The sequence below is a fragment of the Abramis brama genome (genome assembly GCF_963993115.1).
Source record: "Abramis brama genome assembly, chromosome: 7".
Taxonomy (NCBI): domain Eukaryota; kingdom Metazoa; phylum Chordata; class Actinopteri; order Cypriniformes; family Leuciscidae; genus Abramis; species Abramis brama.
The window spans coordinates 18623239-18695327 of record NC_139969.1 but is presented as its reverse complement, the minus strand read 5'-3'; the positions used below and the strand labels follow the sequence as shown (position 1 = coordinate 18695327).

Below are 72089 nucleotides of genomic sequence, written 5' to 3'. Positions count from 1 at the left end.
ACAGTGTGTGGGACTGCAGCAGGACGCTGGTAAGCTCAAGCCGTATCGACCCTCGATGGAAATCCCACTAATAAGAATCCGGGACTTAGCACATCCACCCACACATCTGTACTCAGACATTTAGACTGATAATGCAGCGCTCTCATTGGTGTGGGCTTGCTCAGGTAATGGCCAAGCTAATTTCCCATGTTTCCCCCAGACGTCTAGCAATCCTATTTACCATCACTGTTATACAAAGCAGCTAACAAGCTTCCTGTTATCAACATAAAGAATCAGCATGCCTCTAAATGTTACATAACTGCTTCCTGAGTTAATGTTTTCTTCACACATTTCGACATTCATACTAATTTTAAAACAGCCTACACTGTAAAATAAGTTTTGTCAGGTAGCTGGAAAATGTGCATCATGTAGAAACATTTAAATGAACTCGTGTTATTCAAGTCACAAGCGTTATAATATGATGAAGTCAACTTCACTACATTGGTTACAACAACAAAAGTAATTTTAACCCTTAAATGCATGAATGTTTCGCCAATCATTATTACATATTTGGGTCTTTTAGTGACCCGTATCTTTATCTAACATGGGTGGATCTCTACCTGTCGCGATAATATAAAACTCTCCTGATATTAGACTAACAATTACAGAAGAATCAAATAAAGCATATTTTGTTACCTTTTGGAGCTTGGAAGGGTTTAGTTTGAGCAGAATCCTCGTCAGAGCTTATTTCCCAGAACATTCAGCATCTGGCTCATATTTGCGATCTCGAACATATTCTCAAAACTATAATTTTCAACCTCTTCAAAATCAATATTTTGATCACTGACACTAATATTTTCTTGCGTTCAGTACTTGCTCTGCAGTAATTGGCTGAGCCATTTCAAGTTTTGCTGATGATACTTCCTATTCTTTTGTTTTCTGCCTGCGGTAACTGATTGAATCGTCACTTCATCATTGTGTATCAGACATTGCCACATTCTGGAATAAATGGGAATTGCACTTATTCAGTCAGGAATAAGTGCATACTTATGATGATACTTCCTATTCTTTTGTTTTCTGCCTGCGGTAACTGATTGAATCATCACTTCATCATTGTGTATCAGACATTGCCACATTGTAGAATAAAGGGGAATTGCACTTATTCAGTCATCAAAGATTGTTGTGCAAAAAAAATATACTTACACTGTTACGCAATTTTTAAAAAAAATGACTGGAAAACCAGGCATTCTTTTATAAAAAAAATTCTTGTTATATTGTTTATAATGAATTTATTGAGGAATACTAAAAAGGTTGATGTTTAAGTTTAAAAAATGATTGATGAGGGTAGTGAATGTCCCGGGTCATTAAAGACCCGAGGTATGCGTTTAAGGGTTAATGGTCATTTTTAATAACATATGTGTGCATATGATCACTGGAACTTTATCTGGACATCACTGATGGGTCAAGATGATATTTAGTCAAGAATTGTTCATGTTTAATGCAACCAAAATATTTGCAGACATGTACTAAATATTTCACACAAGAAATTTAGATTTTTGTTGTCAAAATCATTACAAAATGTACATTATAGGTGTCATTTAAGTTATAATGTCTGATATTGAAATTAATATTAATAATTTTTGTGTGTGTGTGTTTTTTTGCTATTTTTACCTGATCTGACCCCTAAAGAATTGATTTGGTCAAATTAAGTGTTTTTGAATAAAAATCAAACCATTTAATTTATGTTACCATTGTAGGTTACCTGATCAAATATTTTTACAGTGTAACCTCACTGCAATGTATAGGCAAGCCTGCTGCCAGCCAATCTCTCTTTGCCTCTCACTGTGGTTTGATTAGATTACAGCGACAGACATAAAACAAAAGAAAAAAAATGTATACTGTCTTTCAGAAATGCAATGCGTTTCAAGTTTACTCGTCCCCCGTCTGAACATGTCCCCATGAGCACCTCAACATTCACATCTGAGAGGAAAATCTGAGACTTGAGCCCTCCTTTCATCTACTTATTTATTTATCTTCTGATGCCCCCGTAGATAAACGTATTATATATTTAAAGGGGTTAGGGATTATTTGTCACTGTCATTGTTGTTTATCTGGGAATTGAATGTGCCATAGGGTTACTAGCGTGTTACCTTGTTTGATGTCCCAAATGGGAGTCCCTGACATACGTGTGCTTGACGTTTCATGCAGTTAAGTGGTGTGTAAAGTCATTTCGCAAAAACAAAGCACTTTCTCCTTTGCTTGCCGGCACAAGAGCTCATATAGTCTGTTGACTTTAGATATACTTATAGTAATATGACTATTTTATTGAATATATAAAGATAAATCCTGCCATTACAGTAAAGACATATGCAGCTTATTAGCAAAAACGCACAGGTAACTGTTAACTCTATAGCATGGTATATAATATATTATTTAGTTAAATTCGTTGGTAACACTTTACAATAAGGTTCCTTTATTAAACATTAGTAAATGTATTAACTAACATGAACTAACAATGAGCAATACATTTACTACTGTTTTTGTTAATCTTTGTTAATGTTAGTTAATGAAAATAAAGCTGTTCATTGTTTGTTCATGTTAGTTCACAGTGCATTACCTAATGTTAACAAGATTTTAATAAAGTATTAGTAAATGTTGAAATTAACATTAACAAAGATGATCAAATGCTGTATAAGTGCAGTTCATTATTAGTTAATGTTAACTAATGTAGTTAACTAATGAACCTTATTGTAAAGTGTTACCAATTAATTTTATGCATGCACAGTATATCAAATCAGTTCTTTCCCGATATGAGATTTTTAATTTTTTTGGTATGGATATTATATTTTTAATTGTTCAAGCTCAAGCTACCTTTGTTGTCATCTAACGCTCACTTGAAGTTAATCTCTCTGTGCACTGCAAAGGTATTCAAGTAGTATCAGTTTGTTTATAAATGGATAAAATGGTCTGTCTTTGTGTTATGAGTGTTTGTTTGAATAAGATGATGGATGTGTCTGTCTGAATTTGTTCTGTTAACATCTATATACCTCCTCCTCTTTGGAGTGAATCATCTGTCCACCGCATTTCCAGAAAATGGGAAGTGAGGACAGCGATGAGGAGTGCTTATAAAACTTACTTTTAGATAAAAGAATCTCACACCCCTACATTAATACACTGAGCTGCACAGCATTGTCTTGACTGTTTCTTTTTCCTTTGCCCATTTATACACATGCTTGTGGGAGTGTTTCTCACAGTGTCTAATCAAATAAAGACATTGGATCGGTGTACGCTTCCTCTGCTCTAGTGTAGTACACTGCTTTGAGTTGTGTTTGTTTGGCTCCTGCGCTCAGATTTAGATCTGTTCTTACTTGAAATGCTTTATTCTGTGCACATGAAAGCTTTCTAAGAAGTTCAACAAATATTAAACCGAGATCAGCAGAATATGTGTGGATGTGCATTGTGAGTGTTTGTTTATTGAGGTGTGTAATCTTAATTGACCATGATGACAATATGAAAAGATTTACTTTCTCATGTGGCTTATAGAAGGAATGGAACGTAATGAGGAGCACAAATGTTTATTACATTGTGTTTTTTAATTATTTAGCAGATGCTCTATAGTTAATAAATATATATTCTTTATAGACCTTATGCTCCAGAGAAACGAGCGTGCAGCTGCCTTTAATATTTGAAGGAAGTAAGGAAAGGAAACAAGGATGCACAAATAAGAAATGAGAAGTGTGCCCCTGAAAATGTGCGGGGCTACATGCGATCTACAGTAGCCTACAGAGTGCAACAGTGCCCGCCCACTTTTTCAGTGGCGCTGGTTCCAGAAGTTTTTTTTATTAAGTTAAGATGTCCCAAACCAAGCAGCTTTGATGTGAATCACAACACTACAAACTTTCATTTAAAGCAAAAAAAGTTTTTGAAAATCAAACAAAAAGACAAAGGTTGGCTACAAGTGTCAAAAGACGAAGATTAAGACGAGGGTAGATAGGATCCAGTACAAAGTGATTTTAATATTACAACAAACACTGAAACAGACGGAAGGTTCAACATTGTGTGTGTGAAACATGGGGTAAACACACAAACATCAGCCGACAACCAAAGACACAGAAATAATGAAATGATTATGAACAGGTGGTGTGATGATTAGATGTTGTCCATGACAACAAGTGATGACTGGTGGGAAAATCAAACAAAGGAATACATGACCGATGAAAACAAACTGAAGGTCCATGAAAACAAACTAACCGAACATAACTGTGACAACAAGACTGTGTACTTATTTAAGTGAGGGAAAGAACTACAATCCCAACATGAAGCATTGCGAACAGCATAATCAAATAAAAAACGATGGAGAAATAGGTCTATAAAACTACTCATTCACAAATGTTGATTATTTATGTGTGTATATGTGTGTGTGTGTATGTATGTGTATATATATATATATATACACAACCGTTTAAGCTAATTTTGAAAGCGTAGATAGATCGACTGATTACTGTATGTAATTATCAGTGTTTCGTGGGAGTGGGCAGTCAGCTAATGAGATTTTTAGGCATGTGTTGCTTTTTTCGAGCTCTCTGATTGGTGTAATTTTCTGTACAGCATTATGGCTAATGTAGTTTTTTACCAGTAATTCCGCTGTTAAACACGATTATTTTAAAAATAAGCTGAAATAATGTGGGCTGACGTCTTCGACCATGGATAAAGTGCGACAAAGTCAACTAAAGTTTCTGCTTCTTGCGCGTCTTTACTCATCTAATTGGGCTAGACCTCCTAAATTAATGACTTAAAATGCCTCTGTGTATTAGTCTTCCAATGCACCAGTCACAGAGTGATTATTCAAATAAAAAGTGTTATTATTGTAAATAAGTTCATAATGCAGGAGAGATTTCTCCATAGCGAGCTGTGGGATCAGTGATGACCAGTCGCTTAGCAACGCTACCTCACGGCCATCTGTTGAGCGTGCAGTCAGAGCCCCTCTCGGATCACGCTGGGGGGAATTCCTCAATAGCGCTAGCGAGCTGCGGTAAATGAGGAGAGGTATGCTGCAGACATGAACCTCATGCAGTTTCAAAATGACCTTACGTGAAAGCTTCACACACAAGACCAGGAGCTTCAAAAGTTCCCTTGACAATGATGGTGATTGTTTCGGAGATCAAACATCTTTGTGTTGTTTGTTGGGGTTGAGGGGGCGTAGAGAGGGGTTGTAATTTCTCCTACTTCAGGAGAAGGAACCTTTGTGGATTTGAAGGACACATGTTGGTAAAGTGCCTCTGAGATGCTGCCTTCCTAAGTGCATCCTGATCAATTATTTACATAGGAACAGAAGGAAAAAATGTAATATTCATGCATACAAATGTCCTTTTTTGCCATTCCACCCCTCAGAGACTGGAGAAAATGTTGTGCATTTCCGCAAATATTCGGTGTTAATGAAAGTGATGCAGAGGGATCTGTGGCCGCTCTCAATATTGCTTTCATCATCTGCCAGTTGATGATCTTACTAATGAGAAGATTGTTTCCACACTTGTCCCATTGTGCTAATGCTTGTCCGATTCATTATAAGTAGGTAGCTGCCTTGCTACTGAAAATAAATAACGACAACGAAACAAAATTAAGTAAAGTCAAAATCTTTATGAGGAGGGCAATTCAAATGCACTATCCCTTTTGCATTTGACAATGTTAAATATTTTGCAGCCAAATTACTTTTTTAGTTGTAAAATTACAGAATTGCTCTATAAAACCAGTTGTACAGAGGCATGGTTTCTTACTTGAGCTTTTAGCAACAGTTGTTTCTATATTCTGTGGATAAGAGATGTTTTATAGAAAATAGACTACAATGATTTATGTAAACTATGTTGTTTTTTTCTAGTTGTATTGTAATTTGGGGAGCTTACATCTAGTGATTTTTGTTGTAAATGCACCATATAAATATCTCTCTGTTATAGTATATTTTTGCCTGTTTAAAAAAAAAACGTTTTTTAAGCGAAAAATTATGAAATGTTTCAAATTTTAAAAGATTTCTGAAGTATTTTTTCCCATAGAGATTTTTTAAAAAAAGTTTTCATTAAAGAGCTACAAGCCATGAACCAAACCAAAAGCTATTAGGTGAATTACAATAGTAAAAATTTGATTTGAAGCAAAAAAAAGTATTTAAAAATTTGACAGAAAGTACAAGACTGTAATGAGGGAAAGAACTAAATTCCAATTTAGCATTGCGAATGACATATAAATTAAAAACGATGGAGAAATATAAAACTGTTGATTAAACAGTATATTTTACATTTATTGCAAAATATACATATACAAATATTATAAGTAATTTGAGAGCATAGAGAGACTGACTCGATTACATAATTTACAGTGCATCATGGCCGTTAAATAGTTATTTTGCCATGTTTTGATTCTTTACCTGGTGGAGATTTTCTTTTCAGAATCATGACTGAAGTCTCACAAACCTAAATTATAGGCTACAACACAGTAACAGTTCCTAGTTCTTTTCAAAATGGACAAAACCGAAATGAGACTTATAGTTTACTAAGGGATTCAGTTGTGAACTTAGTAATGGCTCTAAAATAATGTTTAAGGAATCTTTTTGACTGACTCAAAAAAAAAAAAAAAAAAAAGAACAGCTCACAAAAACTGACAAAACTGCATATGGTTGTTCACAAATCTTTCCTGACAGGATTTTAAATGGTCACACTTTTTTAGTCACAAGCCATGCAAGGACAATGATATAACAACATACTTAGGACTGAGAGTAAGTCAGCCAATTAAAAAACTTGGTTTACTGACGCGAGCGCTCATATGAGTGGAGACGAAGTTTTAAATGAGTCATTCTTTGCTGCAAATAATTGTTCTGCCTACATCTAGAGCATTACTCTGGTCATTTAAGAATATATCTTCCGATTTATTTTAAGGCACCTAACCATTGCTATATAAAAGCATCATTTGCTTACAGTAACTGCAGACGCCAGCACATTTAACTCTGTATTTCTGAAGTAAAGTGAATTCCCTTTGATACCAGTTTCCTCTGTGTCAGTTTTTAGACTCAGGCCTGGGTATGTTTGTTATGTAGGCAGTGAGTGGGATATCTAAAGACTTCTCCCTATAATTAGAACTCACTTCATGCTCTTGAGCACTGAAGACACTTCATCCTTCTATATAAAGAGGAGTAAAAGTAAAGAAAAAACTTTTTTTTGCTTGCGTGCTCATATGATCATATGAAAAGTTTTACGTTCCCATGTGGCTTATGGGAGAAAAGGATCACATAGGAGCATAAATGTTCATCACATTGTTTTGATGTTCATTATTTGTTAATTTGGCAGATGTTCTATAGCCAATAAAAATAATACAGCCTTTGCCCTATTGTAGAATTACATTTATGGATATTACAGGAATTCACCTAACTATATATATATATATATATATATATATATATATTAATATACATAAAATACATACATAAAATATTTGCAAAATATTTGCTTTTTGTAAAATTTGCTTGTTGTCAGATGGCAGAACACGACTTTAATCTTCCATACTACAAATCCTTATGTTATTTGCAGGGTGTTTTTATTTTCAGTAGATAAAACTAATAAATGGTTTATTTACTGGTAAACAACCTCTCAATCCAGCCTCTTGTCTTTAGCTTACAATTCGATATGAAATTGGAGGTTGGAGTGGTCCAACATTCAGGTGATTTTCATCCTCTTGTCAAAAATGCTCACTAGTTATCCTTGACCATCCACAGCACTTTAAATTGTACATGGTAGTGCTCTCATGGTGATTTCATATAATTATGTGGACACTGTGACCATTCACATCCAGCACATAGGCAAAATCCAAAGCTGACTGACCAGATTTAGCCATTTTAAAAATATCCTCCCTGAAGGACAGCTCCTTCCATCTAGCTATTTTCTCTAAACCCACAAAATAACATAATAATATAGCTAATACTTTCCACATAGTGATTTATTGAATTATGGGCTGGGAATAATGTGTAAGCTGGGTATGACCACTTTTTACAAATTTACAACATGTATACAAATTAGTTAATACATATTTAATAAAAAGTTTGAATATAGTGCAAAGAAGCCAATTTTCTTACGTCGCACATCACTTTTGGCCACTACTGTGTACAGTATATATACATTATAGGTATATATACACAGTGTAAAACAGATTGATCTAATTTAAATGATTTACCTTTAAATTACTATTATAGCTATTATTGGAAGTCCCCGTCACAATGCTTTAATCAAAAGCATTAGTCTGTGAAAATGTGTGTGTCTGTGTGTGAGTGTGTATATATATATAATATTTATATAAATGCAATTTTGCATTATCACTCTTCTCCATCATCCTAGACAGCCAGAATTATGAAAAAATCACGCCTTTGGAATCCATCCGTCATTAGTATGCAGAAGAAGGTCCCATCTGTCGAAGTGGGGCGACTGGTTTTAGGAGGGTGGGATTCCCTGGGGGGAGTGGGATTAACCACTGACACCAGTGACACATGGAGCCCACTAATAAGGGAAGTAGAGAGCACACGCTCCTCTCAAGACAAGCGTGGTGACAGCCGGAACCGCCCCTATACACACATACACACCCAGCCCCCCAGCTCTGGACCACGTCTCTATTAGATTTACTGAGGGGCCGCATCTGCTCTCTGACACAACAAAGGATGGCGTCCTAACATACAAGGGGGGACTTCCTATGTATGCATGAGCAAGTGGGTGTGATCATGTGACCCCATGCCATATTCTGACTGCCACAGGCCCCAGGTGTGAACATGAAAGCCTGATTTAATTAACTTTTAGGGAGGGATTGACCCCTCATATATATGTGGATGTTCTGGGCCCCTAACATGTAAGTACCAAAAACACATTGTTTGAAATCATCGGCCATGGATTTCTATTTTTCATACTTCTGGAGGCATTATTTCCATTGTGTTTTCTGGGTAGTTCAAAACATTTACAGCATATCAAATTATGCATTGGTGTCTTAAGATGTTTGGTTTGCAAAATAAGTCTTTTAAAAAACAGTCTGACATCCACTCCCAATCTGCTGTCATTTTAAAAGGATAGTTCAGTTCAATGCTTCCACATTACATTTTGTTTCAAAGCAGCTTCACAGAAAATGCAGTGAGGAAGTATTCTGTATAGTTATTGGTTATGTGGTTAGTAAACATTATGTTTTCAATAAAGCAGACATAATGAACATGTTAGGCTTGTGATTACAGCTTTTGATCAAAATGATTACAATATAAGGCAACCTGAAAAAATGGAAAACTTAACTGCTATGAGGTGGCAATTTCATATGAATTTCTACAATGTGAATTGTACAAAAACATACAATTATTGGAAAAAAGGAAGCATGAAGGTCCAATCCCACCCCTAAACATGCTTAAGCACTAAGCAGATCGTATGAAAACGATCTACACATTCATACAAATAGCTCACCTAAAAATGGTTCGCCTAGAAATGAAAAATCTGTCATAATTTCCTCACCCTCATGTCGTTCCAAACCTGTATGACTTTCTTTCTTCAGTGGAACACAAAAGAATGTATTTTGAAGATTGTTTTTAGCGCATTCAAAAGATTGGACCTCATTGAAATTCATTGAATTGACAAAATAAAACTTGATTTATTTATTTTTCAGAAACTGTTCTACAGAAGAAAGTCATTCATACAGGAGTGAAACAACACGGACATGATAAAAAAATCTTGTTGTTTTCTATCCCTTTAAAGTAAATGTAAAGTATTATGAAGCCTCTAGGAACATCAGTAACACTTTTTGCCTAAAAGCAAATATGTATTCATTCTTAATGTGACTTTGAGTTTATCACCTCCTGTGCTGACTTGAGAGAAGAACGTTGGTCATTAAGAAACATCTCAGTGTCAGTGTATAGGTGATCCGTCACTCGTGAGAGGAGGTCTGCTGTGGAGGCTGTCCCTGAGGACTGGGCTATTACGACTCATATGAAACAACCTCCCATGCAACATGACAATCACCTCCGTATTTGGGACTGGACGCGTGCTGAGCACTTACTTAATTTGGATTTCATGCATTCATGTATAAATCAAACATAAATAGCTTCTGTGTAGGGTTGTGTATCCGAGCCAAAAAAGGAACAAACTCTTCTGATTCAATAATAGGACTGAAATTGAGGGTTCTACATGTCTTGTTTGAACTCTATGGCACAGCGTGTATTAAAATAGAACTTTGCTGACAAAGGGTGTTTATGAGCAAGGGATCGATATTTCTTCCCCTGCTTTAAACCAGGGGCATTTGTCTTTGTGGTTCAAATTGTTTAACCCTGTCTGCCAATGTATTAACTCCTTCAAAGTCATCCAAAGAGAACTTTTAGATCTTTATTTTGAAAACGGAGAGCGGCTTTGTGTAGATCCTCACAGATTATGGGATGTTGGGGTCATTTATAAGTGGCTAGTTGACATACACTGTGAAAAATAATTATACAATAAAGAAAACATAGCATAAAGCCATTTTCCCATTTAACATCTCGATTAAAACTGTATTTATCTAAATATGAATTCTATTTAATAATCATAATACCTGAGTAATAGTATAAATAATAACACATTATATTTATAATATACATAATTTATCAATTATATAATTAAATATATTACAGTATTATTATTTAATTTAAATTATTGTTCAGGCATTATGATTATTAAATATAATATAATATAAATATAATATAAGGGTTAGTATTTGGTTTGGGGTTAGTTACCTGTAATTATGAATAATTTACTGTTATTACTACAGTAAGTACATGTAGTAACGTGTAACTGTCACATTTAAAATAAAGTGTTACCAAAATTTAAATTATGTATGTTTAGACATCATTCACGACTGTCAGTGTTGATTAGCAAAGGCCTGTAAGTTATGATGGACACAGGATCTAACCATGTGTCACACCAGTGTGGTAGAACACACACCACGAGGAAGATGAAGATTCAAAACGGTCTTTATAACGTCCAAACATAAATCCAAACAGGGTAGACATGTAAACTCAGGGTAGCATTGACGTTTCATAGACAAGTCCGGACAACCAAACACAAGAACTTCAATACTAAGACTAACAAGGTGAATTAATGAGGACACCGCTGAACTTAATGACTAATCATAATCTGTAACCATAGTAACTAAAGAGTGGTGGGAAACTAGAACAAAGGAAACATGCGAAGATAAACAAACTATAAGTCCAAAAATAACAGAACCATGACCGTACATCCCCTCCCTGAAGGTGCGACCTTTGCGCCGTAGTAGATGAATCGAGGGAGGGTGGACGAGGAGCAGGCGAAGGGCTGGATGAAGGCACACATGCAGGAAGGAGAGACCAGGGTGGCGATGATAGAGTTAGCTGCCATGGAGGAGATGATGGGAGAAGCCAGGTGGTAACCCAGACTTCAGTTTGGACGATTGCCCACGGCGGAGTCGATGGAGGGAGGACCCATGATGGTGACTTGACAGGCGACATCCGGGGGACGACCAACAGAGATGATGTCGTTGGAAGTGGAGCCCTGGGCGAAGACGGGGAGCTGATGGGACATAGAGAGGCCGACGGCACTGGAGACCTAGGCAGAGCCTTAGCGACGAGTGCCCGAGGCGAAACCAGAGTGTCCGAGGATTGAGGCGGAGCCGGTGCGTCACAGACGTCACCTTAACTGAATATTTACACAGTTTAGTATAGTAATTATTTAGTATAATAATTATGTGGACACTGTGACCATTCACATCCAGCACATAGGCAAAATCCAAAGCTGACTGACCAGATTTAGCCATTTTAAAAATATCCTCCCTGAAGGACAGCTCCTTCCATCTAGCTATTTTCTCTAAAACCCACAAAATAACATATAATAATATAGCTAATACTTTCCACATAGTGATTTATTGAATTATGGGCTGGGAATAATGTGTAAGCTGGGTATGACCACTTTTTACAAATTTACAACATACATACAAATTAGTTAATACATATTTAATAAAAAGTTTGAATATAGTGCAAAGAAGTCCAAACCAGAAACCAGAGTGTCCGAGGATTGAGGCGGAGCCGGTGCGTCACAGACGTCACCTGAACTGAATATTTACACAGTTTAGTAGTATGAATCTATGAATTGCTTCACTGAGAAATTGAAAGCATCAGGAATACAATTGTAGATGTACAACCTTTAACAGTATTTTATGATTCAGCCTCAATCGTTGCCCCTCAAAAATAATTGCAGTGCCTTACAACTATATGACAGGAAGAACTAAATAAACGTATCATTGCATCTATACCAACAACATCTTAATTAGGTCCAATACCCACTATATTACTGAAAGAGTTGTTACCTGTAGCAGAAGAGCCTCTTGTCAATATTATTAACTCGTCTCTATCTCTGGGTCATGCCTCTCATTAAGAAACCATAAATAGATCCATATATATATATATGCTATGATTCAGGCCCCATCATATCACAGAAACTGTGCTTGTTAAAATTACAAATGACTGACTGACCAAGGCTGCATCTCAATACTAACCCCAATTTTATCATCTCTACACTGGTTACCTACACTGTAAAAAATTATCGTGATTTTAACGGTAAAAGACTGTAAAAATGCTACAGTGAAAAACTGTTAATTGGTTAACAGAAAGTTTCCATACTATATACGGTAAATAACTGTGATAGATCTAATGGTACATTTAATGTAATTTTACTGTAAAATACCGTTAAATTTACAGTTTTTGAAAGTGAAAAAGAACAACTCATTATATAATTTACAGTGAAAAACCGTAAATTGACATTCCCACAATTCCCTGCGTGACACTTCACATTTGATCTATTTTTGTTAAAATAACTATGTTTCTTCATAGTTTTCTTAGTTTGTTCTAATCAGTTATGTACATTAGGGTTTTATGTTACATTTAATGTTGTTAAATTAATGTTTATTGCAATTTTAAAATTTCATGTGTGTTACCATGATGGTGTTTAATGTTTGTGTGAATGACACTGTGCAGCTTCTATTAGTATTACTTTTCTTGTGGAAGAGCTGCTTGTGATTAGCTTTGATTGATCATGTGACTCTCATCACTGCAGTGATTGTTGGTTATCAATGTATTACAATGGTACAAAACAGATATTAATACTTCAATAGGACGCTAAATACACATTATATCAGATAATGAATTACGGTTTATTACTGTAAATTTTAAGTTAAGTCTGTAAAACCAATAACGTTGCTACCGTATTTTTGACGGTAAAGTACTGGCAACCACAGCTGCCGGTTTTTTACCGTAAAAATCACGGTTTAATTTTTTACAGTGAGTTCCGTGTCGATTGTAAAGTGTTGCTACCGACCTATATGGCCCAAAATAGTTTAGCTCCTGTGTATTTAACCAATCTTCTATCACCCTACAATCCATCGCGCTCTTTAAGGTCACAAAACTCAGGACTTTTGGTAGTACCTATCGAAGTCCACTAAAGCAGGTAGAGCATTTTTCACATTTGGCTCCTAAACAGAAAAGCTTTCTTGATAAAGTTCGGGGCTCAGACACTCTCACATTTTAAACCTAGATTAAAGACACATCTCTTAGCCAGGCATTCAAAAACAGCCTGAAAACGGATGCAGAGGTCGCGTTGTTTCTGCTCCATACATGAGTAACAGGGGTTTTGAGTGTGTGCTACTGGCACAACTACAAACTTATACAAAGCTTGTATACTACTGTGTACTGTATGTACATTTTTTGTTTGTCATCTTCACTTTATTATCCCGAAGCCTTATTTTGCTTCGCTTCAGCTATAATGAAGACACATCCACACTTGCATTGCGTATTTGTACATTTTGGCGGCGGAGCAATGAAGAGAGGGGTGTGTTTGTTTGAGTTGATTTCAAATATCAATAGTGTTTCTCATAAATCGCTTACTGCACCTTTAATCCTTAATTTTAAGATTCACGTTTGGCTTTTTTCTTTCTCTCTGTCTCAACTACTGTTTTTGTTTGTTTTGGGGATTTTTATACATCAATTCCATTCAATAAACATTTCAAAAATATTATTTGACATTACTGGAACAATCTGGATATATTTTCTCTTTTTACACTGTGCAGTTTTTCTTAAAAAAAAAAAAATGAATCATCACACTGCAGTGCATCTATGGATATTTATTGTTTTGACAGCAATGAGGCCCATTTCTGTGATTTTGCCTATGGCTCCGCAAACCCACAAGCTGACCCAACGTGGATCAAGTTTCCTTTGAGCACCATTCTTGTTTTCCTCACACACATGAGTGGAGTAATGGTATGGAATTCAGCACTGGAGATTCAGGTAAATGGCTACAGAAGGAAAGAGAGACAACTGAGAACAGAGGGGGAGTAGAAGAGAGATGACAGAAGCCAGATCATAGCGCAGAAACATGTCCTGCTGTTGGGCTGCTTGGATCTGGACTCCTTGGGGAATATGGTCTATTCACAGGTGTGAATGAGGAACCTTATGGTGCATTGCTTCTTCTACGTCTAATTCTCACTCTGTCTAGCATCCTTTTTTAGCTCATTTGTTAAAGAAAAGACTTAGTTGCTTAGCTTCCTGTAGTTAAATAGCATCTGTTCGTCTGACAGGGTATGGCTGATGGGCGTATGTCCTCATATTGTTTAAATCGTATTTATCATTTTACAAGTAGCCTGTTCAGGACAGTAATATTTTGAATTAGCCATTACTTTTATATTTTAGTTCATATGTTAATATTTTCTTTCTAATATTTTTATATTTCTTAATGTGCTTTTGTCATTTTATTAGTTATTTTTAAATATTGCTATTTAAGTTTAATTTATTAAAATTTCAGCTTTAGTTTTTATTTATTTCCACTTAATCATTTTAGTGCTTCAGCTTACACTTAATTCAGTTTATTGCCAAGGCAACATTTATAATTTTAGTTTAGTTTAAGTTTTTCAACTAATATTTCTATTTCTCAGCTTTATTTTAATCAACAAAAATGTTTTTAATAGTTTGAGTTAACTATAATAAACCTGGTTCAGGATAATATCACAATTATTTTTTATCATCAAAAGTTTTTAATTTATTCTTTTGTATGCTAGACATTTCATTCATCAACAATGAAAAGTATTATACTTATATATATAAGACTAGTAGTGTGACCCCAAATAATTGCTATGAATATGTGATCTGTAAAATGCATGAAACTTGATTGTGTGTGCAATAAACATTTCATCACGACAAGACTGAATCTTACTCTCTCACTTAATTCTAGTAGTAATTGGTTAACCTTGACCTTAGCACTGAACATACTACTGACAGTTATGCTTGACAAGCAGATATTATTTTTAGGGCTCTTACTAATGTGCCTACTCTTCCTATTCTCCTGCAAATGAGAAAATAATGATAGGTCGAGTTTATTTGCATTGTGTCGATTTAGACTTTCATTCATTATCACAATTTCCTACACACAAAATCCACATTGTGCTGCACAAAATAAGATGTGATGAGATGAGTGGGTGGGTGGCCAAGAAATGTGAGTTTGGTTTGTTTCACTCATAAGAGAAATTGAGGACAGATGCTCCACATGGAAAGAAATCTCTGCTTCCCTGAAGGAATGCGGAGTCACTTCCCAATCCCTTTTTGTGGGGGATGTGCCAAGTACCTGCGTATTTTACCTCTCTTTAAAATCCAGACGCAGACAGTAACGTTGCCGACACATCTCCAAGCCTTCTGAAACTCCATAAGCCCACTGTCTTTGGATGTCTCTGTTTTTGGCAACCCACCCACGGAGCAGCCTACCTTTATCACTGTTAAAAAGAAGCTTTTCTGCAGGAAGATGGCAGTAACGCTCAGCTTATATTGGTTGGGGTGGTATCTGAAAAAAAAAAAATGAAAAAAAAAAAGACGAACTACACCATTTCATCTCCTAGAGCAATAAGTTGCAGACACAGACGGTTTGTCATTTATGGTAGTTTCTTTAGCACCAGAGGATTTAATGTCCTGGGAGCTGCATGATGGGAAAGTTGGCATATACTCCGAGAAGGCTTTATTTTACAGATGTAAAATGTGTCACCTATTTGTAGGTGAGGATGCATATACACATGGTGTTTGATGGTATAGCTTGAAGAAAACTTTTTGCTATGGCTATGTGACACGTCACGTTTTCTGTGGAATATAGCAGTTTTTAAAAGGGGTGAAAAGAGGGCTGCGAATATGAGGGATTTTTTTTTTTTTTCAATAAAAAGTTACAACTTATTGTTATTCAGCAAGGACACATTCAATTGATCAAAAGTGACAGTCAATTCTGTTTCAAAATATAGTATTTGTATTTCAAATAAATGCTGTTCTTTTGAACTTTCTATTCATCAAAGACTCCTGAAAAAATTGTATTATGGTTTCTGCAAAATATTAAGCAGCACAACTGTTTTCAACATTGATGATAACGAGAAATGTTTCTTGAGCACCAAATCAGCATATTAGAATGATTTCTGAATGATCATGTGACACTGAACTGAAGTAATGGCTGCTGAAAATTCAGCTTTACCATCACAGGAATAAATGATATTTAAAAATATATTAAAATGGAAAACCATTATTTTAAATTGTAATAATATTTCACAATATTGTCATTTTTACTGTATTTTTCATCAAACAAATGCAGCCTTGGTGAGCAGAAGAGACTTCTTTCAAAAAATCTTACCGCCCCTGAACTTTTAAATGGTAGTATATAATAAAGTATAAAATATGTTTATGGTTTAAATGTTGCTTGCTGTAAAAAAAAAAAAAAAAAGTTTTATGAAAACATCAACACCACGGACAGCTCTTCAGACACCATCCTTTATTTTCACTGCTTCTGGAAATCTGCAGTTAAGAAGTTAATACTTTTTTAATATAAAAAGTATGATTCATCTTTGGTCTCCAAACATTGGACCCACACACTGTTAAACTCAGTCTGTTGTTTCAGGTAAACTGGGAGCTCCTGCCACTCATTGTTTTGACGTCTTTGGTTCTTCCCCACAGGCTTTAGTTTTCCCCTGTTCCTCTCTGTTTGATTCTTGCTCGGTATCCGTCAAACTCCCGTGGCTTAGCAACACTGAATTTCTTGGTATCATCAAATGCACATAAGCGGTGCTCTGGCCCTATACATCACAGACACCAGTAGCACAGCACACCATTTACACGTAATGAACATAATGTACTGATTGATAAAAAGGAGTGAAATCCAGGCTAAGTGCTTCCATTTCAAGATAAACATTGCATTTAGGGATGATCACCAGTCAGTGTGAGTTACGTCTCAGTGCTCTCTCCTCTGTGTAAGTGCCCCCAATCCCCTTGAGGAAGACAGTGTGTCATAGCCTGCTTTGTGCTTTTTGGCAGTTTTGACAGCAGCATTGGCTCACTGAGAGGGGCTTTTGGAACACTGATCTGGTTCGCTCCAGGCAGGGTGGAGGAAGACCGGCCTCTTGGCCTTTTAGTGGACACTACTGAATGATTCATAGTAGTGGGGTGATGGCTGTATTGTCTTGAGGTAATGTTTCACTGAGTGACTTGCAAGGGTGTCTCTGTCGTAGTGTCCACTGTCTGACCCTCAAAAAGTGGGGTGAAGCTGGGTAAAATATCGATTTTGCGATGAATTGTGAATCCGATATTCATTCCCAAAATCACAAGTGCAAGCTTTTACCCCGTGCTTTCCTGTAATTCTTTTTAACTACAGCTCCTTCCTACTGCCAAACCAACATTATCGCACCAAAAGAAGTCATATTTTGTCAAAGTTGACTGTCTGTAATGAAGAAGATGAGATAAATGTTTGCGTACCATGAATTAATGGCAAGAATGCCCATCTTTCTATTGAGTTGACCTTGCAGGATGTACGCAATAACTTAGAGTAATATCAGTTGGAGTCGGATTCACAGACAAGTTAATCTTTTAAAACACTTCTTATTATTAAATCAAAAGCAAATAGTGCAACCAGTGTAGATTCATGAAAATTACTCAAAAATTACTCTTATGAATCATACAGTGCATTCAGTCCTTTAATTCAGGACAGGAACAATTACTCTTAAAAATTGGTTCTTTTTTATGAATCATTGACTCACAAACTCAGGAGTTACAGTTTGAATCAGTTTGATTAATTTGCACGGATAGGTTACTGAATTAACATCAAGTTATCATTACTGTCAACGATAAATTTAATAAAATGCACTAAAAAAAGCATCTAAACAAATAACTAATAAATATACAATGCGCATTCAATATTTTGATTTATACATGTATTCATGGCTTTTCTATACTCTTTAATTGGACTTTATTATTTTATAATAACTTGATTTTGTTATAATGATCATTTGTATCACAAGTTAACAATAAATTCAATTTAAAGTATACTTTTTATTTATAGAAGTTTATAGTTTAGGCCCTGTTGTTAACTATTTTTGAATTCACACATAATAATATTATGTTCCAAGTTAGGAGGTTCCCTGATATGTTACAGCATGAGCTGAGAAAGAAAGTTGTTGTGAATCAGAATCAAAATTGAATCAAGAGCTTGTGAATCAGAATTGAATCAGGAAATCTCTATCAGTACTCAGCGGCTACTCATGACAACACTTGTGCTTGAAATAAAGCAAGAGTCCTATAAAAATAAAGTCATCTCAAGCAACAGCCCACCACCTCCCCAATCACCAAAGCCACAGATTTACCTTTGCTTTACATATTGTTGTGTGACTGCAAATTACTCCCTAAGGGAGCGTGTTCAGGTACACACACACACACTTGTATGCATATAAGTCACATTTCATGGGGGGGCACACAATAGAAAGATCTACTGTGAGCTGGGGGAGTGTGCTGATCTCAATGTAAAACCCCCTCTTCACACCCATCTACCCAGCGGCCTCTGCACCTCAGGAGTGTGGCAAGGGGGTATGGTGTTAAGGGGGTGCGGCGGGAAACAAGTACATGGCTAAGATGGAGGCTCCCAGCATGATTCCTGCCTGGCTGCTGTTTTCACAGCTTTAATTGAAGGAAGGAGGGTTCTGTTGCTTCCTTCAAAGCCCTTATACAAACAGCTTGGTGAACATAAGCTATCCTTGGAGAAGTGAAAGCTGAACCATGAAACAATAAATGTGATGTTTACATATGGTTTTGAGCGACAAACAGATTTTGAATAGCTCTTTGGTTTTAGCTCAAGCATTATGGATTTTATTGATTGTTTTTAGATTGTTGTCTATGGCAGGGGTTTTCAGACTTTTTGATGGCCAACTGATGATCCACTTGCAAGGGACTACCTTCCCAGAATATAAAGATAGCTATATATAGCTATATATGTATAAAACTCATTTATACTGTTTAAATATAGTTATACTGTTAAAAATATTGTATTTTATTGTATTGTATTTAAAATATTGTCAGGGTAATATACTATTTATGAAACTGAAATATTTGTGAGATTAACACAATATACACTACTATTTAAAGGTTTGGGATTTGTACGATTGTTTTATGTTTTCAAAGTCTCTTATGCTAACCAAGGATGCTTATTTGATTAAAAAACACAGTAAAAACAGTAAAAAAACTATTTTAATTTTAATATTATTTCAAACATGAAGTGTATTCCTGTGATGGCAAAGCTGAATTTTCAGCAGCCATTACTCCAGTTTTCAGTGTGACATGATCCGTAAAGCGTTAGTTGAAATAGGGTTAGGGTTTAATAAATTCTGTCATTAATTACTCACCCTCATGTCGTTTCAAACCCGTAAGACTTTCGTCATCTTCGGATCACAAATAAATATATTTTTAAGGAAATCTGAGAGATTTCTATCCCTCCATTGACAGACCACACAACTGCCACTTTGACTCTTCAAAAAGTTCATAAAGAGATCAAAAAACTTATCCATATGAATTGAGCGGTTTAGCCCAAATTTTCTGAAGAGACTCAATCTCTTCATATGATGAACAGATTTAATTTAGGCTTTTATTCACATTTAAATATAAACAGAAGCTCACCCGTAATTGCTTGACGAGCGAGAACAAACTTCATTGGTTCTTGCACGTCAAGCGAACATGCTTGAGCTTCCGTTTACCATATCTGATGTGTATGTTGATAAATGTTTATGTGAATAAAAACTAACAGAAGTGTATTTTTTGGGTGAACTAACCTTTTAAGAAATCATTAAAATATGCTGATTTGTTGTCAAGTAACATTTCTTTTCTTAACATTTAACATTTTCAATGTTAAAAACAGTTGTGCTGCTTAATATTTTGCAGAAACCATAACACAATTTTTTCAGGAGTCTTTGATGAATATAAACTTCAAAAGAACAGCATTTATTTGAAATACAAATACTATATATTGAAATAGAATTTACTGTCACTTTTGATCAATTTAATGTGTCCTTGCTGAATAACAATAAGTTTTAACTTTTTATTTAAAAAAAAATATTCCCTCATATTCGCAGCCCTCTTTTCACCCCTTTTAAGAACTGCTATATTCCACAGAAAACGTGACGTGTCACATAGCCATAGCAAAAAGTTTCATTCAGGCTATACCATCAAACACCATGTGTATGAATCCTCACCTACAAATATACTGTCCTTTGTGGCCTGTTGCTCAGCAACACTTTCTCTGATTAAGTTAGCTGACTATAGGAGCAAGGATCCTCCTCCTGCATGGACCACGGGATCAGATCACACTAATGGATCTGGAGCCACACCCTCAGCCCCGGTCCCGTGGGTCGAGTTCCCTTCCCAGCCTTTGTCTCTCAGTCAGAGAGAATGTGTACCAGGACAACACTATTGTGCAACAGGGACATCTATTTTTATACGCGGTAGCTTGAGAGGGATCATGGAAAACTCACTGTTGAATGCAGAAACGTCCCCGGGAAGACTGAAGACTTGTGTTTTCTTGAGTGTTGTTTGTTCCACCCACTGGAATGTGTTCAGATTTATTGTGAAGCTCCTTTAGGCTTGTATTTTTAAAACATGATGCATCGTTAAAATAGTTCTTGGGACTTCCTTTAATGTTGTTTAGTGGGGTAAGTAGCGCTTCCATCATCATCTAGCTGGGTTAGAAGCGATTCCATTAGCACCATTAGTCTCCAGGCTCCCTTTAAGGAGGAGTTTCAATGGCCATATAACCAGTGCCATACAGTGCATTGGACATTATAAAATAAACAAGTAACACTTTGCCCACTCTGACCACACTTCAACACACTAAAAACATAATATTTTCTAGGGCAGACTGGAGCAAGAGTATTAGCTTATGTTGAAGGTGCAGTACACCAAACTTGCATTTTCATTTACGCATTTAGCAAACACTTTCATGCAAAATGCCTTGCAAGTGTACATTTTATCAGTTCAAGCTATCTTTGGGAATCGAACCCATGGCCTTTGGCGTTGTTACTGTTTCGAAGTCAAATTTGTCATCTAATGATGTTCCCGTCCTCTTTAAATAGTGCTTGTGAAGTTTAGTTTCATTTTTTGTTTTGCTTAACTGAAGTCAGATTTAGAAGTGAGATTGAAAACTTGACTGAATTGAAATTCATTTGAGATTTTATAGTCCCAGGCAATGGGACTTTTGACTTACCTGTGTAGTTGACTGGGACATCCAGAAACACATCATGAGCAAACTGATTGAATCTTAGGCGTCTTGATTCACCTTTATTGATGGACAACACAGAATTTGTGTAATCTTCCGCCACCACTGTAGTGTTGTTCATAGTTATGTAGGTGTTCATTTATTTGGAAGATTTTTGTGATTTTTTGCTTACAGTGTGAGTACTAATCTTCGCATACATTTGTGTGTGTACGTGTCTCGCTGTCAGTGTTGAAGTGGGTGGTTTGGTCACTCTTGACCTAGCCACCCAGGATCACTAACGTGATGTTAATGTTCTGATTGTTGTGGGTATAAATTAAAGCTGTCTCAACCACTCAACTCACCCACAGTGGTATATGAGATCTGAATTATATACCAATTACACATCTTGAACAGCAGTGGGTTTTAGTCTATCATTAGTGTCACAGCGTGAGCCTTCCTCGTGTTGTGTGGATAAAAGTACCCTTATGGAGAAACACACAAACTGTGTGTTTACACAGGCTACAGTGGAACGTTCCAAAGATTAGACATGGATTAGAAATTGTGTTGTTTACAAAAATTTATTCATACAAATCTTACAACACTTTTTAACATTTAAAAATACCACCCCTTAAGGAGCTATATGTGTTAATATAGGATGACGTCACTTGCTAATATTCACTTGTCACATATATAATGTTTCAGGTATAGATAAAACGTTCACATTAAGGCTTTCGGCACTTTCAGAAATGTACACAACAGGCTGCGCTGTGGCCTGTGTTCTGTCAGGTTTTCCAATCGTTGTCAAAAAACCCTCAAGCTATGCAACAAGACACAACACAAAACCTAGCTATAGGCTTCATGGACCTTGAGCTACAACTAGTAGAGCTAAACAGAAACACGTGCTTGCCACATTTACACACAATCATCAGCTTAAACAATCCAGACAATTAATACTTTTACCATGTACACCACTTCAGTAATAGATTTGATCACAATATATGCTGGCCATGCTTTTCAGCTCTAATTAAAGAGTTAGGTTTGAAACCAAGTTTAGAAAAGAAAAGGGGAGGAACAGTAAAGATGGACTTTGTGAAATGGAACCTAATAGTTTGCAGCATTTTAGGGCCACTAAAAATTGCCATCCGTGATAAGTGGCGATTTTTTATCGTAAGTTGTCACAAGGCACCTAAGCCAAAACCCATATCATCTTTCATAACATCATTATGTTCACGCACGCATTCACTCTCCCACCCACCTCCCGCCCTTCCTACACGCAAACACACACGCTCCTCGCATAACACTATCAGAGCCGCATCCATACTCACATAAAGCCTGGGGGACAATGCCAAATTGAAGAAAGATTGATTTCATGCCTGGGACAACGGTTTACATATTGAATTAGTGGATGAATAAGACCTGATTTCCATATCAGGAGAAATATACTGAATTCAATACAGGCTTAACCAAAATATATGATTAAAAAAAAAAAGAAAACACAACAAATAGATGATTTTGCAGTGTGTCCCTCCCTAAGGGCGATGGGTGTAGTGTGCCTCATCTATACATACAAGAGAAAGGCTATCTTCAACATGCAAAAGCATTATCTGGCAATAAGGATAATGAATTTGACAGTGGTCATGTTGAAGTTCACAAGGACCTCCTCCTTCGCTTTCGTTGGCCTCCCTATTCTCTCAGCCTCACATTCCCTCAGTCATCAGCACCAATTAAAGATAAACATTAACACAATAGATTTTTTTCTAGATCTACAATGAGGTGAATGAAACCATTAAGCATACTTCATCCTATCTCAGCAGAATAAAAGAGCAATCGTGCCACTGAAGAAAGTTTCACTATCAAGACATGGATGTGAGGGGACCATCCACCACATTAATTTCTTCATGGTACATTTAGTTTCAAAATTGTGGTGGCATCAAAAGATAATTATGTCATCCAATGACTTGCTACTCTATATTGGTTTAGCCTAACTGCAGAGAGCATACTAAAACGTTCACAGCTTCTGCGTTACAATAAGGCATACGAACAAATTTTGGTCAGAGATGACGCAAAAGCCATCCACAAAGGCATTGAAGACATGCAAAGAACAGAGAGAGAGCCAATTCCACAAAACGTTTTTGGAGCTTGATGGAGCAAGCATTAGAATGTTAGGGCTTGTTCAATTCTCTCGATAAAAAAAGACTCCTGCTTCCACAGAGGCGGATCTAAGTGTCATATCTGATGGAGGGACCAATACAATGAGCATGGAAACATTGAACTGGATGGGAAACAAAGGACATGCATGTATAGCCTACATTATAAGTATACCATGCATATAGGTGATGAAGAAAAAAAGAAACAATAGAAAGAAAACAATACAAAAAAAAAACATGTATATCAATACTACAGTTACTCCAGTGCCATTTTTTTTTCCCAGTCAGGCATACTGGTTACTGGCTCCAATCACAAACACAGGCAGGACAATCACATTCCATTTGGAGAAGACTGGGCTAAGAAAGAGGGAATCATGCCAGCTACTATATATCCCTCTCCCACTCCTCCTTTTTTGGGGGGTCACAACAGTTGAAACAGCCCTGTACTTTACAGAGTACGTCCGATACATCCCTGGGCAGACTTTGGATAAAATAAGACTCTATTCTTTTAGCAGATTACAAAAATAAGTATAACATTCAGAACTTTGATTGTCTTTTTAAAATCTATTTATTTTCTGCATATGATGATGAATTTGAAAAGATATCAGGCGCATAATGTTCAAGGTGCACATTTTTTTTCATCTTTTTTTTTTTTTTTCTCCTGATGGGTTTTGTTTTCAACATATATAGCTATATACATGAAACTGAACTGTTGGTCCACAAAGTATAACTGTGCGTTTCAAGTGCTTTTGTACAAAAAGAAAAACAATGTTATTAGTAAAATATTCATTTTAATGGCTTTACTTCATACATAAATACATGTTTAAAGAACACAGGCGCGATCCACTGATTAATCAGTTATATCAGAATGACTTTGATCTTAGGACTGAATGTACACATGGAGGGGCAGTTGGGGGCAGTTTTATCAGCGCTACAAATAAGCAAATCGACGTCCTTTGTTTTTGACTCTCTGTCTGTACCTTCTTCCCAGGACGGCTGCTAAATACTTCTTGACGGCCATCTGTTTTCGGTAGCGACTGTAAATGTCGGTGAAGATCCCATCCGAATGCCTTTTTGATAATGGTTCCGATTCGTCTTCCTCGCTGCTTCCTCCGCTGCAAATATATGAACTATTATTAGGCTACCGGCTGGCACAGGAAATGTGTGAACAGGTTTCAGTAGGCAGCTTAAACGCTCTTGATGATCCAAACATATATATATATAAATATATATATATATTAATTCTATTGTTCAAGAAAAAAATTATCGTGAGCATTTTTTCGTTAACATTACAACGAATTTTATTAGAAATTGAAATAAGAGCAGACAATCCTCATAAATTATGCATGTTGGAAATTATGTATTCTGACGCATTGGCTCTCGAAATTTTTTTCTCTGACAATATACAACATGTTCGTGTTAGCACAAACAATTAAAAATAACTTTCAGGCTAATTTATCGTGGTTCATCTACGAATAGTTCCCCATGAAATTCCACGCCCATGCGAGCCCACAGACAAAGACACAAGAAGTCGGGGAAAATAAAGACAAAAAGTCAAGACAGGACGACGAGAAATCATCTCCACTGAAATGAAGAGTGGGAAAACAAAAATGACGGCAGATAAACGCTTAAAAATGCCCTTACCCTACGCGAACTGCCATCAGAGAATGCAGATATTTTCGTGCTGATAACTGAACCAGGATGTCCCTCAAGGCTCTATCTAATAATCCATCTGCATGCCTTTCCGTTCTGAGATAAAACGCCAAACACATAATATCAGTGATTAAAAACCACAGAACACGTTTGTTGCAAAGTAATCAGCCTGATTTAGTTGTATTCTTCTCTCGGCTAAACGCGTGATGGTGTTACTTTCGATTCCCTAGTAAATCTGTCAATCGATCCGTCTCTCTGTCGCTCTATCTATCTATCTATCTATCTATCTATCTATCTATCTATCTATCTATCTATCTATCTATCTATATTAAATAGTCACTTAATGCAAATATCAACAGTAACAATAACAGAAAAAAGCAAAGGAAAAAAAGCTGGGAAACAAAAGGAACAGACATAGCGGAACAACATAAACTAAACATAATGACATCGATTATCATATGATATGACATACAGGGAAGTGATGTGAAATTATGTACCTTTTCTCTGGAGGATAGTATAGCGTGTATAGGTCATCCGTGAGAGATGGAGGACTTCGTATAGAAATTTGATCATTGCCAAAAGCCATGTCGCTTAACGAGTTTCCGTCTTCGTCAAATACATCGTTGTCTAGTCTGGAATTAAAAAAAAAGATTGATGCATTTAATAAATCACAGTTTAATACACTAGAGTAATAGGGTATGATGTCCATAAAAAACTGTGTTTTAAATAAAGCCCAAATAAACTGCTAAATTAATTCAACCGTAAATTATAGCCAGTTGTTTTACGAAAAAAATAATAATAATAATAATTGTGAGATGATACAATGCGACATACTCAAGGTTTATGGATCGAATTGATTTTAAATAATTAGTTTAATGACGCGGTCATACAAACCATCTTATTATTGTGTTATCTTCATAGGGTAAATGAGAGAATAATAATCTATTTGGAGGTGTCCCTTCGCAGTTTTAAAAAAAGCATAAAAATATGATAACGTTTGGTATAATTAGCCAAAAATGAGATTTGATGGTGACGTGTGAAGTTAGGCTACTATACCTACCAGGTGATAAACCTAATTGCCTACACCTGACATTGTAATAATCATGAGTAAATTCACACAACAAAAGGTCCCGCACTGAACATTCTCATTCGTGTTTTTTTTTTTTTTTTTTTTTTCGGTTTGTACAGTGACGCCACTGTACCGTCATCTTACGGGCCAGCCGTTACATTCATTGGTTTCTCATTTTCATACAAGCTACACTGCATCTGCCTGTCCCAATAGAGAATTTCCTTCTTAGCGATGCGAACGCCCTCCCACATTTGCAAGCAGATCTTAAGCGCTTGCACTGTAGCCCTGCATGCGTAAACTCTCGGGGGGAAATCTCGTTGGGCTGTTTGAAGTCTACAGAATAATACAACAAAGCCCATATTTTTCACTCCATAAAATTTAGTAGCAATTTTTTTTAATAATAATATAAAATCCTTGTCCATTTTTGCGCCTTGACACCGTGTCGTTAATTTCTGTTTTCATGTTTAGACTGTAAAACAAAGCTCGTCGCAGAATATTGTCCTTTTCAACGTGAAAGAAAATCTCAAACGTTGAGCAGAAAAGCATATACATACCTCATCTTAGGAAAAGTCATCCCAATAGGCGTGCAGAAGGCGCTGTAGTGCATCATGATTCCGTAGATGAGCAACGCTAAAGTCGCTTTACTAGATCTGGCCATGCTGTAAAGACACAAGAAAGTTAAATAAATAACTTAAAAATATCAAACACGTATAGAGTATAGCCAAGATACGGTCCAGGAGAATTGACAAAAATGTGACGCCTATGAGTTTTATTCTATTCGATAGAAGAAGCCTAATACGCAAATAACTTTTTTTTAAGAAAGCCTATAAAAATCCAGAAAGGCAAAACAGGTGCGACTTTTTACTTGTCTTACTCGTATTTTCCGCTCGTAAGATGATTTGAAAAGTTTAAAGAATGCCATGTACGCGCAACAGAATCCTTCTCCCGATGAGGCAAATAATAAAACCGGTAGATAATCTTTAGAAAAGGAAAATCCAGTTGCCTGAGCGTCTTCGTATCCTAATTCCTTGGTTTAAACCGAGTAAAAAACGCCTTTGTCGGGTTTTAACCTACCTATTGCAGAGTAGGTAGATAGAAATGCTGTTGGATGCGACTCGGGTGCGGCTATGGTTGTGTGAGAGAGATAGAGATCTTCCTCACAGCACCTCTTCCCTGAAGCGCCACCGTCCTTTGATTATGTGCTCGTCGGTTCAGCCCCTGCACTTTTATACAATAACCAATATACTACACAAAATCACTTTGGCAAACAAAACCTCGATGAAATCAGCAGCACTCGTTTGTCTACATATCCTTTTACAAAACTTTTTCTGCTGTGCTCCGATTATCTCGGATTTTTATCCATGAATAGGGAGTCTTGCTTTTTTTTCAATAAGTCACATTAAGTATGCCACAGACGTCATCAACCCTTCCTCCCGGGATATAATAGTACAGTTCCTTCCTCATCGATGAACGAGTCACACCACATACACCTCAAATGGAACTTTCCTCTAAGTCTAATTTCTGGAGAAAGGACAATTTGCAACTTTTTTTCAACTTGACATGACAATGTGACTGCCAATTAGGGTCCGTGGGTTGTCTCGAGGTCCCAAACCACATCAGTCACTACAAACAGACACTTACTTACGCACTGTCGGGATGAGACAATAGAGGGTGGACACGATAACAAAAAGAGCCATGTTCAAAAAGGCCACATTTGTCACAGGGTCACGGGCAGAGCGCTGTCCACCAATGTGGTTCTGAAATGTCTTCGTGAATGAAAATGGCGCACACTTTTTTTTAAAACTAGCGCTATATTTATCATTCTACCAAATGCAATTTGTCACTCTATGTTTTTTTTTTTAAGAAACACAATTATTAAAGACTATTATTATCTATATCTATATTATTATCTATTTTAATCTCGCATGCGTCATGGCCTTTCTTTGGAGTACGGATATTGCGTCTGTAATTTCTGAATAATAGGCTTTTAGGCCTATATGTTCCACTTATAGCCTATATAGTTTTCGTTATTTAAGGCACACAATAGCAAAAAAAAGTTATTTAGTCAAGCAGAATAGCTACGTGATTTTGTTACAATGCTATAAGAGCAAACTGGATCCCTTGTGTATTTACTGGCCTGTCCGCACACAGACGAAGTCCAGAGTCGTGCACCACCGATGGATTTGGTATGAATTAATTCATGCTTACGATTAGTGAACTCTGACGTCGTATGACGAAACTATAAGTCACCGCTTGGTATACTCACCAAGTCCGTACACAGAGCGTGATTTAGTTGAACAATGAATCCACGCCTTGGTCCGTATCATCTCTAGTCGGTTTTTACCTCAACACTGCCCCCATGTGTTTCGGATTTGAAACTACATTGTTGGTTTCAGAGATGCACGATGACCTGTGGTTGTCTTTACTTTAAATGTGAATAGACTAAGCTATAATAAAGTACAATGTAAACACGCTGAAATAAAGAGATAAATAATGACAGTAGCTACTTAGGCTATGTTTTCTCGAAGTATAGCCTACTCAGGAACGTAGGCTACTGCTGCTATTGTTACCACACAACTATGTGCGCGGCTTTAAATCTAGCTGGTTTGTGATTATAATGTTGAAAAGTTGTTGAAAGTTATGGTTACTGAAACCTTGATTAAATGTTTATAGGCTAGCCTACATATAGACATATTTGCAAAATAATACAGAAATAGTAGCCTAGCTAGCCTATGTAGGCCTTGCCTAAGCCTATAGGAACAAATGCTTTGTTTGGGTTAAAGGGACTTTGGTTGAAGCTCTAAACTTTTAGGCCTACCCCCATGATTCGTAACATTATGAATCGCGTTTTAACTTTTCTTTCACCTGCATTTAGCCTTCCAAAATTACAACATTTTAGCGCAATTGTTCCCCTGCTTGCAGCACTAAGTGAGGAAACACACTAACTGTAAATTAAGTAAATGAAAGATACTGGAACACGTGCTATTACTGACAGTGTGTGTGAGTCAAGAGAATACGTTATTTACAGTAAAGCTATTAAGTTGCTTCCTCTGGGTATCCTGATGTAACAAATGATATTATGGTCAAGTTGAGTGCAAGTATTGATGTCCTTAATTACAGAGGGAGGAAGTCGCTGTTTCGTCACATATTCGTCACCTGTGTCTCAGCACATTTTAGGACGATATAATATTACAGTTTTAGTAATGTTTTATTTCAATTGTTAAAAGAAAAAAATATTTTTTATATAAAATTATTATTATTTTTTTAAAGATTTAATTAATTATTAGCTTTTTATCAATTTACAACCCCCCTGCAGTTCCATCACAAACCTTTTATTTTATTTTAAGATTTACAAGAAGATCTAAAAGTAACCCAAAAGTAGTCAGATTATATTACCTAATCTAACTACAATTTTCATCATGTAATTTGTATTCAGTCAATGGACTACAAAATATAAATATATATAGTAAAACTAAATTATCTCCATGAGCTATACAAACACATTTCTATTCATTTTGTTAATACAGTTAAAATCTAAAATTAAATAAATAAACAAACAAACACACATAAGACTCGTTATTAGGGGTGTAACAATATATTGTGTCACAATATATCGCAATTCAAAAATGCAACAATATGTATTGTGGATAGTGACAATATGTATTGTGTATAGTTCACCCAAAATGAAAATTACTGTGTGTGAAAATAATTACAGTTAAAGATTACAGAGTTTTAGTGTCAGTACTACATTAAACTACTATATATAATGTTGAATATAATGTATAATAATGCAATTGGGGAATATTTGTGGGTCCTGATAATGCCAAATGTCTTAGTTACCAGTAAAAAGTGGCTGTTACATTATTTGAAATACATCCAGTCAGTGAAAGAGTGCAAGCATATTCGTCTAAAATAATTCTGTTCTCAGCTTCAGAATCATGAATATTTTTATTTTGGTGTCATCATTGTCCTGTGCATTGGGTTACCGGCACCAAGTCCAAGCCTATTCATTTCCACACCCAATGTAATACCAAATTTAATCAACAGTTAATTTTTTGTTAACCTTTTACCATATGTCTTGGAGTATCGCAATAATATCGTATCGTGAGTTTAGTATCGTGATATGTATCGAATCATGACATGAGGGTATCATTACACCCATATATATATATATATATATATATGCAACCGACATTATGACCAACATTACGACCATTCACAGGTGAAGTGAATATCATTTTTCATCTCTTAACAAGGCCACATATTAAAGTCTGAGTAGATTAAATGGTAAGCAAACAATCCGTTCTCATAATCAACATGTTGGATGCTGGAGAAATGAGCAGGAATTTCGACAAGGGCCAAATTGTTATGGCAAGGCAACTGGGTCAGAGTATCTCTGAAACAGCAAGGCTTGTGGGTTGCTCCGTTCAGCAGTGGTAAGAATTTACCAACAGTGGTCCGAAGAGGACCAAACCACAAAACAGCGACAGGGTGTTGGGCGCCCAAGGCTCATTGATGCATGAGGGCACTGAAGGCTATTCAGTCTGGTCCGAGCCAACAGAAGGTCTACTGTTGCACAAGTCACACAAAATTGTAATGATGTTATCGGAGGGAAATGTCACAACACACAGTGCACCGCACTCTTCTGCGTATGGTGCTGTGTAGCTGCAGACCAATCAGAGTGCCTATGATAAACCCTGTCCCCTGTCGAAACTAAAGACACTACAATGGTCAGGCGAGCGTCGGAACTGGACCTTAGAGCAGTGGAGGAAGGTCAATTGCTCCGATGATTCCCGTTTTCTTTTACATCACGTGTACTTGTGAACGTATGCGCCGTTTACCTGGGAAAGTGATGGCACCAAGATGCACTGTGGGATGACAACAAGCCGGTACAGGGAGTGTGATGCTTCTGCTGGGAAACCCTGTGCCCGGCCTTTAATATGGATGTGAATTTGATACATTCCACCTACCTAAACATTGTTGCAGACCAGGTACACCCCTTCATGACAGTGGTGTTCCCTGGTGGAAGTGGCCTCTTTCAGCAGGATAATACACCCTGTCACATTGTACACATTGTTTAGGAAAGCAAAAAACAAAAATGTGAAGAGTGCTGCTGGGGTATAAAATCTTCTTTTCCTGGTGCTCTTTGGATCATGGGGGATAGTTTTATTCGTTGAAAAACATGAAACCAAGGCACTCAAGGATAAAGAAAAAAAAAAAGATAAAAAAAGAAAGAAAGAAACAGGAGCTGCGGTTGGATACAGATATTTGATGTGTTGAAAAATTGCTACTTTTCATGCTTTTTGAGGTAAATTTCATGGCTTCACAACTAAAAGAAAAAAGAATTTGTGCTTCAAATGCTTCAAAAAAAAAAAAAAAAAAAAAAAAAAACTAATCGTGGAATGTGCCCAATAGTTATGGGATATAGGCTCACACTACTAAACGTAAACGAATGCTAGAAAGCTGCATTGATTTAAGTCCACATGCAGGGGGCGCCATAAGACTGATCTAAAACACGATACGCAAAGAGCCGGCTAGTGTTATTACTTCAGTTGGCATTATACAAAGGCGAACTACGGTAGTATAATGCTTCAAATATCACCGGCTCATGGTCTATCGTCGACTTGTCACCTGAGAAACTGATTTCTTTCCGTTCACCATTCCCTGTGGCGGCCATATTGTGGGATGCATTGCATTGCTGCAAGTTAAACCAATTCAGAGCGGAGGGAGGGGGAACATCTGCGGGAGTCCATCCACTATTCCTAGAGCTGTCTTTTGTCATGTAGCATAGCCACACAATCTCTACCGGTTCCGGTTTAAAGGTTTTTGTTTGCCAGGGCTGGTCACTGTAACTCTTTTCCTTTTACTGCAACACAAGAACAAAACCAAGTAACGTGACTGGATTAACAATATCTATCACGGATTTTCCCTCTATTGGGCACATCATTTATTTATCACGTCTCGTGAGGTGTTACATGGCAAAGGAATGGGACAGACTGTGATTTTCAAGTTGAACGCAACAATACCACTCTGAGTGCAACACCGAAACATTTACTGGGGACAAAGCGGTCGGAAGGCGTATGTAACCTCAAGAAAAGAGAACCAATTCGGCAAAGGTAAGAAATCAGATTCGGTTCCTTTGGTGAAAGTCTCGTCAAATGGCCTACTCTCCTGTCGCCTTTGATTTAGTGTGAAACCAGTGTGGTAGTGCTTGGAAACAACAGTGGGCGCTTAGTTCCGCGTTTTCTCCCAACCTGAACACAAATCTCTGCAGCTGACGCTTTCTTGTCCCGAAACTAGTTGTATTTCTCGAAAGAAGTTTCGAAACCGTCCGACTACCTCGTTCGCTTCGACACAGATCGAGAAACGTGAAACGTGGCTCCTTAAAGTTCCCACCTGAACTGTAGAAAACGCTGTACACGTCTCTTTCGCGATTAATCTCGCGTTCTTGGGAAAGCCAGTACTTTAAAACTGGTCTACACGCGCATTTCTATCTGTTTATGAGGACTTTGTGGACGAATGTCCACAATGCAGGCCTGTAGTTTACCGAGACGCCACAGGGAACATGGGGCGATACATACTTTGGACCAATGTGTGTGGTGTGAACGACTCGCTTTGATACATTGTAACTTTTCATTCTCCGCCAGTAAACTATGTAACCTTCCGCGATTGAGTTAATACAATTTCAGCGTTGAATGACGTTTGAGAGGAACTCGTGATCAGGTTTGAAATCTAAACAACAGACTTCTTTTCCAGTCTGTTCTTCTGTAGTTACCATCCACTCCAATTTATACTAACAACATCCGTGCATTTGATATAATTTTCGGTTGTTTATGTTGAATAATTAATGAAAGAATGTCATAACAAAGCCTAGTCCATGCGTGCGCAAGCGCCAGAATAATCCTCCTCCAGTAATCCTTCTGTGAGCACAACCTCTGCCCCACTGGCTGATGCTGACTTGATTCTGAGTGAAGGGAATGATGCCATCTTCACATCTTCAGCTCTCTGATGTGTTTCCTTTTGATCCTGTCTTCTGTATACATGTTACTACAACTGGCTCTTGCAGGTCATGGCCCCTTTGTGTGTTGAGTTGATATAATTCAGAGGTTAGGAACCATATATATATATATATATATATATATATATATATATATATATATATATATATATATAAAAAAATGTAGCCAACAACAATTATATTGGTTTTATATTATATTGTTATTATATTATATTGTTATACAATTATACACTTTAACATAAATGCAGTACAGATAAATATGCAGTACAGTTAGCCTAGTTTGAACCAGTTTAAGTTTTAAAATTAATGTTACACTTTATGGCTAACTTTCTTTGTTAAAAAACCCTATTGCCTTACAAATAAATAAAATAATGGCTAAATAAAGCAAACAAGTCACTGGACAACATTAACTGCGTATAAAGAATCTAATTGTTTGTGCCATGGATAAATACATTGGAATAGCCTTCACACGGACAATAATGAAATGATTATAATGAAACTGTATTGTTGATGAAAAATATGAGAAAAATAAAAGTGCTAGTTATTAATAATGCATCAATGTGTTTGAAAAAGAAACATCTTAAATAAACATTACTGTTTCAAATGACATATTTTCTGTTTGAGTTGTGTGCCCTAAAGCTGAAGAGCATTGAGGAACCATAAACCATTGAGGAGACCATGTATATCTAATCAGTTAAGGGATTTTAGCCTCATGACTGTGTGCATATAATAACAGTGATGTCTTTCTGAAGGCACTTCTGTACTACTGTTCACTAAAGTAGAGTGCAAATGTTATTATGAACAGGCAAAAACTACGAATACATTGACTAAATCTCTGTGCCTATACCAAAGATGTGCTTATGAATATTCATGATTGTGGGTGCTGAAGGTATAAAGGTGATGACTATGGTGATTTTGGGTCTATACACCCCTCATGTCCATCTTCTTCTGTCCTCCCTCACCCCTTGCTCCAGCCTTTGACAGGCACAGCAGGTGGCTTTTGTGGTATGAATGGGCTCGGAAGGAAGTTTGTCCCCCTCATGCTTGGCTCTGATTGGCAGCAGCAGCAGCAGAATGCCATGGTGATTAGGCCATTCCGCAGTGCTGTGAGTGTGCCAGAGCAACTACAGTGTTGCACTTAATGTTCAGCAGCCAGCTCAGCCAAGCTCTAGATTTACTAACACAGCGTTTTCGCTGAAATCCAGAACGTGCAAGTTTAGGATGAGGATTAGAGCTGAGATTCACAGATAGTTTGGGATTGGATCAAGAATGTCAACAAAGCAAATGGTCAGCAAAGAAGTATAGAAAAATATTTCAGGTCCTTCACAATGGCAGTATAAAAACTTTCATCCAGGACATCTGCAGAATTGTTATTTAATAGGTTAGAACTTGCAGACTGTGTGCCATCTTAATAAAGAAAGTATTGGTATAACCTTTAAATTCAAGACTGTGTTGTTTGTGCTTGTCATGGGCATGGAATACAACGGAACTGTACAAGATCAGACTTGTATAGTTGGTTATGTAACATCAGTGCTGAGATGGCCTGCACTGAAAAAAGCTGTGAGGTAAGAGATCGGATCCCATTCAGATGGGAAGATCAAGCCACCTGCCTGCTTGCCGCCAAAAATCAGAAAACTACTTCCCCATTTCCTTGTTGGCTTGATTGTAATGATAAAGACAATTATTTTTTTAACAATCTATTATGTTTGTTAAATGGATAGTTCATGCAAAAATTAAAATTGGCATAATTAACCTGACTTTCATTCTTTTTTTTTCTTTTTCTTTTTGTTGTCCATACAATGAAAGTCAATTGGGGTCCAATGTTGTTTTGGACCCCATAGACCTTATTCAGAGCAGCACCATGACAGGTAGGAAAGCGAGGCTGTGAGGGGTAGACTTACCGTGTTTTCAATGGCATCAGCTATAAAAAACTGTATAAACCTCCTAGATCACTTATAATTTTCCACAGCTCATGTTGTCTGGGTTTTTTTTTTGTCTAATGAAATTGCTTCGAAAGATAATTTATCAGTGTTTCGTCAGCAGAACAATCCAAAAACACATTAAATAACAATGCAACCCACTGAAGAGATGTGTATCCCTCACAGCCTTGCTTTCATTCCCTTAAAAATCAAAGATGGCGCTGCTTGAATAAGGTCTATTGAAATTGATTGTATGAACAGAAACTTTCTTTAAAATATCATCTGTTGTGTTCCGCTTTTGAGTGAACATCCCTTTAACCCAGTTCATTGTGTAGTTTAGATGGAGAAAGTATCACCCTCAGTAGTACCAGAGCCCGTCTACGGAGAGCCTTGGCACTTCCTATTAGCCCCATTGTATCGATCTTGGTTGCAGTTCCATTAGAATTCCACTGGAGGTGATCGCGGGCGAGTGCAGACTGAATGGGAGTCTATGGGGCTAGACGGCTAAATGTGTCTCTTTCACCCGATTGCCGTTGAGAAATCTCAGATTTTATTGTAGGTTTTGCAAGTTCAACATGGGTTATAGGTCGAAAGTTGAATGAACGAGTACTTATGTCCTTTCGATTTCTTACAGGTTGAGTTGTTGTTGCCCATAACACGTTAGCATTCTGCTAATGAACGCTGATTGGTCAGTGAAGGACTGATTACGACCAGAGATACCGCTTGATGGCATCGTGGCATCCGAAGTGGGACCACAGAAACAAACATAACAAAAACTCTTCTAGCACGTGTATTTACCTGTGTCAGCTGTGTTGTCGATGCCTGGAGAGAAAAGAAAGTGCAGAGCGCGAAAGCACCAAAACGACTTAAGGATTGCCGTAAAGCAGTATCTCTGGTCGTACGATGTGTATGACGTCATTGACATTTTAAAAGACTTTTTAAAGCAAATAAGTGACTCTAAAAAATCTAACACCCAGCAATGTGTAATTTCTTTGCATCTCCTTTCGAATACATATATATTTCGCCATAGACCTCGTGTTACTGCAGCCAGTCCAGAAACCGGAAGTAAGCAGAGAGTGCCAATTCTCTTCCTATTAGACATTCTCTGGTAGTACTCATGCTTCAGGTGAAGTGATGCAATACTAAATCCTAGTCAGTGTTAAAGGGATGGTTTGGAGTAAAATCAACCTAGGGTCCTTTGCACCATGACCTTGAGCCAAACACCCCCCAGAAGCCTTTTTTCCTTTTTTCCCACTACATCCTTTTGCATCGCTTACTGCCAGGACTTTTATATGCTTTTCCCAAATCACGGAAGTGACCTCGACATCTGGGTTAGCAGTAGCATGAGCCGTCAGACAAGTGTTATTTAAATAAACTCCTGATGTACTTACAAACTTTCCAATGCATTGTTTTATGAGTACAGAACCTATTTGTACTACTGTATAAGTTTGGTACCATTCTGGGCATTATTAGTGGGGTAATTTACGAGATACATCCTAGGATCCATTAGCGCCTCCACTAAGCTATCCGGCTGATATCTCTAAATAAGCTCTAACTTTAATAATGTTCAACCAAGGGAAAAAAGGCTTCTGCTGGGGTGTTTGGCTCAATGGTGCAAAGGACCCTAGGTTGATTTTACTCTGAACCATCCCTTTAACACAATTTAGTGATCAAGACCTGAGACACGTACAGTGCAGGCACCGAAGTACGCATACATTCAAACAACAGGCATTAATCTCTGCGGAGCTGTTGATTTGTTGCCCTTAATCCATTTGATCTGACTAGTGCTGGCATGAGGCCCTGTGTTTCATGTCATGTTGCATTTTGGTGCTCTTACTGTTTCATCAGGCCTGTGTGGAAATGTGTCTGACCATCACTAACCACTGCCATGATGATTGAGGAACCATGACTGTGTCAGCTTTCTAACGAAGTACATTTCGAGGCTCTTATCAGCACTGAGAGGATAATGAGACGTCTCATAATTAGAGAGTTCATATCACTGAGTATTTGATTAGAATGTGGGTCAAATGATTGGTGTGAAAAATGATTTCCTCAGGGCAGAGTGGTCACGTCATTACATGATGTCACTTATAAAGAGTGAAATGCATGAATGAGTTGACTGTGTGGTAGTCCTGTAGATAGATTTGAGCTATTTCATTGAATTTGCTGTTGTTCAATACCATTTAGTTTGGGGTCATTTTTAAAATGTTTTTGAAAGAAGTCTCTTATGCTCACCAAGGCTACATTTATAAAACCATTAATATTGTGAAATATTATTACAATTTAAAATAATCTTTTATATTTTATTTTATTTTAAAATGTAATTTATTCCTGTGATAGAAAAGTCCAGTCTTCAGTGTCACATGATCCTTCATAAATCATTCTAATATGCTGATTTGGTGCTCAAGAAACATTTCTTATTATCAATGTTGAAAACAGTTATGCTGCTTAATATTTTTGTGAAAATCATGATACATTTCTTTTAGGATTCTTTAATAAATAGAAAGTTGAAAACAACAGCATTTATTTGAAAATTATAAATGCCTTTACTGTCATTTTGGTCAAAAATAAAAAAATAATAATAATTATTAATAAAAAAAAAATCAATCTGACCTCAAATAATTAAACACTAGTGTGCATTTGCCCCCACCCTTGACAGGCCCAGTTGGATCATATGGTGTATGACCGTACGCTTCAGGGACCTTGTGTAATCCAACCTCATTGAATTTGATTCAGTTTGATTCCGATTCCCGTTAGCCTGGAAGAGTTCATTATGTTCTGTTGTAGTTTATCGATCAGATCAACTAGCCACATATTTCAGCAGCTATTTATATTGCAGTAATCATGAGGGTCATCTGATATTCCTTTAATATATCTTGGCCACTTGTTCGGTTGTTCAGCTGTTCAGTTCGTAGACCTCAAGCGGCCAACCTGCTAACCAGTTTGGGTTGATTTACACGGCCTAACAGATGTGTGACCTATAACAACTGGGCTTGCCCAATGAGATTTATGACCCTTTGCCTGACCACTTTGACTCAGTTAAAAGGTCTTTGTAATGGATAACTATAAAGGATAAACCCTGAAGCACTGCTTCTTTTCACTGGCACAGACAACAAAGTATTATTACAAGATGTGATGTCATTGTGGTTTCAGAGGTGAAACTATCAGAGGTGAAGGGAGCCTTACTTGGGTCGTTGGAATGTTGTATCTGTCTCTCTGTGCGTGCTTTGTATTGGGCAGATCTTAAAGAATCAGAATTGGATTTGAGAGTGAGGATTTGAGAATTGGAGAGCAGACATGCTTGACCATGTGCCTTTTTCATGTTTCTGATGTTTCTTACAGGAAATCTATTTTGCCTTATGCTGCCATCATTCTTTTATGAATTATTTTGCGATGTCCCCATGCATCAGTGACCTTGTGTGTTTGGTGTGGTCCGGATCTATGTCAGCACCATCGGGGCCACGCTGTCCTCTAGAAGATTAGACAGTGGAACTAGTGGGATTAAATGCCTTCAGGACTCAGATCAGGGGATTTGAAATGAGGAGCCCCACACACCCTCGCGCTGGGGTCGAATCCGGGTCTTATGCACTGTCACTGTTAGCCTAAACAGAGCACTAAATGGCCCTTAAAGCTCATAATGAGCCTAAAAGCTTCCAATCTGCGCTAGTGTTGGGGATGAAGAGGAAATGACTAAAGGGTGATAAGAAGATAAGATGTTCTTTGACCTCCTAGCTTTCTCATAATACTAGACTAGTAGTTGTTTCAAGCTCCAACCATAATTGCTGAGCAAGTTGTAATGACTTGGTTTGGAATGTATGACCCAGCTTGCACCACTCACTCAATGTTTGTAAAGATGTACATGTGTGGATATACAGTGCAGAGTTCATCTGAGCAAGGAAAATAGAGCCCATCCATCCGTACCACTGATGTGTACACACTGTTAATGCTCTTTCAACCCTCTATAGGCCCAGACCTCTCATTGTTTGCCAATAATCCTCACATTTGCGAACTACTTTCTGTCTATGCCTGCCCTCACTTTTCCAATCCCCTGTCTTTTTCACTCCTTAGCTTTCAATTTCCCTATTACACATGCTGCTTTTCAAATAAAGAGCTTTCTTAACAGACCCCAAACAAGTACTTGTGGTGATGTTTTGTCCTTTTTTATAATATGATGATCTCCAGAAGTACACAAGATGAGAGAGTTGAGCCATTGATTAGGCTTGGAGTACATCCTTGTGTCTCTGAGCTAGGTATGTATGTACGTATGAAGTACCAGTTCTTTAGAACCAAGTCAGTAAAAAAAAATAATGATACCTATGTTTCTACAGTGTTGGTAGTCTATGGAAAGTCTTATGTAATTATAAGCTGGCAGGATGGTTTGAAGTTGGTACGATTTTTGTCATTTTTTTTGGAAGAAGCCTCAAGCTCACCAAGGCTGCATTTATTTGATCAAGAAAACAAAAAAAAAAAAAGTGATCTCACACTTGCAATAATGGGAGTGATGTTTTATTAGCATCATGAGTCAAGACTCATGCTCACTTGTAGATTGGGTGTAAATGATTTTTAAACTTGAAGATTCTAGCAGAGGTTAAATTGATTGAATCTCATCTGTCAGGGTGGGGGTGGGCGATATACCGGTAGACACGATTAACCGGTAGAAATTTGTCAACCGGTAGAGAGTTTGGACCCTAATGATTACACACTCATGTGACATTGCCGTGCTGCATCATCACGAAAGCTTATGATTTGCATGCATTTTCAAGCATTGCTTTTTAAAAACAAGTGATTTTAAACTGTTGAAGCCCAAATAGCAGCGAAAGAGAGCTCATTTCGTTATATACGTGCTGTCTGAGATGCGCTCGCACATGAAACTGCTGCTCATGAGTACTGAACTTCAGTACTGAGTTCAGGGCTTAAGCGAATATACACACACATACTCATACTTATGTGTCAATATCCCCATCTTTGCGATTATCCTCTTAAACAGTCATTTATGTCTTAAGTGAATAAAAACAGTTGAGAAATAATGAGTAAGAGTGCATGTATATCAGTATATTAGATCAGTGCATTCGGTCTTAAAGTGACGGTAGCCAATATACTTGCTGCTGTCTGTGTCATTAATGTTAATCAAACAACAACATACTGATTTAAGTGATTTCAGGCATCACTGCGTGCTTTCAAATCCAGTATCATTTTATTTCGCCTTTCTGGACCGCCGACCGTCCTAACGCTAACCAGTCAGACTTCAGGTACCACCCAAAATGCAGCAATAACTAATCAGGAAATTACTGCAATCATCATTTTCATGATTGATCATCGCTGTTACATCCGAGTATTTGTGCACATCCCTAATCGGGATTATATATCGTTATCGCCCACTCCTATATAAGGGGTATACATTTTCTCTCCATTGAAAGGATGCTGCGGTCCCCCGAGGCCTAGCCTTTGAAATTGTATTATGGGTATTAGAAGCAGATGATGTAGTGCTGAGCTTTATATGACTCCATCAGAGGTCAGATCTTTCTTCAGTTGCTTCATGTCTGCCACTTCTCAGAGCTGGGATTGATTAAAGCCCATTCTGGCATGTTTACAAGCACCCATCATTGGCTTATCCTGTCCTGAGGAGGTGACACCTTTCTAGCAGTTTCCTCGCAGGTCAAAAGGAGCAGATACAGTTAACGTGTCAGGACATGTTCAGCCCACTTCAAGCTAACCACTCATGCTCAACCACTCTTTATCACATTGTTTTGCTTGAATTTTTCCCTTATCAAAACTTGAAACAGTCCCCTCTATAGAGGGCCTCCCACATTTCCAATGGCCTTTTCTGCGAAAGTATTTTTTAAAAAGTGAAAATGCGAAAGGGTTTTTTAAAAAGTCTTAATTTGTGAGTTATAAGCTATGGACCAAACCTGCCAGCTATGAGGTAAATAAGCATTACAAACTTTGATTTGAAGCAAAAAAAGTATTTAAAAATCTGAAAAAAAGTGAGTAATAACGTACTAGTGAGTAATAACGAGAAGACTAAAAACATCTTTGACTGCATTTTTATTAAATCTATAAATAAAACAGGAAAGGTAACGGGTACAATCTGTAAAATACACATAGACGTAAAATGTAAAAACTTAAATATCTTGGAAAAAGTAGCCAATCAGTTGTTTAAAGTACCCATATTATGCTATTTTAAAGGGACACCAGGCTAGTCTGAGTGTTTTTTCTCTACGTAGCTCCCCCTAGTGTCTGGTAGTAAATGCTTTCAAACACTCTGTCATAAAAACGAACTGTTGTCCCTCCCCCCCTTGCCATGAGCAACCCAGCTGATCAGCTGTCAACCCAGCTGAGCAGAGGAACAGGCTATTTCAAAACCAGTTAGGTCTACCGAGGCAAGTAAAGCAATATTTTCTTTCCAACTGATGGTGATTTTTTTTTTTTTATTGTGTTGTCATGCATACTATTATTTTTACCGGGAACGAACGATATGAACGAGGCGAACTACTGCTTTGGTGTTTGTTTGTTTTTGGGAGAATGGGCATGAGCATATATATATATATATATATATATATATATATATATATATATATATATATCGGAGGCTAATATTTGTCTAAAGTTATATTAGTAAGGTCTATAAGTTAATCTGGTAGAATGACGGTTTACCTTTGCTTGTCTAAGAAAACATCAGAACGTTTTTTCTAGCTCGATCATGATATGTGCAACATGTTTATTGCCAATTATCAGACGCGTTGACTTAGTGACATAAAATAAAAGTGTAAGTTACACAAATAAAACCGACAGAGGAAAGGCCAAACAACTACAGAAATCAAACGTGTTTGCTAATGACAATGCTAACATCAAAGTTATAGTATCTAGCGTACTAGTAAGCCCGTAACAGACAGCGATCATAATAAAAACCTTTACAGACAATAGCAAACATCCTGAGGTCGCAATTACTTGAAATTTAAATATTAAACACAGTTTATTCCAAAGATACTTACAAGCATAGATATCATATAAAGGCTAGATGTCTTAAGGCGGAGTCACTTCCGGCATCACCGGCGGCCATCTTAGGACAGGGCTCTGTGAATTAAGGTGAGTGAGCAGCACGCACACAAATCCTCTTATCTCGCTGAAATCTGGACGGATTTACAAACGGTTTGGTTTCTTACAAACGTTATTAACGTGGCTATAATTCTGAATGCTTAAACATTTTGAACATAATTATTCATATGTATGCAGTATAATAGCTACATCTCTGACGTTTATAACAAACCAAACCGTTTGAAAATCGGTAGAAAATTGAGCAAGTTATGGTTATTTAAAAGTACATGCACCATGTTATGAGTGAGCGAGCACCCTGTCTTAAGATGGCCGCCGTGTGCAGATGTCGAGCTCCATTGGCCAGCAGCGCGGACGAGACATCTAGCCTTTATATGATATCTATGCTTACAAGTGCAACAGCAGGATCAGCATCCGTTTTGCAGGCTTCTGTTTCTCTCAGTTCTCCCCATTCTGAAAAAGCCGGTCCGATATTTACTCGAGTCTGACTTGCTCGGTCAGTATCCTGTTTCCTCTTTCATTGGTCCTCCGACAAAGATTTCCTAGCTTTCTGCATCTTTTTTACAGCCTCAGCCATAACTCAATCTATCGTTGCCCTTTGCTTATAGCTAGCCGGTGCTTGAATGGGGGCGTGTACGTGTGCAGTGCCGTCAAGCAATTCGTTACATCGCGAGACCTGATATCACGCGATACTTCCTGACGCCGACCCGCCGGCCCAAAGTTGCAAGTGAGTTTTTTCTGCTCTCGGGCACCAGGGGGGTGCGAAACCACCACCATTCAACTCGAAATAAGTAATATAACCATTCCACTGACTCCAAAGCTGTTCAGTTAAGGTTAAAAAGTTACCTAGAGCACCTTTAAAGGCTCCTAATTTAGTTTTGGAGGTCTCCTACAACAGGTTTATATGCATCAAAGGTCAAAAAAACGGTTTCATTTTCTCATAACATTGAACATCACCACGTTTTTCAGTGATCCTCAAACGACTCGTCAGATGAATCAATCTCTCTAAATCCCTCCTTTCCGCGAGCCTACTCTGCTCTGATTGGCCAGACGGTCCAGTCTGTTGTGATTTGGTCTACCATGTACAGTACTTGTCGGAAGCTAGACAACCATTACCATAACTGAACTTCAGCTCAGGAGGCTTCCTAAAACTCAGCGATTGTACACTCTGTAAAGACAGTAACGATGACGTTGATTTCACCATATCAATCAGAGCGCGAGTTCGAAGATGAAACATTGGAAGAACTAGTTATTCGACCAGAACCTTCATCGAAATGTTTCTAAGCAACACATTACTCATTTTGAGGTACATTATGAGATGTTGCAACTGTAATTCCTCACCATCTGCATTAACAAGTGTATGTCCATCAACAAACCGATGTGTATATTTCTAGTTTATTGTGGTGCACATGCAGGAACTGTATCAATAACAGTGCATACCTTAGCACAGCACTAACGTGAATGAATGATGTAACATAAATGTTTGTAAAACAAATCGTGCTCAATCTTTTATCTTTACTCAAAGTAATAAGATCGACAGACAATCTGCATTAATAGACACAGTTTTAGGTAATAGTGGCCCACAACTGCTTAGCAGAACTATTTCAGTAAGACCGTAATAATGTGAGTTAGCCGGAAACTTACACAATATAAAACACAAAACTATGTATTTTGAACACCCGGAAGAATATATATGTTACCGGCAAAGTGTGAAATCTCGGTATTGTATAGAATGCCTAGGCAATGTATAGAATTCCTGATGTTTTTTGCAAAAAATACATTACCTAATTCTATACATTACCTAGGCATTCTATAGAATGCCGGATTACACACTTTGCCGGTAACATATACATTAATAATGATTCATACTTAAAGGTTGTGATTCTGGGGAGCAAGCTGGTCCAAATAAACTGGGTACTGACCCTTCTTTCAAGAGCAAGCGTTTTGCGAATCCCGCATTGAACTTTTTTGAGATTTGAGAAGCAGTCGTCAGTAAAATGACGCTTGAGGGCTGGTCAAGCTTGTCCGTGGGCAGACAACGTACAAAATAGGCGGGCATTATGCAGATGTATTTTCCAGTGGCGTAGAAACGTCACACAGTGGGATTCGAATTACAAGTGACTCGTATAGGCGGTTCAGAGTCGATTCTTTCTTTTGGGAGGGATTTATATTTTATTTATCTTTATTTATCGTGCACTTTTGACTTTACAACTTTGCAGAACGTTTGCATTCACAAACAGCTATATTACACACTGCATGAAAGGGAATATTCGAAAAAACATAATAGGGGCACTTTAAATGTCACATCTGAATTCAGCGCATCAAAATACATAATAAATCGCTTCATGGCAGTCGTTACATATTTTTGTGCGATGTAGTTTTACACCAGGAATTCCACTGTTATTTAAAAAAAAATGAGTTAAAACAATATGGGCAGATAGCTTCAAAAGCATATACCTTCAAAGTTGTATCTTACTGTTGGTCTGTCTTTAAAGGTTTACAAGTTATTGTTCAAAATCAATTCCTCTATGGAGAAAATGAATGGGATTTTTACTTCCGTAACACGACTGCTGCAATCTATATCTTGTTGTCTGTCGTCTGTTTTTCCCAGCTATCTTTGTTCCATGTGTGGTGGCCCTGTTGCGTCTTGTAACCCTCCTCTCAAGGCCACCTGTTGCTTTAAGGCCACGCTCGCATTTCTCATTCCCCGGCACATGTGTGCCTGCTCTGTGCCCAGACAAAGAGGCCTGGCAGAAACACAAGCAGGGACGGGACGTCTGGAGATTATACTGTCATCTCTCTCGAGCTCTGTCTCTGAGGGCAAAGCCCTCCTACCACATTGACCACACGGAGCAGTCAACACGACCTGACACGTATGTGTGGGTTGTTAGGGACATCAATCGGTGACCCAGCTCTGCTCAAAAGACGCTTGTGTGATTAACTCTGACATGTGCATTGCTGTGAAATGACGGCAAGTCTGTTGAAAGCAGTTTTGATTTGGCAAGTAACAGGAAGCAGATGCTCGTGCTGAGGTCTGATTTGGGGTTCCTTCATTGTGAAAACATTTTCCATGTTTGTCATCTTTTTATGCCCACTTTCATTCTGCTTTTCATCCACTTTCATTTGTGTGTCATGTTAAGGAAACAACCTTAATATGAGTTGTGGTGCTCCTGCTCATACTTTGAGTTATGGGTAAAACATAAAAGGATAGTTAAATTCTGACATAATTAACTCGTCTTTCCAAACCTGTATGAAACCATATTTTGAAGAATGTTCCAGGTAAAAAAAAGAAAAAGATTCATTAGTGCAGTCGGAGAAAGTTGTCCAATTTACGGTCACTGCCTCGACCGTTGTATTAGAAACACCATCACATCTAGTTTTTCAGCAATTTAATGCCAAGGTAATATAACAATGTATATGGTGTTATAAATGTACACATTTGTTTAAAAGTTTGGAATCAGTAAGATGTTTTTAAAGAAATGTATACTTTTATTCAGCAAGGACACATTAAATTGTTCCAAAGTGTCAGTAAAGACATTTGTAATGTTAAAAAAATTGTATTTCAAATAAATGCTGTTCTTTTGAACTTTCTATTTATCACAGAATCCTGAAAAAAGTATAACGGTTTCCACAAAAATTGGTCATATTAAAAAAACATTTCTTAAGCACCAGATCAGCATATTAGAATAATTTCTGAAGGATCATGTGTCACTGAAGACTGGAGTAATGATGCTGAAAGTTCAGCTTTGCCATCACAGGAATAAAAATATTAAAATAGAAAATGATCATTTTAAATTGTAATGGCAAGATTACTGTACGGTACTGTTACTGTTACGGCACAAATTACGGTGCTCAATTATTTGTGATCAAATAATTGCAGCCTTGGTGAACATAAGAGACTTCTTTCAAAAACATTAAAAAATCGTATCGAATACCGACCCCAAACCTTTGAATGCTAGTGTACATGTGTGTGCAGATTTCCAATGTGCCATAAATGGTTGCAATTGCTATGATAGGTCAAGATTGCATTCCTTTGGAAAAATGCCATGAGAGCTGGTAAATATGAACTCCTCTTTCCACAGGCTTGACTATGGGCTGTGTCAAGAGTAAAGAGGACAAGGGTCCTACACAGAAGTACCGACCAGATCCCACCAATCCCACCCCTGGCTCACACATGGGTCTCTACGGACCAGACCCCACCCAGATGGGCCAGTCACCTGCCCTGAAGGGCCCCACCAACAACTACAACAGCCGCACAACTGGGCTCACCCCATTCGGTGGCTCCTCCTCTGTCATCACACCCTTCGGTGGAGCCTCCTCTTCCTTCTCCACTGTTGCTGTGAGCAGCCCCTTCCCTGGTGCCGTCACAGGTGAGTGGAAGAGCGATAAGAGCTCTGCCTGAACCTCTGTGAAGTAGCTTTGTCTAAGGAAACAAGAATTCCTAAGAAACCATATCCGATGTCTGATATCAGGTCTGGCCTCATGGATCACGGGTTTTGACATTTCTTCATTCCAGGGGCCTCATTTATAAAACGAACAAACGATTGATTTGATCTTAAATGTAACGGATTAAAGGATTTTATCCTACATCAAAATAAGGAATAAATCGGGAATTTATAAGGCAGAAACTGACATGAAATGGTCTTTGTGTATGCTAACTGAAGATCATTCGTACAATCTTTTTGGTGCTTATATACCAGTAATTCAGTTTATTTAACATTATGAAAATGTAAAGATAAATAGGCAATAACAGTCTGCATTAATATAATTATGTGCAGAAATGAGTAGCATTTGAACTGCTTTTAAATAATCATCTTTGAAATTAATAAAAATAAAAAATAAATAAAAATATATATATATATACATTTGTTTATATAACCTGAATGAAAAATAAAATATTTTATTGGTCCCACTAAGGTGTGACTGATTTTAACAATTTCAACATGTATATATCCCTCACAGACTAATTTTTTATTAATTTCTCACATTAAATATGGCATCTATAGCACCATAGCTCATTCAAAAGCTCAGGGTCACCATGAGGATAAAGGTTGTGTTTGGTGTTTTGTTTGTGTATGTAAGCACTTTTATGAAATCAGAGTTCATGGAAGCCAGATGTTATGTAAATGAGGACACTAACACAATATATCCAGTGTGTTTCATTAAATTAGAATTACAAACTGCATTTGTAATAGGCCTAAATAAAAAGGAGAGGGGAACTAATGTGATTTATTCCTCTTTGTTCAGTGATCATTTCTTTGTTATGCTTAAGGCAGTGCCCTGAAGAGATCTCTTGATACCAAGTTTTGCTCTCCCTGACTCTAAGAGGCTGGGTATAAATGTGATATGTGTCTACAGCAGAAAACTGAAAGAATTAGATCTTTGTGTGTTCTCTGTAAACGGCACAGTTTTTATTCAGTCGGGCTATAAATAGTGTAATTATCACATCATGTCTTGTCACAGGGAAAGCCCTGTTCACGGACCTGCTTTTACAGGCAGCATTTGATCTGATAGTCTTTGCTTGACTGCTAAATCCACTGTGCTCTGATGGAAATCGTCTCCAGGGAAAATCTGGAGAGTTTTTAAGATCTTGTCAATGTCAGTGGGCAGGCAGAAGACAGTGTACCCAGCTCACCCACATAAAATATATTATTTCTGGCATTTTTGAAACTGTTCACATATTGCTGTTATAGTCTAGGGATGTTAGATGTCAATACTAAAATAAATGCAACCAGTCATTCTACAATACTGGTGGTACCAAGAATTCTGTGCTTCAATTTGAGTGCCTCAAACCTTGCAATCAACGAGGTTAACCAGCTTGTGGATGTTCACTACCATTTGTGTCAAAATGTCTGATCTTTTCATTAGTCTTTGCTGTTTACATCCAACCAAATTTTTTATTTATTTAACATTTTATTATAGCTCTCTAATCTTATTTAGTCTATTGTTAATTATCAATCAACAACATTGACAAAAAATAAATGAAAAAGTGCTTGTACTGATTATTTATTTGTTGTTTAGCCAATTACTGGCTGTTTACTCCAATATTTACTTGGAAAAAAATGTATAATGTTTGCTTACCTGAGAAATACTTGAAGATTACATGATGCTATGAGCTGAAAAAAAAAATACATATACATACATATATACTGTATACATGTATAAATCAGTATACTGATATATACTGATTCAAAGGGGGCAGAATACTAGATCTAACAAGCCATAATTGACGTAAAAAAAAATTGTTTTTATCCTTCCTGTCAAATATTGCAAGCATCAATAACAACTTTAACTTGTCAGTGCTGGCAAATGACCATGGTATAAGTGGGGTAATCCACAGCTAGCTGTGCATTAACTGATTTTTACAATTACAATGCACATTTGTTTGTATTATTGATGACAATATTATGATGTATATTTTATGTCACACTTTTTAAATGACTAACATTTATATGTTATATATTTGCAAATACAATACACATTAATTCATATATTATTATTTTTTATAGTTTTTGCTGTGTATCGCAGTTGTATTAAAGAAATGTCGCTGGTAGCGGTATCAACTACTGCAATTTTGCTTTTGTGACAACCCTAATTACTCATCATCGACACTTTGTCTGTAGGTTCAAACCTGATCCAATTTATTAGCCAAACAGAAAAATCGACAGCACCCATGTGCATGCCATACCCGTTAGGCTTCTTGACTTGGCAGGCCTGTGTGTGCGTGTGCGTGTGTGTGGCATAGCGGATGTAATCAGCTGGTCGCCGTCGGCCCTCTGTTCTTCACTAATGGATAATCTTTTCTCGGGGGCCTGTTTAGGTTTAATCCAACCCATTCCTTTTGTCTTCCCTCACACTTAAAACCATCTTAGCTCTGCCGTATTTCTTCTTTGCATCCAACTAGGCCATCCATAAACCATGCTTGTGAAAATCCCATTGTTTATGTAGCCAAGACAAAGAGCGAGCCGGCTAATGATAACTGTCTGTAGAGATGACCAAGCCAGGAACAAAAATCAATGAACACCTCTTTTAACGTATCTATAAATGCTTAACCAAACTCTATTATGTGGCTGAAATAGCATCTGATGCTGTAATTTCAAATGTAAAAAATAAAGTTACTTGGCAGCTAACTAGCCATTAGCGTACTATTATTGTATTGTCTGAGCCTGTGATTTGCATCTTTACACAACCTTTAAACATTCAACCTACATTGATTTTTCTTGCAGGTGGCATAACTTTCTTTGTGGCCTTGTATGATTATGAAGCCAGGACATCAGATGACCTCTCCTTCAAGAAAGGCGATAGATTTCAGATCATCAACAACACGTGAGTTCCTTTCCTCTGCTCATACGCTCACGTCCACTCTGGGGTGACATGGCTTGAGCATGTCGTGCTGCATTAAAGATTAAGTAAATAAATAAGTGTGTGTTTCTGTGTTTAGATGTATATAGATGGATACATACATAATACATACCAACTAGGGTTGCAAAGGGGCAGAACATTTGCAGAAAATTTCCATGGGAAGTTAAGTTGGGAAATTTTGGAAATATTCCAAGTTGGAAACTTAACGGGAATTAATTGGAAATTTGGGGTAATTTATACAAACTGTGTCAGATACAAACATAAATGTAAACATTTTGTTTGGCCATAAGCAGACATGCATGCAATCTAATACAAATTTAAAAAAATACTTTTTTGACTTTGATTTATTTGTGAGTTGAACTTTCATTGATTCTTTCATTGAACAACAAAAAAGCATGCATGTTGAATAAAATAAACATATTCCCCCTGATTCAGGGGTGTGGCCTCAATAGCCCTGCAGTAAGTAGTTTGCTGTGTGCATGTGATTGAGAAATGTGCAGGGTAGAAACTAAACTGAATTTGCATGCAATCTGGTTGTTTTTAACCAAGATTATGTTGCAAGATGCTTTTTTAACACTACATTTAATTTCTCTGTTATAGGCTAACCTGCAATTTTGCACATTTCTAGTTTATTCCCATTAATTCCCATATATTCCCATTAATTCCCATGGAAAGTTTCCGACTTTGAAAATTCCCAGAAATTTGCAACCACCAAATTAATATAGCTTATTTAGCTTTTTTTAAATGAATATAGCTTATATAGCTTATTAAATTATATAGCTATCTTTGTGACCAGTTCGAGTTTTAGCCCATTGGAGTGAGGACCTTTTGGCAGGTCATCACTTCTGACACCCCTTTAAAGGGCTGTTTAAGGGTTAACATTTGGTTTTAGGGTTAAAGTTAGGGTTAGCCATTTAGTTGTGATGGTACAGGTAAGGGGCTTGGGTTTGCATTATATCAATGAATGTCAAATATAGTCATACAAACATGGATATGTGTCTGTGTATTTATTTATTTAATTATTTTCTTTTTTAATCCATCATTGTATTCCAAGTTCGTCGAGGGCGAAATCTGTCTGGCTTGATGTATTTCCATAATGGGCCATCTGTTGAACCACTAGCCAGGCTTAGCATTCAATAAATGCTCACTGCTCAAATTTTTTCCTTCTGTAGCGACCCTGACATTTTTAATCATACACTTCAAATTCCTTCACTTCCCTGCGTTTTTACTGTTGATACTGTTCTGTTTGTGGTGAAGGACATGAGTATGATAACTCGGTTGTGTATTTTGCTTTGGCCCATAGAGAGGGAGACTGGTGGGAGGCTCGCTCCATCAACACGGGGCAGAAGGGCTACATTCCCAGTAATTACGTGGCCCCTGCAGACTCCATCCAAGCGGAAGAGTAAGTAACTCCTCTCCTCCTGTGCTTATCCAATCATCTCATCCCTTCATGCCGTAATTAAGAGAGCGTGATGGCTGGTCACACGTACGCCCAGAGCCCTGGTGCTGACAAACACACCAACAAACACATGACTGCAAGACAAAAGACTCCTTTTTTTTAGTTACAAACTTTACGTCTGTCTCTCTTTCAGTGTTACTCCCTTTTTCACCCCTATTATTTCACTTGGGGTGGGTTTTCTGTTGTACATCTCTGTACAAGCTTTGCACTTTTCACTTTGCAAATGTTTTAACGTATTATTTTATTTTAGTGTATTATTTTATTTGTTTTATTTTATGTATTTTTGCATTCAAATAAATGCAGTCTTGGTGAACATAAGAGACTTCTTTCAAAAACATTAAAACATCTTTCTGGCCCCAATTTTTTTTAGTCATTGTAAAGTTTTTTTGTGTGTGTTTTTTTGTGCTGTTGTCATTTTTTCCTAGTTACCTGGACACTGACAAATTCATTCAGGACAGATTCAGACCAATTTGATTAACTTCGAAAAAATTTGAAAATCACATTCTTCATCAGACTTTTTATTTATTTATTTTTTTTTATACTAGTTTAGTTTTCATCAGAATGCCTTTTATATGTTCCAGAGCATTCCAAACTCCACATTAACATGGCTGGGCAAGTGATTTATTTTCATTTATTTCCATCTCACAGATGGTACTTTGGAAAAATGGGTCGTAAAGATGCTGAGCGACTGCTACTGGTTCCTGGAAACCAGCGGGGCACATTTTTGGTCAGAGAAAGTGAGACCACTAAAGGTAAGTGAATTGCTATCTATCTTAAGACATGTACAGCACTGGTACTCAAAACCAAACCAAATCAGAAATTTAATTTAATCCATTTCGTCCTCTCACTGTGGCAGGGGCTTACTCTCTCTCAATACGGGACTGGGATGAGATGAAAGGAGACAACGTGAAACACTACAAAATCCGAAAGCTTGACAGTGGAGGCTATTACATCACCACAAGAGCTCAGTTTGACACACTACAGAAACTGGTGAAGCATTACACAGGTTAGCACATTCACTTGGGTCAAGTTTTGAGTCCTACTGAAGTTATATGATGTATACACTACCATTCAAAAGTTTAAGTTGGTAATATCTTTTTATGTTTTTGAAAGAAGCCTCTTATGCTCACCAAGGCTGCAATTATTTGTAAAAGCAGCAATTTAAAATGAAAAAATAACTGATTTCTACTTTTATATATTTTAAAATGTAATGTATTCCTACAGCAAAGCTGTATTTATGTATCATTATTACTCCTGTCTTTAGTGTCACATGATCCTTCAGAAATCAGTCTAATATGCTGATTTTGTGCTCAAGAAAAATGTATTATTATTATTATCAATGATGAAAGTTGTGCTGCTTAATAATTTTGTGGAAAGCTTGATACATTTTTGGGGGGATTCTTTGATTACTAGAAAGTTCAAAAGAACAGCATTTATTTGAAATGTATACTGTCACTTCTTTGCTTCTTTCCTCCTTGCTGAATAAAATAATACATTTCTTTAAAAGAAATCTTACTGACCCCAAACTTTTGAACTGTAGTGTAGAAAAACCTAAAGAAACAATATTGTTTATTGTATCTTCTTCCGATACAAATGGACCTTAAGGGTTTTGAGCAAAACTTGACATGGCCAGAAACTTAGTGTGGAGTACAGAAGCCCAGAATACCAGGCATGTGGAGATGGCAGGGTGTTGGTTTGAAGCTTAGGGGTCTCAGTGTGACTAGCGCTAACAGGTGCCTGACGTCTGCTGTGAGAAACGTGTCCCCGTTCACCCAGACTGTCAGTTAATCTTGGCTTAGTTTTCACAGGAGAACCTCTGAGAGGGCTTTTGACATCGACACTTCTTTGATCTTATGAGACGTTACGTGAGTGTCCTGCCACAGCTCTGTTGTTGTAGCTGACGTCAGTCCCCACAAAGCAAAACCATCAGATTCTCCTTATTGTGGTTTTGTCAAGCCATCAAACCAGTGTTATGTTTACCTCAGCGGTTAAGCTCTCAAAGCAGGATTACTTGATATAAACTGCATAACAAAAAGTATGTGGTCACTCGTCTAATCTAAGGGTTTGGCTTTTTAGCTACACTCATTGCTAGCAGGTCCATAAAATCAGTCATACAGCCATACAATCTCCTTAAACAAACATTTACAGTAGAGCAGGGTGTACCTATTCTGTTCCAGCCTAACAATGCACCATGTATAAAGAAGGGGTCCATTTAGAAATGGTCTACTGTGTTTGGTCTGGAACAAGCCTGCACAAGCCCAGCGCTGTTTTTGTTGTTTTAAAGATGTACTTTTGATTGAACACATTTTGTTCAGTTAAATTCTTATTGCTTAATATTTCTGTGGAAACTGAAACATTTTTTCAGGATTCTTTGACTGATAGAATGTTCAAAAGAACAGCATTTATTTGATATAAAAAGTATTTTGTGACATGTGTCTTTACTGTCAGTTTTGATCAATTTAATGCATCCTTGCTGAATAAAAGTATACGGTTGTTTTGGAATAATCTTACTTCCCCCAAATTTTTGAACAGTAGTGTAAATCCTAACTCTGAATAAAAGTACTGTAAGTCCCCATAGCAAAGTTCCAAAATGTAGTAGAAAATCTTGCCAGAAGAAGGGATGCTGTTAGGAAGGACCAACTCGCCATTATTGTCTGTGTTTAAACTCCCACTGAGTAGTGGATTTAATTGTTTTCTGTCAGGCATTTCATACAACCTGTCACAGACCTGAGGACCTGTGAAAAAAACAAATTTGCTGTTCAGATTCATCTTATCTGAAGAATGTCAAGGCTTAATGAAAGGCCATCAGTCCTTGTCTGTCTCTCTCTGTGAGACCCGCTTTGTAGATTTTAATCATTTTGTTGAAAGACAGTGATTAATTGGCTTTATGGCTGGTTAAATGATGAATGTCTTTTGCCCTCACCTAGGTCATTTTGTAGTCTTATTCTTAATGATCCCCTTTTGTTTGACATTTGAATATGGAAGTCTGGATATGGGCGTGTCAGGCGTAATTTACTACAGGGAAATCTAGTCTCATCTGCATAGGGTTTATGATCGTTGTGTTCTCTGACATCACTCTTATGCGTGTGTGTTTGTGTGTGTGTAGAGCATGCAGATGGGTTGTGCTACCGACTGACCACAGTGTGTCCGACGGTGAAGCCCCAGACTCAGGGTCTGGCTAAAGACGCATGGGAAATCCCACGAGAGTCACTGCGTCTGGAGCTCAAGCTGGGTCAGGGCTGCTTCGGAGAGGTCTGGATGGGTAAGACAAATGCACACACAATGCAGAGAACTCAAACTCATTCCCCAAACTGTGAATGTCATATACGTCTGTTATTTTATAAATGCACCACAGCACTTAAGTGTTTATGTACTAGAGGGAGGTGTGAAAGTGTATTATTAAGAACCTGTGTCTTTCGTCACAGCTCTTAAAACTAGCTTCACTGCAAGCTCCAACATGCCACATCATAGAAAACTATGTCAGAAATTCTGCTTATTGTCTGAGTATGTTTGTTTCAACATGCATAATAGGTTCCACATTACTGTTTTGTCATGAGCTGGCAATCTGTCATTGCCGTTTAAGTGGTTTGCTCAATAGTCTGTCTTGGCAAATGTACGTACTTCACCCATTTTGGAAGATTTCCTAAAGGGGTCATCGGATGCAAAATTCACTTTTATATGGTGTTTGCATATAAATGTGTCTTTGCAGTGTGTGGACACAACCACCATACAATGAAAAAAATCCATTCACTCCTTTTTTTTTTTAATCCTCAAAGTCTAAACGCTCTCAATAATCAAGCCGTTTGGATTTTCTGAGCAATATGATGTCATATTTGTATACTGTCTGCCAAGGCAGCATTTTGTGTCTTATGTCGACACGCCCCATGGAAGAGAGGGGTGGGGTGAGCAGTTGCTCATTATCATTTAAAGAGACATGCACCGAAACGGTTTTTAAGGAGGTAAAAAGGGTGTTGTTTTACACAACCATTGAGGAATTTCAACCAAAGTATGTTACAAACTTTACATGAAGACCCTAAAGAATCATACTTGTTAAAAATGGGCATTCGATTACCCCTTTAAGGAATTCCATGGACTTCTTGTGTATATATCTTGCTTTTGGTATTAAAATATTTCAGTGTTCCCACATTTCTTACTACTAATGAGGTTTTCATACTTTTCTCCACTGATGATTTTTTCTGATAATTTCTGATTAAATAGACAAATATTTAGGCTTTATTTTGGGTTTTTATATTATATTTTGTATTTACATTTTATTGTAAAATCAAAGAATTAACACTTCAGTTCCACTACTGGATTAATAACTAGATTACACAGGGTTGTTGCTCTACAAAAACATTTTGTTTTGATTTGCTTTCTTTTGCTCTCTCATTTTGTTCATTCTTTTTTTTCTTCTTCTAGGTACTTGGAATGGCACGACTAAAGTAGCTATAAAGACTCTGAAGCCGGGCACCATGTCTCCTGAAGCTTTCCTGCAGGAAGCCCAGATCATGAAGAAGCTTCGGCATGACAAGCTGGTGCCCCTGTATGCCGTTGTGTCCGAAGAGCCAATTTACATCGTCACTGAGTACATGGGCAAAGGTAGCTTGCATTCTTGTTTTTCACTTCCTGTTCCTTATTTTTAAGCATCTTGACCTATATTCATTAACCACTTAATGAATACAGTTTTGTAACTAGTTTTATTGTTCTTATATTTTTTACGTTACAACCATATCTTATCTTACATTACAAGTTTCCGTTTTATAATCTGGTGTATTATATTTTAAAATATTTTATATATCATAAATATTGATATAATATATGTAATAAATATTCAATTTAAAATATATTTTGTAGAAATATGATTATATAAACATTATTTCATGTTATATAAATTATTTCATGTTCTATCAATTATAATATGGTTCATATCCTGTTTTAATTTTTTTCTAATTTTGACGGGGGGAAAAAGCTTTACTCTTTACCTCTCTCTTTCAGGGAGTTTGCTGGACTTCTTGAAGGAGGGTGAGGGCAAGTACCTCAAGCTTCCCCAGCTAGTAGACATGGCTGCCCAGGTGAGAGAGAAACCCAACCCCCGATCCACTGTTAACCAGCCTCTTCCTCATTTAGTAGCACACAGCTGCCCAATCATTAGTAGCATTGTCTCCGTGAACCTACCAGAGCGGCAGGGTTTCAGTTTCAGTCTCCATCTGGCTGTCATATTTATTTAATATCTGATATGACATCCTGCTGCCCGTGTGTCTCTCCCAGGCACTATGATCTTCATTTCCCGCCTAATGCCTGGAGCACTTAACCGCCACTCCTGTGGGGCCACTTCACTTTAATGTCCACTCAATTCAGCTGTTCACTTAAAAAAGCTTGCTGTTTCTCTCTCACGTTCCTCTCTCCTACTGCGCTCGCTCACTCTCTCGCCTCCTTGAGCTCCCATCACTGCCGCATTGCTTGGCTGAGGCTTCAATCTCCCTCTCACATCTCAGCTTGCGATACGATGCTTATGAAAACCTTTTGGACAGTTTTTCAGTCTGAGATTGTTTGTTAAATTCCCTCAAGAATATTTCGTCCTGTTTTCTTCTTTTAAGCTTGTGTTCATCATCCTGTTTGGATTTCACCCACACACAGCTATTTGGAGCTGCTGTTTTCACTTCTGAATATTGCTTTAAAATGTAGATTTTTAGCACCAAAGCTTCAAACATGTGTGCCCCCTTATCTGAACCCATAAATGCATCATTCTGACGCTCCTAAAATAGGATTTCCATGACAGGTTGATTTTTAGAAGCGTTTCTGGAGGCTTGATTTCCTGTTGTCTTGTCCAGATTGCAGATGGTATGGCCTTCATCGAGAGGATGAACTACATCCACAGAGACCTGAGGGCAGCTAACATCCTGGTGGGAGACAATCTGGTCTGCAAGATCGCCGACTTTGGCCTGGCTAGACTGATTGAAGACAATGAATACACTGCTAGACAAGGTATGGGGATGGAAATGCAATATTAACACTTTCTATAATTCGGCCTGAAGCGATAATTACATAATTTCCTGTTCATGATTTATCTGATTGCGGACATATTTGAAATAATCACGATTATTATGCACTTTAAATTCTAATCACGTATTGCCATCTGACTAAGGGAATTTAAATGAATATAGAAATATTTCTGGTCTCTTTTTCCGGTGCAGTAGTGTGTAATGTGAGCAGTGCATAATGTTATAAAATTATACAAAATTATATTATATTTCTGTAATAATATTCTGCTGGGTTGTCAATGAATAGTGGATGAAGAAAGTGGATCAAAAATAATTTAAACACTATTATTATTCTACCCCTGTGCAAATTCTATTTACAAAGCTTGAATGGAAATCACAGCATATATATTTTTAATTGTATAATTCCATGTTTAATGTGAATTAATGACTTTTTATAAGCACAAGTGACATTTTTGTCACTTTTGGAAGTACTTCGACTGGCGCAGTAAAAAGTCACGCCTGATCCTCTTCCTCTCACTTCTGTCAATAGTGGAAAGAGGATCAGGCGTGACTTTTTACTGCACCAGTCGAAGTACTTCCAAAAGTGCTATTACGCCATACATTATAGTTATCCTTTTTACCCGCTTAGAAAAGCGCCACGTTTTATTTTGTGTCACCATACTTGGTCGTATAACTACTCGTGTAACTGTTTTTAAATAGGGAAAACGTTGATGTGTTTGGTCACTTCTAAATTCATTGCTGCTAGATACCATTGAATATACTGGGGTAAGCTAAGTGCTTTCAAAGTGTCACCACGCGCTAGAGCGATTAAGTGCACGCACTGAGATGAGAGAGGTATGTATCAACTCGTCTTAGATAAGGGAATAACATAGTTTAATATGAAAAAACGGTAGAGTATCCCTTTAAACATTATTATAAACCCTAAGCTTGATTTGAAAATGAAAGCAAGCTGGGGGGTTTTCATCCACAAAATCAGACCTTTACACAAAATATGCGTGGTGAAATATATAACTCACAATCTTTAGTCTGGAACAATGCTGCTACTGGCAACAAAGCCATTGTGCTGGAAATTACAAGGCAATCAGCATCTAATCATGCAGAATTACCTCAATTACTGTCTGAATCCATTATCTCCCAGAATGCACTGTGATTGTGAAGAACAAGTTGACTTGCCATTACCTACATAAATTGATGATGATTTTTCCCTGCAGGGAGTCTTGAAAGCGCTAAGGCCTCTGGGCAGTAGAGAAAATGACACATGCATTTGTTTTTGTAGCTGTTTCACTGGTGTTCCTTCGTGATCGATGTATGGGAAGTTTTTTTTTTATAACAGATTCTCACATTCCCTTCACTACTTTAACTATCAATAACGGTAATGGTAAATTACCGTTGGTAAATGGTAAAACAACTAAATGTCATATTATCCATTGAATTGAGTTGTGTAGAAGTCAACGGGATGTTTTAAAATGCTGACATTTGCTTTTAGTAATAGCCATTGACTCTACTGCAGTAATTTAGAGATTGTGTGTCATTGTTCCTCTAGGAGCCAAGTTTCCCATTAAGTGGACTGCACCAGAGGCAGCGCTGTACGGCCGATTCACCATTAAATCTGACGTCTGGTCCTTCGGTATCCTGCTGACTGAGCTGGTGACCAAGGGCAGAGTGCCATATCCAGGTGAGAAATATTACATTTGATTCAGCAGTAAAAATATATTTTTCCTCTCACTCATTGTATCATAATTGCTCTTTAATTTGGTTTGAGTGTGCTTATCTTAAGGGATAGTTTATCATTTACTTCCACTCATGTCCATTCCAAACCCATAAGACTTTTGTTAATCTTCAAAACACAAATTAAGATTTTTTATTATTGAAACCTGAGAGGTTTCTGTCCCACCATTAAAAGTCTAGGTAACCAAAATTTTGAAGTTCCAAAAAGGTCGTAATGGCGCAGTTTAATCCAAGTTTTGTGAAGAGATATGATCTATTTGATGAACAGATTTAATTTTGGCTCTCTTTTTTTCACATCTAAACAATAATCGGCACATGCATAAGCACATCACATATGGTAAACACGGAAGCTCAAACGTGCCTGCCTGATGCACAAGAATCAATAAGGTTTGTTTGTGTGAGACACACTGGCTTCCATGTTTACCATATGTGATGTGCTCTATGTATGCGTTGGATAAAAAAATCATTATATCTGTTCATCATATAAATGGATTTTATTTTCACAAGACTTGGATTAAACCGCTTGGATTATGACGCCGTTATGAGTCTTCTAAGTTTTGGTTACCTGGACTTTCAATGGAGGGAGAGAAACTTTTTTTTTTGGGTGACCTATCCCATTAGTATCATACAGCACCAGACACACCTGAACCAGCTAATCATGGTCTTCAGGTTTACACAAAATGTACAGGCAGGTGTGTTCAAGCAGGGTTGGTGGAACTCCAAACTGAGAGGCGCAGATACCACTGTGCCCCCTACTGGAGGAGAGAGGCACTGCTGGGTGTGTTATTACTACTCTGAAGGAGCCATCTGGCTGAGGCGGGCATGAAAGACTGACTGGGCACCAGTTCTTTTTTAACACCATCTGTCTCTTCCCTCTCTGCACTTGTCCCTCACACGGCCTAGTCTGTCATTTGTAGTGCTTACCTAAAGCATCTCACTGATGCTGCACATCACAAACCCAGTTAGGCTTTCATCAATCATTCAGTCGTACACTATTAGAGTCGGTCCATTATTGATGGACATCTGCTTCCATGCAGAGCACTAGATAAGGCTGGATTAATGCGACAACTTTGTTCAATTGCGGGGGAAGTTTGGCATAGTGGTTAAAGATCTGTGCTGGTTGCCAAAGGTTTGTAGTTTTGAACCCCAGTAATTGAGATCCTTAAGCTATCAGTATTGTCTAGAATCACATTTTTGTTTTTGAAAGAAATAGATTATTCTGTTCACCAATGCAGCTTTCTGATTATTAAAAACAACGTTTATTATTTATGATTATTCATAGGCCTGCCGAAAAACCTAATTGATTACAGTTTTCTGTAATTTATTGTGATTTAATCGCTCCTAACATTCAAATTTATCATGAATATATTTTTTTGCATTGAATCTCCATATTAATATAGAAACCACATACAGTATTTTTAAATATTTGTTTAATGGCCAGTGATACCAGTACTGATACAATTTCTGAGGATGCAATGAATAATTACAGCCTGTAAATATTATAGTATAATTGAAAGACATGCTTTAAAGCTGCAACTTATCAGACTGCTTTTATTTTCTCATTTATAAATAGCAAGAGGGTGTAGGGTAAAAACTCATGCTGGTTTAATTATTTTCAATGTTTAAATAGCAAAGATTAATCAAAGAAAATAACGTTTTAATATTTCCAACCCCCAATTTTTTAATTACTGTTTGCAACAATTTTCTACATTTCAAAATCTGATTTTACATGTGATTTGCATAGTTCCACTTTCAGCAGCCATTACTCCAGTCTGCTTAACCTCTCGACGATGCTCAGTGGCTTCTTTTTGCGCAAACAAATCGCTCGAGTGGGTGTAAATACCACTAATTTTCATGTTTGTTTTTTTTTGCATAACCTGCAAAAATCGCTCTATTCCACTGCTGCCTCTGTAAACTGCTGATCAACACGTTTGGTGACACATTTCCTGCCTGGAGTTTTCACGTTGCTCTACAAAGTACATCACCCAGATCGTTGGTCTGATTGGTTGAAGGACTATCCAACTGCGTACAGAGTCATTTGAACTATGCCCGTTTATCACGCCTCTTGTGCAGTAGAAAATACAGAGCAGACTCCCCAGACTAATGTTCAATCTTAAAGCTACACTGTGTAGGATTTTCTCCCATCTAGCGGTGAAATTGTTTATGACTACCAACTGAATATTACTTTCTAGCCCCTCCCATTCCGAGGGCGTTTTAACTCCTACGGTGGCCGTATTATTTCAAATCTGCCGGCAGTCGCGAGTAATCTCCCCCTCGCATTCGTCACGGTGCCACTGAGTGTAAAAACGCGAAAGGTGAAGCTTGAATTTCCAGGTATGTCCCTCTTTGGCTAATGTATTTTCAAGATGGATGCGCAACATGGCTTCCGCCATTTGAGCGACTCGCTCGTATGTATTTTAAATGGCAGATTCTACGCTTACATAGAATACTTGATTAGTTGGTAGAAGTAATTACACATTAATGAGCACATATCATTTTGAAAGAATAAAGTGTTTTTTGCTAAGAATCAACTTAAAAAAATACACAGTGTAGCTTTAAAAGATTGAGCTTGGTCTGGTGATAGCCAGACTAGGAAAATATGGCATTTGAAAATGGTCTTTATTGTAGTAGGTAAATAAGTAGTTTGATTCAATGTGATTAAACTAATCAGTTTGATTTAAAAACAATTTCATAGTGATTCCAAATGTTTAGTAGTGTAAATACTGAAGTAATGGAGAAAGTTTATTATCTGTAATATGACAACCTTAATAGTCTTTAGCATTTCAGGAAATCCAGCAGCTTTTTAATTTTCCACTTAATATAAGATTTATTGATTTGAGTTAGCATGCGTAAGCCTTATTGTTGCGCGAGTCATTATGTAAGCAAGTTTAAATGAAAATGGGCTGAGCTCTGAAAGGTCACTCTACATATGCGGCCCAGGAAACGTCTCTTTCCCGTGAGAGAGCTCTTGAACACAGGCAATCTACTGCTTTACACATCCTTTCCTCTTATGTAGCACCAGACTGTCTGTCCCCTCTGTCCTCAACACTCCTGTCCTCTGTGGGTTCCAAGCGAAGTGTCTGCAGTAATTACACACCCCTCAGATCCTGTCTGAGGCAGTCTGGATGCTGAACAGTGGGCGGTTGGACAAACTGACTCTGTATCAACTGTTTTTCAGGCATGGTGAACCGAGAAGTGTTGGAGCAGGTGGAGCGGGGCTACAGGATGCCGTGTCCTCAAGGCTGCCCGGAGTCGCTACACGAAATGATGCGGCTCTGTTGGAAGAAAGAGCCAGATGAGCGGCCCACCTTCGAGTACATCCAGTCCTTCCTGGAGGACTACTTCACCGCCACTGAGCCACAGTACCAGCCCGGAGACAACCTGTAGAGACCCTCTACGGGACCCAGAGACTCACCACCACGTGCTAATAAGCCACCAGGACGGTTCTCAAACCCATTGTGGCACTTCCTCCCAACAGCTCCCCTGCACACTTGTCCTTACAGAGATATGTGGTTGTTTTTGTTTCTTTTCCCACTCAAGAATCAAGTGTAAAAACTCTATTAGCAGATAAAACACACCTTTCACAGCATGGCTTTTGTCATCAGGCTGTTCTTTGCCTGAGGATGTGTGTGTGGTGGAGTTGATGAGGGCGACGTGTGTATGAGGGGGTTTGAAGCAGGACCACGTCATGCTCCCAGAACTCCCCTGCATTGCAGACTGAGGGAGTTGTGAAAAAAAGCGATGAGCTTTGTGCTGGTTCACAGTTGCACAAAATCAGCTTTTTTTTTATTTTATTTTTTATCTATTTGTCTGTATTCTTTTCACCTGAACACTAAATCCTATTGTAAAAGTCTTTCTTATTTTAACGTGATTCATTTGTCTTTTTCCCTTTTATTTAGTTTTTTAGTAGTTTGAGTAGTTTATTAAAAGTGACCAATAACTGTGGTTGAATCGGTTGAACCTAATTGCTGGGACGGGACTGTGGAAGTTAGAGAAAGACAAAAAGAGAGAGAGAGAGAGACATGAGGGCATTAGCCGTTCTGAATGTATGAGAGCTTAAGTTTGCGAACGATTGATTACAGGGGCAGATTTTTTCACTAAAACACTTTTATAGCAAATCATGATTTTTATTTTTTTAGTAGGTCTCTTAATTTCAGTTTCAATCTTTATGAGAGCTTGAATTCACATCCTGGGAGATGATTCATATTGAAAAGCCTTCACAAAATAATTTCTGACGACCAATCGCCATTTCAGCCAGCTGCTAATTTTCAAGCAAAAAATCTTATTTTTGTCTTGAATTATTCAACAGTAATTTAGGAGAGAAACGTTTTATTAACAAAACACCAGACCTGAGCAGTCCAAACATCATTCCTCACGCTGCTGTTGAGACCTGACAAGTCTTAATATCACAACAGCAATGCCTGAGTTTCTTTTTTACACGCATCAGCACCGACACTGCCAGGTTTGCGTTTTTCGTGCCAACACATTTGTAGTGTTGCCAACCTCTTGGTACAAATTCATTGTTCTCTCATGTACACTCCAATAAATGAACCAGAGAGATTTATAGATCTTCCACAGTTTATTTCATACATAAATATTTCAGTATATTTCAAGAGAGGCATGGTTTCTTCATTCTGACATACGAATGTGAATTTGCTCAAAAAATGATTTCAAACAGATCCATTTGTTTTTGACTCTCTTTTGCAAGTTTCTTGAACAGGAATCAGAATTGCATAAAGCCTTTATTAACTCGTTCACCACGATGTACCATGTTTGCTGCTGGTGGAGTCGTTGCATTTCCTGGTTAGGCATCGATCACTGTGAAATATTCAGGTACTACAGATCAAGACCATTTACCAACCAAAGTTTGATGAAATCACTAAAAAGAAAAATGGTACGAGTCTAATGGAGAGGGTAAAATAGACATCAGTTTTTGCACCACTATTACAGATTTAGTCTTAATGTTCGATTTTGGTCTTGTATTTTCTGTAACGGGTTCATTTCATCCATGACAAGGAATTGAATGCACTTGAGATGAATCAGACGGATATCTTTTGGAGGGTTAATTTGTTGATTTCTTCTCCCCTTTGTCGTGTAGCTTTTCATATGTGTAGAGAGAGGCCTTGCTTTTGTCCTTCCTGTACGTGAGCCCTTTGTCCTAGGGACTTTTTTTGTGTCCTGTCGACACCTAAACATCTTTCCCATCATCGCCTCCTGTTTTACAAGGGCTACAGGCAAGTTTGAGCAAAACTCTTTTATCGATTTTTGTTTCTTCGTGTCAAAAAAGAGAAAGTACTCTGATGTGAGGTGATGGTCTCCGCTGCAGAGTTTTAATGACATTGTTGTGAAAATGGTTACGATTACTAATCTGAAGAATTTGTACAGTAAAAAAATAAAGTTTTACGTAATGATTTTAAGTGTATGTAGGTTTTTGTTCAGACATTTGTGAAATTGTTTTATCAGTTGAACATTTTTAGATGGATCATTTTGAACTGGGACTAAACGGAAACATGTGGAAGCCCTTTTCTACGTGAGAGGAAAAAAGGTAATCATGTATGACTTTTGTTGTAAATCATAATACTAGAAGAAGGATTGCATAGAAACATTCCCGATAATTGAATTAAACGTTTATAGTATTTTAAAGTGAACACACACAGGCTTATTGATGCAAGTAACTAGGCAAATGGTTTTGCACTAAAAGTAAATGATTATTTTAAGCAGTGATTATTCAGTAATGCCTGTTTACAATCACACACTGATATATTTAAATATATATATGTTATAAGTACATTTCAGACATGCTGATGTTTAAGTCAATTAACACAAGACCAGATTCAATTGCAGCTATTTGGAACCTGTCACATCACACCATAAATAAATGACAATACTTGCAATAACTTAAACTAAATGGCCCAATGCATAAAATACAAGTAAACACACAATATATAGCTGTGTAATCTTTAGCAGTGTACCCTGGTTAGTATCATTGGATGAAAACTGATGACTTCTAGTTTGATTACACATCCCCATGCCTAAAAAAAGAAAAGAAAAAAAAATACATTGTTAGAGCAGAGTCATATGTGAGCATTAAGGGCAGGCCTGTTCACACCAAGAACCATAACTATATTTGAGTCCAGTCCACCCCAGCAGACGATATCGTTCTGATTATTCTTGGTGTGTGCTGCAGTTTGTCGTCTGTCGATATAAATGCCTTGAGCTCTTTAAAGCAGGATGGACTGTCAATGTTTTATCGTTCATCGGCTTGAAAAAAAAAAGTTCTGAAAGTGCTTCCAACGATATCGTTCCTCTCTCCTGTTATCGTTATACTTGTGGTGTGGACTCTGCTATTCTTTTTATATTTAGAATGATTCATTTAAATTTAACTGTATCTTTATCGCTATAGTTATCATCCTTTGTATGAACAGGCATTTAGACTCACTACATAGTCTACAGAAAAACAACCTGGTTCTTGCACCAAAATCATTTATGACATACTTTTTGACTCGTTCGTCATTAAAAAAATAAATATTTAAGGGGTTCCTTATCAAAAAATCTAACTGTTTAAAATGGAAGTTTATTGAACATTTAGAACATATATAACAAAATATAAAAGAAAAGCAAAAAAGCAAAGTTTGCATATATTGTATGTTTTTGTATCACACTTGAGTGATATAGTATGATATAGTGAGAATTTAGGGCTTCCAACACCTTAATTTTATTCAGGAGTCCAAACAGAGCAAAAAATGCAATTTGGTGCAGATGTTATTTATATAGCAAAAAATAAGTTCTAATAGCTTGTAATATAAATATCAGTTGTCACTGTTTCTCAATAATGTCTTACTAAGATGCTATTTAAATGATTCGTTTTATGATCAAAGCTATGTAGTTTTAATTTTGGGAGGCAAACATACATTGCAATATAGTACAATGATGATTGAGAAAACAAATAAACATAGATCCATCAAAAGCCTGTTATATTTTTTTACTTGCTAAAAAACTATGAACGATCAATTAGAGTGCAGAAGACATGTAGAGGTTTAAGTACAACAAATTTTTCAGCAAAGTTTGGATCATGTTGACAATTTAGAGGACTGAGCAATTCATGTATCAAATATGATACAGTAGACTTTAAAGGGTTAATTATTTAGTAATTTCAAATTTGAAATACTTAAGTCATCCTGTCACCCCCTGGTTGAGAACTGATTTATGTGATTGAACTGAGGATTATTCTCTTTATGAGATATTAACCTGTCCCTGTGAAATGTGAGCTGATGAGTGAGAAGACATTGTTTAATTGTAAAGTGTCTGACCTGGCCATCTGCTTGTACGCGCCCAGAGCCTCCTGTGCCACATACTGGATGAAGGCGGGATCCTGCAGCCTGAGACCCGCAGGAACAGTCAGGGTGAGAGTGGGGGAGTTTAGAATATTCACTTCCACCGTAGTGACTTCTGCTGGAGTGTTGCTGCTCTCCTCAGTCTGTGCCACAACCTTGTTGTTTGGGGTCAACAGATTTAGTATATTTACCTGGGTAAATCTACCACTACTGTGTTTATTTCACTTTTTCTCACCATTGTGCTACGTGTCCAAAATACCAAATAGTATTACCATGTTACTATGCCTAAAAATCAATGGTAATACCATGCTACTTTTTTGTTAGTGTCTCACCGTGGCAATGCTGAAGATGCTCTCGGGAGTGGTGTTGTTATTGGCGAGCTCAGTCACCCACCCAAAGTCGGAGGCCATGTTGCTGAGCCAGCTGATGGTGTCCTCAGTATGATGTTGCACGATTCCCAGCACCTCCTCATACTGCTGCTTTGACGCCTCCAACAGCTGAGAGGCCTCATCCAACTCGATGTGGAGCTCTCTTACATTTGGGCAATCTGGCACGCAATAAGCATTTGACATGATCAATATGATTGGTAAGGGTTAATGGGACAGTTCAAGCAAAAATGAAAAATCTGTCATCATTCACCAAAGACGATAGCTAGAACGATAAAGTTTGGTTTTGTCCACACCACAATTATAACAACAATAATAGCACAGAGGAACAATATTGCACAGAGGAACTGCAGCACGTACTTATAATAAACAATGTTATTGTGTGCCTGTGTGACTGTGGAAAATTTGTAGAGCTTGCATGATTAAAAATAAATGTAAGTCAATGGAGACATGACTTGTAAAAATTAATTTGTAGAGCTCTCTAATCATAACTGTTACTGGTAAGAATTTAATTGAAGAACTCTCTATTTTAATTGTTACTAGTAAAAATGCAATTAAATTACATTTAAAACTAAAACGGTTTGCCATAGTTCTCGAAATCAACTGACTGACTCAGATCTAGTAGTAAGATTATCAGTGAATAATGTCGTAAACAAGACTGTGGTCTATTCCTCACACTTCTAAAGAGCTGGAACACAGTTTACATGGATTTCTATATGGAGAACTATTCATTTGACTAAGTGATGTGAGCATGTGCTCTTACCAGTAAACAAAGTTCCCTGACAGGCCTCACACTTGCTCTGCAGCTGCCAGCACTCTGAGGACTGTCTGCGCAGATCTCTGCACAGTCTCCTGTTCTGCAGAAACTGAGGGAAGAGTTTCTTCTCTGGGGTAAATACAGACACATGTAGAGAGAGAGTTAAGGCCTGTTCACACCAACGGACATTAACGCTCTGTTTTTTACATAAACTTGTGTGTGTAAATGACAGAATTTTGGTTGACTGATCTATCCCAAATGCACCTTTCTCCTTCGGTGTCTTCTCCACAGCATCATGAATGTCACTGAAGGCTTGTGTGATTACGGCCCCAAACTCCTCCAACACATTTCTCCCAAAGTCAAAGAAGGACTCCAGCACATCGTCCAGGCCCACACCCTCCAGAAAGGCAGAATCCAGAGCTTTGTTGGCGGGCTTGAGAGCCAGCTCACTCTCTTTGTCTTCCTGAAGCTCAGGGCTGAAGGCTCTGCGTAGGGCCTGGTCCAGCTCATGTTGAAAGTGGGAGACCAGCACTGCACTACGATTAACCAGGGTTCCCACTTTGGTGAGGAGGTTGCTGAAGGAGTCCTCAATTCTCACCACCTCCAGGTCAGGATTCTCTGCGCTCTGGTTCAACGCTACCTCATCCTGAGCATCACGAGGGCCAAAGCGAGAGCTCAGTCTTTGGAAGAAGTTTTGTAGCTGGGGAAAACAGAAAAATAGTCAAACTGAATAATAATATTCAATTAACTACATGTTCTATAGGGTTATGATTAGGGTCGGGTTTAAGGTTAGTTACATCATGTAATTGTTATTTGTTACTACTATAGCAAGCACATGTAACGTGTAACAAAGACACCGTAAAATAAGGTGTTACCGTGTATTTCTACTGAGTAGTTAACCTAACCTTCTCTCTCAGGGGTTATACTCGGCATTAAAATGGTAAAGGTGGAGGAGAATGCTTTACCTTATTGGTGAAGGTGGCGAATCCACGGCGGCAGCTGTTCGTATAGAAGTTCTTACAGGTGTGCTCAAGACAAGGTCGACATTCCTCCCAGGAGGACTTTAGAGATTCTTTGCACTGCTGCTTGGCTTCATTCAGCTTCTTTTCTACATCCTGTGCAATCTCTGCTGCCCCCTGATGGTGTAAGAAGCCATTTAAGAAGGTATTTAATATTATGTTTACTTTTTTGTTTGTTTAACACCAGTAGAAAAACTATTAGGCTAATTTAAGTTTCTTAAAAAAAGATTGTTCACTGACTTTTTTCTTCACCCCGCTGTGCATGAGAGACTTCATGAGGTTTGCATGTTTCTCTTCATTACTGGCCATCACCTCCTTCATTTCTTTGATTCCGTACAGTGCCTTGCTGACCTCCTGATCCACTAGCTTCTCCCCTTCCAGAGACAGGCCTAAAAGACCATCATATTTCAGGACATTTAGATGTCATAAGATTGTTCCCTGGCTTTAGTGTATTCATTTATGATATGAATCTCTTTAGCAATAAAGGATGCACTCACGTTTGAGAGTGTTGGCTGATATCGGAGGAAGGGTGGTATCAGGGGCACAATGAAAGGCCCCCAGAGACGCCAGTAAAACCAGAGAAAAGATCAACGCCCTCATCTTCGGCAACTTTGACAGGCTCAAAGGAAAAACAATGCCTGTAAATAACAAATAATTATTTAATTTTCTGAATGATGCCGTTTTTAGTATAGGCCTACATTTTATTTTTTGGACTAAACATTATTATTTCCAAGTGGCATTAATCAATAGGCCTACTTCTCTTATAGGGCACTAGGTGGTTCTGAGACTTTCATAAAATAGTTGCAGGTGATTTTTGAAAGGTAATATGTAATACACAATAAAACATATTTGACTTTTCTCACCTTTTCCCCCAATCAGCGTTCATCACAGCAAACACAGAACATTAGTTAGTAGGCCTATTTGGTTCCCGTTTGTTTTTGTTTTTTGAGAACCAAATAATAACGTTCTAGGTTTTATTTTTTTGCAACCATAACGTTCCCAGAACATTTGCATGATGGTTATTTTTAAATAACCCCAAAATTACTTATACAGAACGTTCCATAATGGTAATTATTTATTTTTTTGGTTATTGTTCATATAGTTGAAATGTGATCAATCGAAAAGCGTTAGATAAATCCAACTTTATAGTTAAAATATTAAGCCAATGTTACGCATAGTGTGAAAAGCACAGTAATTATAAATTCGTGGGTTTGTTTCTATTTTCATTTTACGAAGTGCTTTTCCAGCACGTGCTTTCACCTGTCTTCCACAAAACAAAAATTGTTTTAATGGCTGATTGAAAAATGTCCGTTTATCAATCTCTTGAATAATTACTTATAATAGATATAGATGTTAGAGTAAATATATGTCTTGTTCGGGTAGATTTGACAGCCTTATTGAAGAGAACATGATGTTAATCGAGAAGGTTTTGTTTACGGACCAAAAGAAGCATGTCCCGCTAGCTGTAGGCTACAATTCAGTGGTAAGAATTACATACATCCTACTAAGTCAAATCATTGTTTGTTCATTTTTTTATGTCTGTGATTGTGAATAAATTTCATATTTTAAAAATCATAGATTGTGTTGAAGTCATTGGTTTTTTTGGCACTAAAGAAATGTAACAACTTTCCTGCCTAACCAAAAACAGACCTTAAAAAAAAAACTGTTAGCTGGGATCCACCTATTTTTAAGCGAATTCTGTGATGGGCATCGAATAAAAACATTGGATGGAAACGCCAAGATACGCAAAGTCCAAAAATGCCCATAAGCACCACTGTGTGGCGCTACACCTTATGAGAAAACCGTTCAGGTGAAATTCACTGTTTTATGACCTTCAGCCTCAGGCAATACATCTCTGTAACTAGTCAATCTCTGTCATTCTTTATTCTATGCGGTAAGTTTGTGTTAGTATCTTTGTATCTAATCTATGTTTTCCACTTAAAGAGATCCAATTGACATCTAGAAGTTTCTATCTGGGATTAAGGAGGCAGCATGGCCTACATTACGCAGTTTAAAACGTTACAGAATGTGCTATGACTTAATATATAGAGCCAAACAAGTCTTGTGACTATAAACAGATATATATGAGGTGTTATTGAAGGCAAAGCATTCTCTATACTAATTCTCACACTATAAAATATAATCCATAGAGGTAATCCAGAAAAAAACTATGTTAAAAATTCAAGAAACATATTGAAATACCACCAGAGGTTCACAGGTTCACCAGCTTTACCCCATGGCCATCTGCTGTCTTAAATGAACACAACAGAGCCGCCACATTTGGCAAGTTGAAGTCAAAAGCTAATGTTGTAAAGCTGTCACATTTTATGGCATATGTCTTGAGTGCTGGTAAAACAATCAGTACATCATTTTCTGCCATTATTTACGCCTCAGTTTGATCAGCAGGGTGTTACACAATAGTGTCTGCATTAGTCAAAAATAGGATGTGCTTTTAAATCCATAGAATCACTGCTTAAGTAATGAACAAGTAAAGGTAACTTTACATGCAGCTAACTTTATACTGTATGTATAAAATTAGCGCTATTCTGACATCCAAAAATGATCTAGAATAAATGTGCATGCCTAATTGCTTATATTCATTACTAATCCTTTTGTTATTAGATCATCATTAGATCATCAATATCAACATGGCAAATTATGTTTATCATATTTGATTTCTGTCCACACGCCACAGTAAAACACACTGTGTGATCATATAATTCTCGCCAATTAAACGTCTCAGAAACTTAAAGTATGAAAGTATAATAATAATATCATTAATATAAATAAACCATGCTCATATTTCATACATTATGGGAGATACATAAACAGAGCTATCTAACATTATAAAGATCATAGGAGAGGAACTCACCAGAAAAATCCTACTGATGTCTGACTATGCAATGTGATTGATGCCGTTTCCTGTGAACAGGGAAGGTGTGCTGTTTATCTTTACCTGGACGCTTCTATTTATAAGTAGAACCAGAGACGATCCAATTAAAGCATTAAAAGGTTATGGCCGTCCAACATGTAATCCAGCAAATTCAGCCATACGCAATAGTTATATATAAATAAATGATATATATAAATATATATATGAAGAGTTCAGATGCAAAGGCCTCTAAGTATCTGAAATTTTCTTCTAGAATGATCTTTATCAAGCTTGTATATTTAAGTTCAATAATTTCACTTAAATGGCAATGCAAATTACCTATTAATTGTCATTTATGTGAAATTACTGAACTTAAATATACGAGCTTGATAAAGATCATTCTAGAAGAAAATTTCAGATGGCACTTTGCATCTGAACTCTTCATATTATAGGAAACTAGTAACATTGTGAAATATTATATAAGATTGTGAAATAAAAATATGCATTTCTAAAACAAAATCATAGTAAAAGTTGTAGTGTATGCTAAATGTGTTATAGCATACATTTTATTTTGTTCTTATTTTGTTTGGATAACTTTGACAAAGTCTAAATAGTTTTGCATCTATATTACAAGGTTTTTAAAAAAGCCTTGTCAACCACAAAGCATAAATTGGCAACAAAGATGCATAGGCCCACATTCCCCTCACATTTCTCATTAGCTCACCATGTCCTTGTAAAAGTGCCCCTCTCTTCA

General features: G+C 37.3%; 3 protein-coding genes across 4 annotated transcripts; 1 reads left to right on the top strand and 2 right to left on the bottom strand.

Moving 5' to 3' along the window:
* Nucleotides 1-24291: 24291 nt before the first annotated feature.
* Nucleotides 24292-27802, bottom strand: adcyap1b (adenylate cyclase activating polypeptide 1b). Of its 2 annotated transcripts, XM_084119844.1 has the most exons (5): nucleotides 27501-27802; nucleotides 26981-27085; nucleotides 25855-25989; nucleotides 25349-25453; nucleotides 24292-24819 (listed from the first exon to the last, which is right to left on the bottom strand). In XM_084119844.1, exons 2-5 carry the CDS (start codon nucleotides 27082-27084, stop codon nucleotides 24636-24638), a joined length of 528 nt encoding a protein of 175 aa, XP_083975970.1. In that variant the 5' UTR covers nucleotide 27085; nucleotides 27501-27802; the 3' UTR covers nucleotides 24292-24635. The 2 variants fall into 2 exon arrangements, with proteins under 2 accessions (XP_083975970.1, XP_083975971.1); XM_084119845.1 differs by lacking the exon at nucleotides 25349-25453 and having other exon boundaries at nucleotides 27501-27642.
* A 4169-nt stretch (nucleotides 27803-31971) lies between these two features.
* Nucleotides 31972-64384, top strand: yes1 (YES proto-oncogene 1, Src family tyrosine kinase). The gene is made up of 12 exons (XM_084120373.1): nucleotides 31972-32542; nucleotides 46499-46786; nucleotides 49643-49742; nucleotides 51082-51180; nucleotides 51886-51989; nucleotides 52094-52243; nucleotides 54344-54499; nucleotides 55657-55836; nucleotides 56233-56309; nucleotides 57069-57222; nucleotides 58783-58914; nucleotides 62146-64384. Exons 2-12 carry the CDS (start codon nucleotides 46507-46509, stop codon nucleotides 62352-62354), a joined length of 1641 nt encoding a protein of 546 aa, XP_083976499.1. The 5' UTR covers nucleotides 31972-32542; nucleotides 46499-46506; the 3' UTR covers nucleotides 62355-64384.
* Nucleotides 64385-64572: 188 nt separating this feature from the next.
* On the bottom strand, nucleotides 64573-71420 carry clul1 (clusterin-like 1 (retinal)). Its single transcript, XM_084120374.1, has 9 exons — nucleotides 71336-71420; nucleotides 68961-69101; nucleotides 68704-68852; nucleotides 68410-68580; nucleotides 67709-68144; nucleotides 67451-67573; nucleotides 66634-66848; nucleotides 66278-66456; nucleotides 64573-64999 (listed from the first exon to the last, which is right to left on the bottom strand). The coding sequence occupies exons 2-9, from the start codon at nucleotides 69061-69063 to the stop codon at nucleotides 64984-64986; spliced, it is 1392 nt and encodes a 463-aa protein (XP_083976500.1). The 5' UTR covers nucleotides 69064-69101; nucleotides 71336-71420; the 3' UTR covers nucleotides 64573-64983.
* Nucleotides 71421-72089: the final 669 nt, after the last annotated feature.

Excerpts from the sequence above, each read along its gene's own strand:
- yes1 (XM_084120373.1), top strand. The coding sequence starts at position 46,507 with ATGGGCTGTGTCAAGAGTAAAGAGGACAAGGGTCCTACACAGAAGTAC. Across the intron at positions 52,244-54,343 it reads ACTGGTGAAGCATTACACAG|AGCATGCAGATGGGTTGTGC; the intron begins GTTAGCACATTC and ends GTGTGTGTGTAG. Across the intron at positions 57,223-58,782 it reads TGAATACACTGCTAGACAAG|GAGCCAAGTTTCCCATTAAG; the intron begins GTATGGGGATGG and ends TTGTTCCTCTAG.
- adcyap1b (XM_084119844.1), bottom strand. The coding sequence starts at position 27,084 with ATGGCCAGATCTAGTAAAGCGACTTTAGCGTTGCTCATCTACGGAATC. Across the intron at positions 25,454-25,854 it reads TACTATCCTCCAGAGAAAAG|AACGGAAAGGCATGCAGATG; the intron begins GTACATAATTTC and ends GTTTTATCTCAG. Across the intron at positions 24,820-25,348 it reads CTGATGGCAGTTCGCGTAGG|CGGAGGAAGCAGCGAGGAAG; the intron begins GTAAGGGCATTT and ends ATATATTTGCAG.
- clul1 (XM_084120374.1), bottom strand. The coding sequence starts at position 69,063 with ATGAGGGCGTTGATCTTTTCTCTGGTTTTACTGGCGTCTCTGGGGGCC. Across the intron at positions 68,853-68,960 it reads ATCAGCCAACACTCTCAAAC|GCCTGTCTCTGGAAGGGGAG; the intron begins GTGAGTGCATCC and ends ATGGTCTTTTAG. Across the intron at positions 67,574-67,708 it reads GAAGACACCGAAGGAGAAAG|AGAAGAAACTCTTCCCTCAG; the intron begins GTGCATTTGGGA and ends TATTTACCCCAG.